Here is a 71,125-nt window from a genome sequence, read left to right on the forward strand (position 1 = left end):
CCTGTATCTTAATGCATGATGTGCACCAAGGTTACACTGTGACAGTGAGTGAGAGGTTGTGGAAAGAAAACCTCATTAACTCAGCATGTGAGCGGTGACACTTGTGTCTAGATGTGAAGTGTTCTTGAAGTTTGGAGTGCAATAATGAAATACTGTATATTCTGTGCGCTGTGAGATGCTGCCGTTTCAATGTTAAGTGGCACACTGATATTTTTAGATCAGGTGATTTTAATGAGTTTATGTCGATCCTCTTCGCTTAAGGTCTTTGGAGCATTTTGATAGGATTTTAAGCACTCTGTCTGTCTTTTCAAAGAAATCAAGGCTTAATAGGTCAACAAATCCAGTCCCTGTTCTCACAGGTTCGGTTTTTGATGACGGAAGCTGCAATTCCTGTGTGAGTGTTTGATCCAAACATCACTTAGTATCCGGCGAGGATGTAGTGAGACGTGAAACTGTCACGGTGTTCAGTAAATCAGAGGTTACAAGCTGAACTGAAAAGTGTCTGTCTGCCAGAATAAATAAAAAATCAATGCATTCAAATTAATATCATTAAACTTTATCTGTTTCCTCACAGCTTGGGTTTTGAATCAATCTGACCCCAGCAAAAACACAGTTCACTCACAAATTATGTCATCATTTACTCTCATGTTGTTCCATACCTGTATCACTTTCATTCTTTCACACTTTCAAAAGAAGATACGTTGAAGAATGTCGGTAACCTAAATGTTTTGGTTACTATTGACTTCCACTGTGTACGGATATGAAAACTTAGTTTTCTCAAAATATCCTCATTATATTGTCCCACGGAAGAAAGTCATTCAGTTTTGGAATGAGGGTGAATGATGACAGAATTTTCAAAAGTGAAATATCTTTCAAGCCATGAAAAAAATAACTAAAAAGAAAAGGTCTGTATGAAATGTCTGTGTGAAAAGTTCCAACAACAAATGATGTTTACTGTGTTAAATGTAAAATATTACTTTTGTGGTAAAAGTAGCTGTTCTAGACAAATTTCAGTGAATTGTTTAAAACACTATATCAGATTGCATATCAGACAATTGTGTTGAATGTTTAATTATATTATTCAAACTCAAGGGTATTTCACTATTGGGTATTCCTTTCATGTGTTGTGCTATGCCAGAAAACCACAGCCTGCACTGGTTTCACAGTAAAGTTCTGCTGCTAAATTTTTTAAAATAGTTTCATAGTATATTTATACTATATGTTTGGCACAAGATTCACAACTCAATATCCATAGTTCTGATATGCTTAATAAAATAAAATAAATTAAATCAGTGGTGGAAGTGATTTAAAATGTGCATTTAAAATACACAATGTGATATATTCAGATAATTCCTTCATTTTATGTTGGCTTAGCTACAAATGATTAAGTTGTAAACTTACACACCTTACATTTTTTTTTTAATTAAAATTACCAAATTATTCCAGAATGATTCTGATGATTGCTGATTTCTGAATGATTTTTTGGGTATATTTGTCCACAACAAAAGTTCATTCTGACTAACTCCTTTCACTGTGCTTACTTTGGGAGCTGTCCATCCTCGTTGGTGCTGAAGTCAAACAGGGCGCGCGGTCTTTACGCCACCTGTGTGCACGTGCGGCACTGTGCGCCCACAGCCCTCATGCTCCAGCAAGCACACTTAACCAGTAGTGCTTTACAAATAAAATTAATTCGAACATGGAATGTTCAATGGCACAACTTACCGGTGTCCACACGACAGGTCTACGCGCCGTAACTGATGTCACCATTACGATGAAATGCGATGCAGCCACCAGGATACCGAACAAAATCGCCAAGAGCGTCCTGACCGGAAGCAGAGAGTAGGCAACAAATGTAACGAGCATCAGCTGCCAGACACCTTGCTCAGGTGTTGTGCTCGGTGCGTCATGTGCCAGCGCGCCCTGTGTCCCGTGACCCAGCGCGAGAGGAAACGGGCAACAGAGCAGCGCGAATGTGAAGCTGAAGAGCAGCGCGAGTCGCGCGATCTGCTGCAGCTGCGTGACCTGCAGGTATTTGACGTTGGTGACGATGAAGAGTGAGGTGAAGATGACGCAGTGTACCGGGTGCGAGCCCTTGGACACGGTGAAGCGCGAGCCGGCGGACAGCAACTCCACGAGCGCCAGCGCGGACGCGGCGAGAATGAGGATGGCCAGCGCTTTGAGCGTGGCGTTCTGCTCAAGCTTCAGGTTGTACTTCTGGAAGAGAGTCTCGAGCTCTCTGCAGTCAAACTCGCGCTCACATGCACCGGCCAGGCAGCGACTTTTCCTCCGCCGCGTGCGGACTCTGGGAAACGAAACTTCCTCCATAACGGGGCCATTCATACAGCCAGAGCTCTTCTTCACAAGCACTGCATGTTCAGCACTTGTTGTCGCGGTCCTGGCGACAACTGTCGCGGCTCGAGACGGACTCGCGCACACTGACCCCAGCGCTAGACTGTATCTAATCCGCAGCACGCGCCGCCACCATCCACAGGTTGGTGACTGTAACGAGCGCAGACAGCACCCGCCTCCTCTTTTCTCTCCCTCGCGCTCTCTCTCCTCCCTCCTCAAGGCGGTCTACAGGGAACAGACCACCCGTAGCGTTTGTTCGTCCCCAGAAAGAGGTTAACATCGACCACGCAGAGCCGGGACTCCCCTCTCCGCATCCCACAGCTGCATCTCAGCACCACGGCCGGATCACGCATGCGCAATGTCAGCCCGCGATTGAGAAACCAAGCACGTCTCCCAGTCCTCAAAAAAAGATAAGACAAGACAGCAGAGCAGCTCTGACAGGGCTCGTCTTAAATGGAAAAACGGCAAGCAGTAGGGCAGTCTTCGTGTATGACGCTCCATCGTGTGTATGAAACGAAAGATGTTTTCCTTTTGACCCTCCAAAACAGAAATAACCCAGGAGAGTCTCCCCGCCGCGCGCCTATAAATAGCACGCTGATCAGTGGCCTTTTAATTAAGCACTTTAACTCCAGCTCGAGCCTTTGTCTGGAGTGCCGTTACCGATCCGGCAGCGGAGCAGGTGTTGCAGATTACAGATCGCATTCATCTTTTATTCTCGCGCATCTGCGTCTAAATTGATTACTGCCGGGTGCCTAAGTGGATTCTTACGTTGGGACAATGGGGTTGAGGAGGTGCCCGCTCCTCCATTCATGACGAGCTTCTTGTGTTCATTTTGCTGCTGTTAAATGGCCTGTCAAGACAGCGCTCGAGTCCCACTTGGACCTTAACCCATAGCAGACTACGGGCGCCGTTGGTGACCCCTGACTACTTTCTACTCACAGCCCCCGCGAGGCGACCTCTTAACACATAATTCGGTCATAAATAATAATTGTATTATTAGGCTAATTAACATAACAACATAAGCGTTGATGATTTTTGGTTTTTCAAATGATCTAATTGCTAGATCTTAAGTCTCCATGAAATCAAAACTGACAATTCTTATTTTTATAGAATGTGTATTATATGAGAATTACGTTGTGTTCCCTTGCTCGCAAAGAGCTCATACATTTTTTTCTTTTTCTAGAAGCCTCTTCACTCTGATATGTCACAATAGGAAAAAAAACAACTATTGTAACCTCACTCTCAGAAAAAAAGGTACAAAAGCTGTCACTGGGACAGTAAAAATGGTTCTAATGTGTACCATTTAGGCACTAATATGTACAGTTTTGGTACCAATTTGTACCTTTGAGGGACTAATATGCACTCTTTAGGTACCAAGGTGTATATTTTGAAAAGGTACCGCCACAGTGACAGCTTTTGTACCTTTTTTTTCTGAGAGTGTTCCGTTCCATGCCCATTATTACTTTTGGGTCATTTTGACAGCAAATAACTTTACATCTCATGCGTCCAAAGACTTCATTTGTCCATTATTTATTTCTAAAGAAACACGACAATGTATAAAAGGCTCCATTACTTTGTATCTTACATTATGGCCCCGTAGAAGCCGGTTTTGTAAAAATAGGCTAACGATTGCGTCATAACCACGTGACTTTCTATCGCACAGTAGAAAAATGACCGTATAGACAGGAGGAGAAGCTCGCAGGCAATCTTTTTGTCTATGAGACAATCGGGGGGACATAGAGGCATAAAGTCAAGGGAGAAGCCCATAGATAGATAGTCCATAAAAGCAACGGGACAAAATATTTCAACAACGTTTCTGAGGAATTGGAAATAATTCGGTATGTGGCACAGCTGCTAGAAGATTTACAACTGTCAGACAGGTTGCTCACGTGACATCTATGTCGTCAAGCTCAGTTTGAGCCTGCGCAGTTCGCTCAGCCATCAGGAAGTGATTGCTTCTAATGGGCAATGTGTCCATTTCTTTTACTGTCTATGACGATAACTGTAAGGACAAAGTTTTAAAAACTGCTCTAACTCTAAGAAAATCAAAGAGTGCGGTCACACACCGCAACGATAACAATAAAATAAACGATATTGTTGGAATCACTTTCAGAGCGTTTTTTTCCAACTGACAAATGATAAAAACATTGAAAGCCAATCAAAATGCATCAGACTTTAAAGTGTGCACTGCAGTTATGTTTACTGAATATGCTGTATGTTTTTAAAGTAAACAATGTTGCTGTGGGCCTAGTTATCATTACGGTTATCGTTATAGTTTCTGTTCTTGGTGTGAACGAGCCTTTAATATTAATAAAGCAGAATATAAACCAACAACCGTACTGTATAAGCAGATCTGAGTATTTCCATTTCTCATTCCTCGTTCACTGTTTTAATGACCCTCTCTGTCATTAATTTTTGTCAAAACGTCTGCTTTCATTTAAAAAAGATACCAATTATGCCTAATACCCAACAACACGTAAGACCATGTAAACACTTTAAACGATGTTCAAGCAGATTATTCAAGGTGTGCATGATTTTGACATCAAAACCAAAACTCGACGATTTCAAAATCTCACGTTAACGTGTTTTCCTTATGTTATCAGGTTTTCAAAAGGCCTTTTTAATCACAAAATCATGTCAGTATAGTTCTGCTGTCTATTCAGAATCCCCTGAAGCAGAGAAATAACCCAGAATCATTTAGTAGCTTGGGATCAAAAAGGCATCATTCAATCAAACCGTAAAACCATAGAGGAGGTTAGACACACATTGAAATACTGAATTGTGTGTGGGTTGTGGCAAGGGAGCATGCGTGTATTATTTATGAGCCCTTGATTAAACATGACTACGGCTTGTGCCGTAGTGAGTATGATCTGTGACTTTATATCCATCTGGCTGCTCCTTAGATTTATTGTGAAGAAGCCGTTTATATTCAGTCAGTATAAGCGGAGATGGCACTCAGCAGAACGGTAACTGTCAGAATGATCACAATACATAACCGTTAGCACCTCTGAAGGATCCATGAATCTCATAATAGCGCTAATTAAAGGCTGACGTCTAATCAGGCATCAGAGAGACTTGTAAGTGATGTTATCTTACAATTTATGACATTAGACTTCCTTCAGTGGCAATCTCTCAAACCTGCAGGGCAGTTAGAAGTTATTTTAGTCCATTCCTCAAATACAGTTTCTGTTCATGTGCATATTTGGGGCATCTTGATCGCATGGCCTGCTTTTGATCGCACAGCATGCAGTAGATGCCCTTGTTGGCTGGTTTAGTCGTACCAGCACTTATTCTCATAAAATGCCTTTTCATTGTATCAGGTATGGCTGATTTATGCATCTAATCTATTTTAGACTGCTTCCTTTTCCTGTTAAAGAAACCGATTTAGTATCTGCCAATTTATTTTCACCTGACTTTCAACTTGTTATTTTAACATAGATTTAGAGATCAATCCGCCCATAGATTGATCTGTGCTTGTGATTTGATGTTGCTCTCTGTTTGCTAGAGGAGTTTGAGTGATTGATTTTTGAAAGTTTTATTGACCCCGACAACATCTCACACAGATTCATCTGATGGAAAACATTTTGACCAGATTTGAATAGTGTCATTAAGGTGAACCACCAGCAGGGAGCTGTTTTTAATTTTCACAATTCAATTAGCATAAAACATGCTTTTGAGAAATAGCTAATAATTGGGAGCAACAGGTCAGTCACATTCAGCTCTTTCTGTTCTCCTCATTTACTCATCAATCCATGCATGTCAATATGGGGGGATTTTCAGGAATAGTATTATTATTATTTCAAAAAGGTTCAAAATGTTGAATTTCAATAGTGCACTTAATATACACTACTGTTCAAAAGTGGGGACAGATTTTAAAAAAAATATATTATTTTTATTCATCAAGGTTGATTTAAACTAATCAAACGTGACAGTAAATACATTTAAAAAATCCATTTCAAATAAATTGCTTTTTTTCCCTATGCATCAAAGAATTCGGAAGTTGATAATAATTAGAAATGTTTCTTAAGCACTAAATCATATTAGAATGATTTCTGAAGGATCATGTGACACTGAAGTAATGATGCTGAAAATTCAGCTTTACCATCACAGGAATAAATTGCGTTTTAAAACATATTCAAACAGAAAACCAATTGTTTAAATTATAATAATATTTCACAATTGTACTGTTTTTACTGTATTTTTTATCAAATAAACAGCCTTGGTGAAGATAAGAATATCATAAGAGAGAATCTTACAGACCCTAAACTTTTGAACGGTAGGGAAATGTTATTTCAGGAGATCAAGTTTTCCAAATAGTAGTTTTCATGTTAATTTTGTAGATACATGTTTAAATTAATATACAAATATAATAAAATTCGGTTTCATTTAACACTTAAAAAAAAAAAAAAAAATTCTAAGGGAAAAAAAGTGTGATCACTGATCTCAATGTCGTTTGACTGAATGGAGATTGCACTTAATTAAGGATGTACCTTCAAGAGACAGTCCACAAATAGAACATATGATAGATTACATTTTAGATGAGGCCACACTTATCCGTTTTGCAGAACAGATGTTTCGAGGCCAACGTTTCCATGGCCGTATGAATATTTCTACATCACATTAGTCATTTTTATTGTGCCTGACTAGACAAAGGACAGGGCGCATTCATGCCAGTGATGTTCCAACACTTTGCTGTCTCGTACGAGAGAGTAAGACTCAGCTAATGCTTATATCACTGTGCCAGTCTTAGACACAGCAGGAGCTAAAAATGGACAGATAAGCAAGGGGGTGGGAAAAGACGCAAAAAAAGAGAAAGCGAGAGAGAGAGAGGTCCCCTGCTTCTACACCATCCTGTTTTCACAGATTAGCTTTTTATTGATCTACCTCTCACCTGCTCCCTCTCTCAATTTCTCCCGTACACGCCGACACGCTCTCTTTGAGTGCAGCAACCTACTAGTGGCAGCGGCCCCGGATTTCTTACACCTACGCACTCACACACACATATGCAAACACATTTTTCCTTTTCATCTGTGTGTATTCCTCTCAGCCAGGGCCTTTGTAAGTAGAGAGACTCTAAGAATAGCAGTCAGTCAGATGAACACCTCAGGACTGTCTGCTTCCAAAGGAGTTCCGCTGTGCGTTTTTGTGTGCGTGTGTGTCTCTGGAGTAAGAGAGACAGAAGAGAAATGAGAACAGACAGCTTTACACGCACCAGTCTCCTTGCATTATATTTGGATAGTAACAACACGCATACATACACACGCGTACAAAACAGATACACACACGCAAAAGCAATGACAGCTTGCAGTTTGGAACCTCCGTTCCACGTCCTGGTTGGTGGGCAGGGGTTGCGTTACCATAGTAACAGAAAAAGGGAGCTCCCCGGGCCCCTCCTATATGCACAAGTGCACCATGTACATAAACGTGCAAATATCTTCTCGTAGCCTACTGGTGAGCGCGATATTTGGTGGGTAAGTCTTTTTTGTTAAAAACCCTCACCCCCTCACTCCAAAAAAAGAGAGAAAAAAATACATTTTAAATTCCAAAACTGCAATTATGATATGACAATTATGTGGGTATTGCGAAGTTGCGTATACACAAACGCTAAAGCGAACATGTTTTCCAAAATGTCAAAAAGAACTTAATAAAAGGGTTTGATGACCTAGAAACTTCTCACTGATTTCCTGTGACTAGACACGGGTCACTTCCTGTTCTGGTTAAAATGTCTAGTTCTGGCATGAGTCACACAGTGCTTTTGCCCTTTATATAACATACGCACACAAGCGCATAAACACACAACTTATGAGTTACCTAGCGAAGACTAGCCTTTTTGTGTTTATAACCCTGCCTAAGCTGATGTGCTATCTTAGCTGGATTAAGCAGGTCTACTGCTGGTCTAGATGTGATCCCACACTGCAAATAAGAGCTGAGAAAGCTAATTCATCTGTGGATTTTTATTAGGTAGGGGTTTGGTAGTATGTTTTGGGTGGTTGGTAGGGCGTTACTAGGGTGTTGGTGGTTATTATGACATTGCTAGGGGTTGGAAAGTGTGTCTTGGGTAATTGCTAGGGTGTCTCTCATTGATATATACACTAGATGTTGCCTTGGGGTTCTAAGCATGCATCAAAACCGCCTCCATCTTGGAACAGGGGTCTTGTCAAAGGAAGTAGCTAGGTAACGCTGAATTCATGGATGATCCCGGACTTTTGTGCTGCGTATGATGTTCACACGAACGAAATCTAAAAACCAGACAGCAAGGGATTACATTTCACAAGAATGTGAAATTTTGTACATTTTTTAAAAATTGTCTGGACTCAATGATACATACATGTTTGACCATTGGAACGAACCAAAACAACTAGAAAATCGCATTCATGACGATTTATGGTGATTTTATTTCCATTAGACCTTTTCCTACATTGACGCTGATGCATTAAAGAGGAGGGGCTCCCCTGTTCCATGATGGCAGCTCTATTGACGCATTTGTTCCAATGAACTGCCGTAGCCAAGGCAACATCTAGTCGTATCTATGGGGTGTTTCTAAGGTAATGATAGTTGTTAGGGCATTGCTAGTATGTTTTAGGTGGTCGCTAGGGTGTTTCTAAGGTAAAGACATTTGTTAGGGCACTGATAGGGGTTTGCCAATGTGTTTTGGGTGGTCGCAAGTATGTTTCTAAGATATTTGTAGTTGTTAGGGCATTGCTAGTACGTTTTAGGTGGTCGCTAGGGTGTTTCTAAGGTATAGGCATTTGTTTGGGCACTGCTAGGGGTTTGCTAATGTGTTTTGGGTGGTTGCAAGTATGTTTCTAAGGTATTTGTAGTTGTTAGGGCATTGCTAGGGGTTTGCTAGTGCATTTTGTGTGGTCACTGGGGTGTTTCTAAGGTATTGGTAGTTGTTAGGGAATTGCTACTACATTTTGTATGGTCGCTAGGGTGTTTCTAAGGTTATGGTAGTTCTTAGGACATTGCTAGGGATTTGCTAGTCGTTAGAGCATTGCTAGGGGTTTGCTAGTGCATTTTGGGTGGTCGCTAGGGTGTTTCTAAGGTATTGGTAGTTCTTAGGACATTGCTAGGGGTTTGCTTGTGTGTTTTGGGTTGCCGCAAGGGTGTTTCTAAGATATTGCTAGTTGTTAGGGCATTGCTAGTGCGTTTTGGGTGCTAGAGTGTTTCTAAGGTATTAGTGGTAGTTAGGGCATTCCTAGGGGTTTGGTTGTGTGTTTTGAGTGGTTATTATGGTGTTTCTAAGGTACTGGTCGTTGTTAGGGTTTTACTAGGGGATTGGTTGTGAGTTTTGAGTGGTTGCTCTGGCATTTCTAGGGTGGTTTGTGGGTAGGGTTATTAGGGCATTGTTAGTGGTTTGCTAGTGTGCTATGCAGTTGCTATGAATTACTATGGTGTTACTAGGGTTTCTGGGGCAATTGCTAGGGTGTTGGTGGTTGTTATGGTATTGCTATGGGTTTGCTAGTGTGTTGAAGTAGTTGCTAGGCCTTTGATAGGCAGTTGCTATGAATTACTATGGCTTTATTAAGGTTTATGGGGCATTGCTAGGGTGTTGGTGGTTGTTAGGGGTTTGGTAGTGTATTTTGAGTGGTTACTAGGGTATTTATAGGGTGTTCATCGTGGTAATTAAGGAATTCTTAGTGGTTTTCTACTGAGTTCAAGTGGTTGCTAGGCCATGGTCGGTTTTTATGTATTACTATGGTGTTACTAGTGTTTCTGGGTGGTTTCTAGGACATTGCTAGGGTTTTGTTTGTATGTTTTGGATGGATGCATTTCTAGGGTGTTGGTGGCTATTAGGGTATCCCAACATAGCCAACATGGGTAGGCGGCTGGTCCCCCAGCCTGACTAGCTGAAAAGTGAAATCCACAGAAAGTAAAATCCATGGATGAATTAGCTTAAGCTCTTATTTGCTGTGTGTAAGCACTTAGGAGCTGGTGGAGCTCTAGGGACACATTTCACTGTGAGTGTTGATTTGTGTTATAACGTGTTTGCAGCCCCACAAGAGACAACAGCTAATCCTAGCTGTGAACATTAGAAACACAACCCATAATCTTGCACTTTAGCCACCTACAAGCCACGGCCAAGGCAAACACTCCACCCACACAAGAACATTTATCACTCTACTACTTTTCCAAGGGGACGATGAATAGATTTAATCTTTGTATATTCGCTGTTTGCTAATTCCCTTGTTCAACATTGAGTCACTGTACACTCACTATAATGATTTTTCTTTATTAGCATCCAGCTTGTACTCCACCTCCACTTTACATGAATCTCAAAAGGGTACTTTGAGACAAATTGCCAGACATAACCAATTAAAAGTTTTTTATTGGGTTCATCATTTTGTGTTGATGGGAAATCTAAGCTGTGATAAGTTTATCATTGCTGAGTTAACTTACAAGTATATAAAGAAACAAAATAGATATGATAGCATCTGTTTTGCAGGCACACAACTATCGGTAGAGGATCATATTTGTGTTTTACACACCCATCTCTATAAACATTGGGCTAAAATGGTTTTTATTATCATAAAATACACGAACTTTGATTCATTGATACATTTTATTTGTTTTAAAGTTAATGATTATCAGTAACTATGTATATCTCCTTGCAGGTGCTTCTATCTTTGTGTGAATAAAGTGTATAAAGTGTTTTGTGTATCTTCAGTGAAAGTGGATGAGAAACTAGTGCAACTCGCCAAGAAGTTCGACACTAGATGCCACTCTGCTGCAATTTTCAGAAGGAATTTGGAGATATCCAACATTATTTTATTATTTTTATAAATTATTTATATACTATAATATTATTGTTTATATATGCTAGTATTTATTTACATTTTGAATAAGCTTTCAATTTTTATATTTTCATTTTTTATTTTTATTTTTTTAAATGTTTTAATAATGATGTGCTTTTGTCATTTTTATTTGTGTTATTTAGATTTAATTTATTTGTAATTTCAGTTTTAGTACTTCAACTTAGTACTAAACTTATTTCAGTTTATTTAATTTCTAATTTTCATTTAATATTTCTTTTAAGTTTAATATTTTCATCTAATATTTATACTTTATATTAACTTTATTTTAACTAACGAAAAACATTAATTAAATTTAGTTAACAATAACAACACTGGACACAGAGAAAAGAGCATGTTCTTATTTTATTTGTGTATATTGGATAAAATCGACATGTGCAGCCACTTGCTTAAAGTTGAAACCACGACTACCTTCACTAAAGAGTTTACTTTTGTGTTTTTACATCTTTTGTTCACAAACTACCTACAATGTCACATACCGATTTACATGAACATAGTTAATATGCCACAGCTCAACACTCTGCAAGATGAGAAATTGAAGTGTGCATTACAAATTTTGTAAGGACATTTGTGCCAATTTCCATAATTTCTTTGTTCTAAAACAACACAGGTAGCACATGCACTAGCAGTATAAATAGCACTAACAACGAGTGTAAAAAAAATTAAAACATCACCTGCAGTGTTCAAGCTGTGTAATTTCATTAATGTCTAGAAGAGCTGCTTGTGCTGTTGATTTTGACACATTTATTAGCATGCAATGCTTACAGGCCTGAAGCTCTTAACTGACCTATTCTCCATAACACTCAACGGTAGCCAGCAGCATTTATAAAAAGGCATAGTCAGGATAACTCCCTGTACCTTTTAGTCCTGCAACTGAACTATTTATAAACTTTCTACTAATATCTACTAGCAGCATTTTCTGTACTCATATCAACAATCAAGGGGAAACTTACAATAGTGTTGAGAGTCAAACACTTCATACATTGGCATTCATATTTATTTTTATATTCAGAATCAACTGCATGCAAGTAAATTAATTCAGACAGGAGGACAAATTCTGGTAAAGCATTCTCTCAAAGGCAAAAATAAAGAAAGAATGAAAAAGAGGGAGAGGGAAAATGTAATCCCCAAAGAAATGGAAATTAATTTAATTCTTAGATCCTTTAGGTTTTCAATACACAGACAAGTGAAAACCTGTCAGCAGTGGGATTTGAGATTAGAGACACTAATGGAGTGGTTGCTTCAAGCAGGAAGAAATCGTTGTCTCTAGGTTTATCTTCAATAAGAGAGGGCAGTCGCACATCACTGAGATGATAATGAAAGGGGCAGCTGAGGTGAAGATCTGTGAAAAGGGCTCTTCGTCTAAACAATTTATTTTATGGATTTAACCTTAGGAATAGCTGTACTGTGCTGATGCTTGAATAGTTATTCATTGCAGTGAGCAAATGTGTTGGCTTGATGAGTGAAACTAGACTAATCATGAACAAATAAATATGAAGAAAATGTGAGTGGTGCTTCAGGTACAAAACTTGCTGTCACAGAGTTGGAATTTTCCACTATCTACTTTTTTCATTTTCCACTATTTTTTGTAAAGTCCACCTTGATGGATACTAACTTCCATTTAGATGCTGTCCTATTACAGTGTCTATAGGTACACATTGTTAAACGGGGTCAAAACAGCGACTGAGGGTATGTTTACACAACAATGTAGGCTACTTAAAAACAGAAAAGTTTTGCGTAAATATGACTACGCTGTCAAAACGATCCCGCTTCACATGGATCCGGGAAAACTACAAACAAACGCTATATTATGCTGCCAGGCCAGTGTTGGCGATGTCAGAATTAGAATTAGTTGGCGATGTTAGAATGTGGCGTCTGAAATAATGCGTCTCCGCTGGTCACAGTAGTGGTGCAGTAAATCTACACTTTGCTGGAGAAATGTTAACAAACTCAATAGCAGTACAAACACAGTCCTGTTAGTCTGCCCTTGTTGTTTTGGTTGTCAAGTACTTGCGGATGCCTATAGACTGAACACACATGCGCATAACGTCACCATTTACACAAATTTCTGTTTGGTTTCTATGCAATTATTAGGGCATTGCTGGGGTGTTAGTTGTTGTTAGGGCATTGCTAGTGGTTTGTTATAGTGTGTTCCGTTGTTAGGGCATTGATAGGTGGTTGCTAACATTTCTGGGTGGTTGCTATGGCATTGCCAGGGTTTTGGTGTTCTTTGGGGCATTACTATGAGCTTGTTAATGTGTTTAGGGTGGTTGCTAGGGCATTTCTATTGTGTTGGTGGTTACTAGGGCATAGATATTTGATAGTGTTCAGGTGGTTGCTAGGGTTTTGTGGTTATTAGGGCATATGGGTTTGTTCATGTGTTCTGGGTGGTTGCTAGGGCATTTCTATGGTTTTGGCGATATTAGGACACCACTAAGGCTTTGCTTGGGTGTTCTCTGTAATTTCTAGGCCACTGATAGACAGTTGCTAGTGTGTTCTGGGCACCTGCTAGGCTACATCTAAAGGCCCCAAATACGTCAAAGGAAATCGCTTGTAACAGCTTGCCAAAGCGAACTTTACGGAGAAGTTTGCTATTGCTGGTAAACACCTTTGTACTACCATTGGTCTGAGGCGATTACTTAATTGCTAGGTGTGCGCTGAGGCTCCGCCTTCTTTCACATGGAAATCTTTTATGGTTGTAGGGGGAGAGAGGGGCACAACCTAATGATTTTTGACTTCCTCGGTTTGTGTAAATCTACTTGGGGTTCAGAGCATTTACTTTTTCCCTCATTAATTTCCCACATGTCTAGTATAATTATGCGGTTTTGTTTTATTAATACTGTGTATACTTTTTTTTATATACCCAGAAAGAATGGAAGTGAAATGTGACAACATGCCCTATAGGGACAAATTTATACATGACCATATGGGAGCTTAAAATGCTATCTGATCTAATTAAAAAAAACATATAAGACAAACTAAAATATTTTCTCAATACAATGCAATTAATAACTTTTTCATATAAAATAATGGTATTTGTTTAATAATTAAAAATATTTTTTTGTTGTTGAGTTTGACAATGAACACACCGGAAAACACAGATATACAACATAGTTCAAAACATAATAATAATTAATAATTCAAAAACATTGAATCTCTGTTTTTATTCACCTTTTTTTCATTTTTTTTCAATAAATTAATAAAAGTACAGAATAGATAGTTCTAATAGGGGCACATTGTAACGCAGTGTGACAACATGCCCCACCTGCACAACCCGACTAGTGTCTTCTGCTAGTTAGTGAAGCATTAAAGAACCATATCAACTGTAAAATAACATATTGAAGATTAAAATAAAATCAGATTTGTCTAAATTAAAATAAACACCAAAAATAGAGATGAAATGAAAAATTAACACAAGAAATGTACTTTTGCTATGGTTAAATAAAAGTTCACTGATATCTTCCAAAGAGGTCTGAATTTTGGCGCATTTTTTTCTCTATATAGTATTGATATGGCAACTAGTAAACATACTAAGTTTTGTCATGCTAGCATATGTGGAAGTATTTAAAACAAGGGTGTTACAACTAACCCCGCGTTAAGTTGTGCCCCGCTCTCCCCTACATTTCATCCGTTCAGTCCTTGGATTTTAAATCTTCGCGGGTGAAAACGCAAACACACTCTTTCTCTTTATAGAAGAAAATGAAGTTGTACTTCAAATGAAACAAGACACTGACAGTTTTTAATGTTTAATACGGTAAAGCTGCTTGATTTTAAGAAATCTATTGTATAAAGTGATACATAAATAAACGTGAAGTGACTTTACTGGAGTGCCGAATTGCAGAGCTCGTGCAAACAAACACGTTGCTATGATGATCAGATGCTTTTATTGTTTTCTTAATTTTGTTGTGTGTTTATTTTGTTATTGAGAAGAAAGTGCGACAGTATTTCGCTGCTCACGTATTTCAAACTTTGTTTTACCCCTAAATGAAGAACGAAAAGAACTTTGCCGTGTATACCGGGGCCTTAAGTCTTTATAATATTCTCCACTAATAAATAAGTCTTATATTTTCTTTTCCTCAGACTAATAAGCAGTATTTACGGTGGCATTTTGGCATTCCCTGCAGCGTCGTGCTCCATGCAGGGCTCTCGAACTGATGAAGGGGTATTAGCATAATTAGCTAAATGTTAGCTGCTAGCCTGAATGATGGTCTCTCGATTTGGCCAACCAACAGCACCAGTCTCATCCAGGCCAAATAAAAAGGATAAGACAGTCTAGAGGAGAAAGGTTGGGGGAGGAGAAGAACGGGAAAGCAGGGCTGCATACTGAAGAGCTATGACTGCTGGAAAGACGTTAAAAACAGATAGTAAGCGGGTGAACAAGTAGGACACTGGTAAGGAGTGAGTGATTAGAACAATCAGAGGAAGTGAGATAATCTCTCTCTCTAAGGGAGTCAGCAAGGGAGATGCCATCTGTACTCTGCTCTGAATATGTGGAATTGGTTTTGAGTCTGGAATGTCAGAATAAAGTGTGGAAATGGAATGCCTCTGTACTGAGCTCCAGGGTTCGTGTCAATGTGTGTGTGTGTGTGTGCTTGGGTTTTGGTTCAAAATCCCATAGGGATGCAGTAATCCGCGCATGGCTCCGAGATTTGAGTCTCTAAGCAAAGCTTTTTTCTCTATTTATAAATCTCTTAATCTGCACAAAGGGCCCTGTGAGACCCAAGCAGACATGTGTGTGATTCTGTGTATGTGTAATACAACTGGATTCAATAAGAAACGAGGGTCATTTGGGTCACAGGTCCTGCTCAAAAGTGGGATCAATCATTTTGTATGTGTGCTTCCACTTGATGCTCAGAGACAGAAGCTGATACATAAAAGCAGAATCAAGGGTGACCTTTAGATGGGTTGACAATTTGCATTGTCAAATGCCCTTGACCATTTGCCATGTAACCTCTGCTAAACCATTAAAGAGAGGAGCGAATCTAAAGCATAATTTATAAAATTACAGAGCTTGGAGTTTTAAGATGCAGCTGAAAAACATGTTCTACTGTTCGCATTCTACAGTAGGCTGAAGTTTCCTCAATAGTCAAATTAAATAAATAAAATTAGAAAGTCACATTGTGTGAAATAAAGTCGCAATTAAGTAAAGTAACCATTGTGATACTCAGAATTAAAGGTGCAGTGTTTTTAGCGGCATCTAGTGGTGAGGTTATGAATTGCAATCAACAAAAGTTACGGTGGCCGACAGGAAAATGTCATCGTCTGAGACAGCAGAGAGTAGCCAATTAAGCAATGAGGTTTCTTTACAAGGATAAATTAAGAAATTATGTTCAGCAAACATTCAGTAATTCTATATGTAATTGCAAATATAATTGTTACTTGTTCATCATTGTGTCAGTGTTTTATTCGCTGAACTAAGCTTGCTTCCTTGCACAAAGAGCAACATAGTAACGAAACACATTTGTCCGTTTAGGGCTACGGTAGAAACATGTCGACATAATATGTAGACCTCCATAGAAGGGGGTGCCTGCGGTTATGGAGATATAAATGTCTCATTCTAAGGTAATAAAAACATAACGGTTCATTATGCAAGGTCTTTATACACCACTGAAAACATAGTTATGGATCTTATATTTTGAATTTCTGTCAATAGATCCTCAGAAATATTACACATTGCACCTTTAAGAGAAATATATTCACAGTTACAACTGCAAAAATTATATATTTAATTATGAGAAATAAATGAGCAATTCCAAGAAATAAAGATGCAATTACTAAAAATAGAGTTACAAAGTATAGTCATATTGTGTGATATAAAGTCGCAATTGCAAGATATATAAGTGCAATTCATAAACAAATTCACAATTATGAGAAATAGTTGCTTTAAAAAAAATATTGCGAGACATTCTCAATCTTAGTCCCAATTGGAATGATTCATAAATAAAGTTGCAGTTGCGTGATATTGCTAGATACAAAGGTGCAATTAAGAAACAAATTCACAATTATGAGAACTATATTAACAATTACAATAAAATTAAGTCATATAAAATTGCAATTATGTGGCATGGTCATTATTGCAATCTTGGCTACTTTATTCTATTTGCCACACATGTGACATGCATTTACTTGCAAATCAGATCTATAAGGAACATAACAAATTCAAATAAGGGCGACACTCTGTCCATGGCTCATTGGAAGTGTTTCCTGTGGGTTGGGTTTCTCTGTCAGTTTGCTAAGCCTGAATGAGCTGTTGCATTTTTTTCTCCCCTAGTCTAAGATCAGGACACATTTGGATCATTTAGGCTAAAAATATCCTAAATAAATTCCAACCCTTTGCACATATTAGCTTATGCTATCAGCTCGATATGCGATTTGACTGTCTGACTGAACAGATTACTCATTTTATATAACCATGTCAGAAGTAGTGAGATCAGTCTAATTGTCTAAGCAAAACAAGAGGGCTCTCATTCACATTCACACATATGCTGTGATCAAAAATGGTGCAAAAATAGACATGCCCCACTTGCTTATGTTGCGTCAACTACTCAGTACAACCCTTCCTTCAACTTGTCAGTTCTAAAGTGCAAACAAACTGCTCAATCATCCAGTTTCACCAACATCATCTGGCTTTTCTCTGTCTATTAGTTCTCTGCTACACAAAGCTGCCAAACATCTTGACCTTGTTTTTACTACCCCCCTCCCTTCCCCCCAGTACCCCCACTCCCTCCAGTCACCGTGAGTCTTCTTCATGTCAGCAATGTTGTATCTCAGTTCCACACTCTCTCCCACTCACCACCTGCCCTTTCCCACCAGAGCCGTGGTAGAATTTCGCATGCTCTATTCATTTCTTCAACCATAACCTCACTTCTCTCTTATGACTGTGTTGGATTATGGCTGATAAAAGACTATGGATTGTCATTGCCTTAGTAATGGTCAATGACCTCCTTCACATTTAAGTATTTTCTGTGTCTATGTTAAGAACAAAGTGGTCATGAGAGATTCTTTGTTGAATGCATGCGTTAACCCCCTAAAACGTCTCTCACAGTATTAAAATAAATTAACAGACAATAATGGCTCGTTTCCACTGAGCGGTACGGTACGGTACAGTTCGGTACGGTACGCAATTATTTGCGTTTCCACTGTCAAAAGTTGTGAATGGTACCAAAAAGCCGAACCGTACCGTACCACTTTTTGGGTACCCTTCCGTTGGGGTACCTAGCACAGTGGTACGGTACTAAAGGGTGGAGCTAGACTCACTGCAGAACGCTGATTGGTTGACAGAGTATCGTCACTTGCGCATGCTACAAGGGGAATGACAAGAAGCGCAATTTTTTTATATACAGTTGGAATATAATACTACGGTTATTCTTTCACGAAATGTAGTTTTAAGAGTTTTTGAGGCGAGAATGTAGTTGTTTAAAGCTCAAATCTGCGGTTTATTTATAAGGATTTATGATAATTTGATCCATTCCAGGGATACTGGGCGCTCGGCGCTCATGTTCCCCGCCTGGAACAGCCTTTCCTCGGCTAGTCGTTCTGACGTTTGCCGCTGACTCTGTAGTGGTAATTCGTCTTGTGTATATCTAACGGGTGATCTTTGGTCTCGTGAATCGATAATTCATTCCCTGGCCAATCGTTTTGGCTGAGGGCTAAGTGAAGTTTCATATATTTAGGCTATAACTTTTCCGTTGTAACGTTAACGTTAGACTATAGCGCTGAATTTGTATATTTGACTGAATTGTTGCTTTATTTCTTATTGTATAGCTTCTTGTAACGTTACCTTTTACTTATACTTTTATAATGGCTATTATTGATAAAACTGAAATTCAACAAAAAGAGATAGGGTTGAGTTTTGTCATTTTTTATTACAAGATTATCACTGTAATGTTGTTTATTGCAACATTTGTACAAATGCACATATTGCCTGGAATGTTTAATATTTTTTTTAATTTAAACGAAATGCAGGGTTGTTTTATATTTCGTTTTCTTATAAATAGGCTACCGTTAAACATGCTGTGAATAATATAATCAGGTCTATACATTGCCTGAACCACATTTGTGTGCCTATAATGTTTAAAATTTATTTAAATGAAAACGAAAAGAGGCAGAGTGGTGTTTTATAACATATTTCGTTTTATTGTTGCCTAAAATGTACATGCAGAGCGAGCTGAGTGACGCTTTCAAGAACGCGCTGTTCCATTTGGAGAATTACCGGACTCGCGTCCTCAGGAGTCCTTCTGCTGAGAACTTTACATACTTGGTATTGAGAAATGCCTAATGTCGGCACTTGTCTTCTTGTGACAAACATGCCGAGAAGCAAGGACAAGATCTGCTGTATGCCATCCATTGGTGTTTACTTTGTCGCTTTCTTCTTCGCGCGAAAATGAGGTTTATGGCTTCTTTCCGGCAAACACCACGCCTATCAAGTAGGGTAGGCTACTGTTGGCGGTGGAAACGCTAGCTGGATCATGGTTTACTGACCCGACCCGAACCGTACTGTACCGTACCGTACTGCTCAGTGGAAACGAGCCATAAGTGCCTCTTTCAAGATTCCTGATAACCTGTGCGTGTTTCCATAATACATTTCAAATCAGCAATAAAATCAGGCAACAAAAGTATCATAATTTAGTTTGAAGACGAATATATAATTACTGCAAAGAATATGTTGTGTATAGTTCTGTTTTAGGGTACATTTACATGACACTAATGTACTAAAAACGGAAATGTTTTTCCTTTCCTTTCGCGTACAGACGACAATGTGGTCAAAATGATCCGTTCACATGGATCCGTGAAAACAATTAAAACGCTGCATTATTCATGCCAGGCCAGTAGTTGGCGATGTCACTTGGTAAAGCATCACTATGCGCCTATAGACTCAACATGTTATACACATTCGCATGACGTCGCCGTTTTCACAATTGTCTTTGTTATTTACACAGAGATGATAACTGTATGTTTTTTTTTTTTGAATCCGGCTTTCAAAAGTTTGAAAATGGCCCCCAAAACGCAGTTGCCATGTACATGAACCACTAAAACGCACAAAAAGGTGTCGTGTAAATTGCCCTTAGTTTTATTGTTTCGGTTTGGTTCTCTTTTGTTCCCAGTCACATTAATTTTACCTAGTTTCCAGGTTTCTGCCAGTTTGTTTCTATAGTTACTGATTTGTTTGTCCTGTGTATATATAGCCTTCATTCCTTTGGTTCTGTGTTCAGTCTTGTTGATGTTTATGTGGTTGTGTATCTTTACTCCTTGTGATTCTCCAGCATGTTTCTGTTTTTGTGTGTATCCCTATTCATCTTTGTGTGATCATTACTACAACAGCTACAACTCGTTACATTTCCATAATATATTACATTACAATAAGACACACAAGAGCCAATGGCATTTCACAAGTGACCACTGTAAAGCAATATTTGAATGTGTTACGGCAGAATCGGGCGGATTGAGACGGTGATCAAGTTTTACATTTACATTTAGCTGACACTTTTATCCAAAGCGACTTACAATTGCTATATTTCAGAGGTCGCACGCCTCTGGAGCAATTAGGGGTTAAGTGTCTTGCTCAGGGACACATTGGTGTCTCACAGTGGATTCGAACCCGGGTCTCTCACACCAAAGGCAGTCTTATCGACTGCGCCATCACCACCCATAGTTTGGGTCTGTTCCAAACAAAAAGCAATCGTTTGGTGTCCGAAGACTTAATTTTTTAATAAATTGTGACCACAGTTGTATCTGCCTAGTTATTGGCTTTGGTCATAGGAGGAGCTATTCGATATGTCCCACCCTGCCTGTTTCAGTGGAAACTATGTCAACACATTGAATAATGATGCGTGTTTTAAGGCACTTCAGTGGGCCTTTAATAGATTTAAAGACTTTAAAAGATTGAAGACTTGATTTTATGAACAGATTAGTCAACTGATATCAGTTTTGACATCTGTGCTTTGAATAAAATCTGATAAAAGTATTAATAATTTGTATCCTGCCTTGAACAACATTGCATTCTGTCAAGCTGAAATGAGGGCAGGAATTTATACTTTAAACTAAAAATGGTACTTATATTTAGCTGTGTTCAGGCATGGTGAGAACAGTAGGTCGTTCATCCATCAAGAAGATTGATGAAGTTGACACACTCTCACCCCCTAACAGGACAACTTAATGCTTTCAATGCTGTAGACTGCATGGACTGATTCCAATGGAGAAGACTAGAAGCTTCAGTAAGACAATTTCTAGACCCTTGGTTGTACTACTCTTCATTAATGTGCCCTTCCAGTGTACTGAGATGGTCATAAATATACCAAAGATCTCATTGATTATGCCACTCTCAATCCAGAACCAATTCTTACCCACAAAGCAACTTCTAAAAATATTGTAATGGACCAGAGCCTTGGCAGTCATAATTGGGACCTCATGATCCTGTATGTCCTACTTAGCATTAAAAAGAAACGGCCAGCAACTTCTCTTTTGATGCTACTATTGTAAAACAACTTGGTGATCTTATAGAGGGCTTTTAGTGAACCTACAACCCAAAAAAAGGGGTTCAGGCTCAGTTAGGCAACACTTCCTGACAAAATATGGATTAAGACTGTGACACAGCTTCCAAATATCTGCAAATCCATTTCAGTGACTAAGAGGACTGCACAAGTACCAAGGGGACACCACAGTTTTCTGGATGTGTGGAAACTGTTTTTGCTTACTGTACTCTTCTAATTTACCATTGAGGAACCCCTATCACATTCATTAAGATCAGGGTAGGCTACACACTTCACTGCCAACATTTTGAAGAAAAACTTTTGGTTGTTAGTGACCTAGACAACACCAAGGGCACTAACGACTAAAAGAACAACCAATTTAAATTTGTGGGAACCACAAAAATAATTTGGTGGCAGTTAATATAAGGGGTCAGTATTTGGCTGGTTTGCTTCAGTTTTGCGGTTTGCGGCCAAGCGGCAACCTCCGTCTCTCTCTTGAAACCAACACGGAAGTGAATTAAACTTCAATTCATCGCCTGGCCGCTTGAGGCTGACTGCAAAAGTGAGCCAAATCTGTATCTCCCCCATGTTAAAATGCCCAACTTTACCGCAGAAAAAAAAATGTTTACAGCCTGGTGTCTTCAGTTGTTTTGGTCTATACAGCTAATTTTACCCTGGGGGTGAATTTTTTTAGAACTCATCCGTTTAAATTATATTAAGCCTTAAAATGCTGCATAATCAAGGGCGTGGCCACTTGAGTGACAGGTGGATTACCGCTGCTGTTACTAGCCATTTGTCTGCTCTCTGTTAGCCATTATGTCACCTCAGCTGATTCCAGCTGCTGAACTTGTCATCTCTGCCGTGTTTGTACTTTTTTCGGGATTATTTCATACAGTTTATTACACGCCTCCCTTATACCTTCGCCCACGCCGTTGGATTCCGTCGTTGTCGAGTGAACAACCAGCGCTGTTCTTCAGTTGTTTTCCTCTGTGAACATGCACTCATGGATGTCTGACAATATCGTTGCTTTTTGGAGTTCAGATTTAAAATCGTCTAAGATATAGAGGCCACACTCGTTCTGCTGTACCGTTGATCTTACGGAGCAGATAGACTATAATATGCTTATTTCACTGTTTAGTGTTCAATAAAAAGTACCGTCAGATTAAATCCTGCAGGTGTCAGTGCTTTCTATTAGTCCCTTAAATGAGCGTGTATTTATAGTGCATTTACTTGAACTTCTTAGGTACTATCTATCAGAATTTAAAATGGACTGAATAAAGCTCTCTACGAACTTGACGTGCGGTGCCGCGCTGACTGACATGTATGCGCATCACTGTCACACACACGCTCAGAGCAAATATTGTAAGTTACTGCATGAGAACAATAATGCATCACAATACACATAGTCTCACGGTTAGTTATGTCTTTTAACTATTATAGTATTTCAAAAGGCAAAAACATGAACTTTAACTATTGGCTTTAGGTCTACTTCTTCAAGTCAGCTGTCACTTTAACGCGAGGCCAGTAGCACATTAGCTCTTAGCCTGAGCAAACTCGAGCTAGGCGGGCATAGTTTCAGCATCCAGGCACCTCAACTCCACCCACGTCCCGCCTTTTTGCCCATTTTCGTTTATACGGGAGTGACGCACTGTGACGTGCTTACAAGATGGCGACGAGAGACTCCGCCCACTTTAGACTTCAAAAACGCTCTTCAGAAACCTACGGGTGACGTCATGGACACTACGTCCATATTTTTTTACAGTCTATGTTTACGGCACACAGGGAGGTCTGTAACACCTGGACAATTTTTCAAACTTCCATCCTGAGCTATAAATGCCTAGTGACTAATAACATGATTGGTTAAAGAAATAGTTTCTGAAACTGAGATGAATACTAATGGACCGCTCTCTTCGGGTTTATTAGACCTCCTTGGATATGGGTAACTGCAAGGGCACAGGGATGATGTTAACGGCGAGGAAGCCTGAGGGGACAATAGTACAAGACAGATGTTAAGGATACTCATGAGGTCATTTGGGTCTCTATTTTCTTTAGCTAAACCTGAAAGCTAAGCTTCTACCGAGTAGGCATCTCTGCAATTAACCAAAGCCTCTAGACTGGGTTATTGTGAGATTGCGAACACCAAGGGTTTGGTGTAGAGGATAAGGCTTAAGCCTTAACCTGGACGGTTTTTGGTTGGAAAGACCCATGAGTCTTCACAATTGTGCCCTTGAACAAGACACTTAACCCCAAGTTGCACCAGGGGGATTGTCCCTGTAATAAGTTGGACTGTTTTATAGCCACCGAACGTGACAGTAATGGAAATAAATCCCAATGCTCCTTGTTGTTCAGTAATAAATAAAGATTCAATTTGATTCATTCTTCCTAAATGAAGCCCTTGTGGCTCAGAGAGCCATTTAATTTAAATAAAAGGAACATAACATTAAATAGGAAAAATAAAGTGTGCAGTAAGAATCCCGTAAGAATCTAACATTCCCTTCTAGGACCTGTCAAAGGGAAGTTGAGATCAAGAAGTCGCCAGACCATGAGGGGAGCACATGTGACTGCCGGACCTCATCCTAACCTGGACTACACCCTTCTTTACACCCATCAACTTTTAATCACATGTATTGAAACCCACAGACACTTTATTTGAATATTTTATGGTTATCTTATTTAAAAGAAAACGTCTTTCTGAGGCCTGATAGTGCATCTGCTTTTTTCCTCAGTTCAACTTCACAGCTCTTCAGACCTAGATTCAGAGTTCCCACACTAATTTATCAGGGAATTTCCATGATTTTTTTTCAGCCTCTAATGATGACTTGGCAGGAATTTTTAAAGCTGGCATGAAATGGACATTGCGGCCAACTTAACTTCCAATACGTATGTCCGAGTGAAACGGATTATCAAACAAGGAAAAAAATGTAGGGTGGATTTCATAGATTGATTATTGGTAATTGATTGGATTGTGAGCATTTCATATCAGAATGGAGACAGATCTGAATGGAACTGGCTACAGTGCGACCTTGCAAACGTCAACAGAGAAGTCTGTCATATTACAGTAAGTAATGTTATTTTTATTAAAGATTACGTGGTCATTTAAAAAAAAAAATCATTGGATCAATCACAACCAGATAATTAATGTATTAAGAAAATAAACAATTGTGATTTCTTGCCAACTTTCTACTAGAATTATTCTACTTCACTAGTTTTTCTAGTTGAATTTCTAAGCTGATTAAATGTTTTGGAGTAGATTAATAATATTAAAATTAATTTTCACAATAGAGATTTCAATTGGCTTTCCTATGATTTATTATTATGAATGAATTAATGATTTTCTAAGCCTAAAAATTATTTTTAAATGTCCTGTTATTTCCAGTTTTCAGTGATGTGCAAACTGTCTAGATCATCCAGGAATTCATAAAAAAAGGCAAAATATGAAAAAGTGAAATTATTATGAGGAAAAACAACAAAATCCATTTCACACCATACATCTCTCCCACTTGCATCGTCCTTCTATCCATTACTCCGTCCCTATCCTCCTGCATCGCCCTATCCCTGTCCTCCAACAAGCCCAGACTGGGGAGACACTCAGATTGGTGTGAAATCGATATTTAATGGGCCATGCGTGTATGTGTGTGTAGGATTGATGTTTTGGGTCTCAGAGGATTTTAGAGGCTAAGCATATGTCGGGGGAGATATTTATTGTGCATGCGCGCGCGTACGTCGTTAAGCTCAGATTGGTGTGAAATTGTGGTTTAATGGACAGGAAATGGTGTGTGTTATTTTTGGAGCAGACCTCTCTCATCGCCTCAGAAACTAATGAGCCTCTCTCTCCAGGAGACCAAATGCACACACACTATCGGTTACACACCTCAAAACTACACACTCATTTATCATTTACAAACACAGACGTACCCCCCAACCCCCCACCAATTTCACACATATAAATACCAACAAAAAAGCATTTTAAGCAGCGTAGCTGAAGACACATTCAATTTCTTATACACAAACATGCATACTGTTGCACATTTGTAAATCAAATAAGTCAAGCGACTCACTTAGCATTATTCCACAGTCCTGTGCTAACATGCAAGCGTGAATTTGTATACACAGGTAAGCAGAACACCCTAGTTGGATCAGGAGGTCGTGTAAAATAAAATGTAGCTTTTCTGCTCGTTGGTTGTACAAGTAATGACAATGAGAGAGAGAAGGAAAGAGAGAGTGTGGGAGAGAGAGATTTCCAATCATGGAATCTGGCATTGGACTAGACAGAATCAAGGTGACCCAATGCCACAGGGTGCGTGTGCTCAAACAGACACACAAACAAACACACACTCACTCAAACTCGCCTACTGACTTTGACAAAAAACAAATCCTCCTTCTAAAACATACTGTATGCCAACCAACAGCGGGAAAAAAATATCTATTTAAAATATCATACTTTCATATAAAAATCAAAAACTAGAGCAGCACGATTAATCAAAATTATAGCTTAGAGCTTAAAGGCTCAGATTTAATTCAATATTTGTGCTGCAATTCCTAGTTTTCCACCAAAATAACTTGTACTGGCTATTCCACGTATATATATATATATATATATATATATATATATATATATATATATATATATACACACACACATACATACATATATATATATATATAAATATATAAATATATATCTGTACTGTAAAATCAAATCACTAAATATGTATATATATATATATATATATATATATATATATACACAGTACAGATATATATATATATATATCTGTACTGTAAAATCAAATCACTAAAAATAAAAAAAATGTAATACTACTTTTTTTTTTTAAACAAATTACACTGAAATATTACAATAGTAATTTTACTTGGTTTTATTTTGCAATAATAATAATAATCATAATTAAAATATTGTAATGTATCTAAATCGTATAATAATCGTCATAATTTTTATCTGGAAAACTAATTCAAACCAAATAATTTTAAGGATGATCAATCATCAGGCTCATGTGCCATTGAATACTTTATTTTATGGTCATTTAATTTTAAATAAATGCATTTCACTGGTCTCTAGTCCTATGTTCAGGGTTCTCGAAACATTTGACGATTGAATTTCCATGATTTTTCCAACCAGTTATTTCTAGATGATTCAATATTTTACAGCGGATCATGTCAAAAATTCACTAATGATAGAACTTTCCATACGTTTTCAAGACTATCAATTTACTTGTCTTTTCCTTGACTGGAAATTACAATTATAAAATCGTCTGTTTTTTCCAGGTTTTCCATGACTGTGGGAACACTGTAAATGATCTACCCAGAAGTTACTCAACTGGAACAAATCTACTAAGAACCTCTGCCAAAAACACAACTTTGACAAAATGCTGCAAAATAGGCCAAGTAAAGACATTATTTAGAATTAGTTTTTGGCCAAATTTTCCTGTAAATCTTCATAGCTGAGCACACAAGCCATAGGAAAACCAATCACATGAAGGTATGAACCAATCCCTGTTCATGTGCTCTCACAGTTAAAGTGCTAAATGCAGTGGGCATGAACGGATGGGTCATGCCTTCTTTCTCCTTAAATGGCTCGCTCTCGTGCCGTTCCAGGGCGGGAGGCAGTGTGGTGCCACAAGGACCCTCAAAGTGATATCTGTTGGTGAGAAACACATCTCAAATAAACAACACACAGGTTCTCAATTTCTATGGTTCATTGTTTGGTCAAATGTGTCACTTAGAGTCCGTGCGCATGTGAAAGCTTGTGTGCGCTAGAGCATCTATGCGTTTTCCTCTTAAATGGGCATCTCTATGACTCATGTAAAGAGATACTTTGTGTATCTGTGTGTCTTACTTAAAGCGCTTAGTAGCAGGTGTGCACTCCATGTTGAATTCAGCTACAGGCACTCCTCTACCCGCCACCTGAGGAGCGAACATGGCCGCTGGGTAAACTATGGAGGAGGTGCCCACCTGGAGACAGGAAAGAATACAGTTGGAGATGACAAATTCTTTACGTAAAGCTGTCAAAACACACACATCTCTGTTTGGAATTGATGAGATTGTGTAGTAAATGTTTTAGGCAGACACTTATGCTCTGTTCTAAAAACCTAGTGAGCCGTCATGTAGCCTAAATAGGCAGCTACCTTCTTAGGCAGCATTCTAACTAAACCCCCTACACTTCGTAATACCTCATCTGTGGCTACCTTCAAGACGCCGCTAAAAACATATGTATTTAACATGTATTTTGAATAATGTGGCTATATGGATCTTTATGTGTTTGCAATGTGTGTGTGGGTTTGTAAATGTATTGTAATGTACAAGTAAAGTGACCTTAAGCTACTGAAAGGCGCTATATAAAAAACACTTATTCTTCTTCTTTTAACTATCACAGCACCTCACAAATAGAAGTGGGCCATATACTGGTTAGAACAATAAACTAATAAAACTAATATGTTAAGCAGAAATCATTTTATGAGAATGATTTCTATTGAGGTTATGTCAGCGTTTTCTGCAAGGAAAAAAACAAACACATTTTACCCAAAATCAAAATGTACCCGATTGGTGAATGTTTTTTTTTTTTTTTTTTTATCTTGATTTGCAAAGAATTGAATGCGAGGAAATAAAAAGGATGCACGCAAAAACAAATTCAGCAAAGTCCGATTCATGGACAAATTATTAATTTGAGCAGCTTCTTTAAATGATTCATTTTACTGATTTGAATCAGCCTGATGAATCCTTCACTGAATTAAGTTAACTGAATCAACATTATGACTCACTGGAAGTTCATGAAACTTTACTTAACGTAATTTCTGACTATAACTGATCTCCACTAATTGATTCCAGTGGATTCTGATGCGAGCCTGTTGCTAAGCTAACAATTTGATACTTCAGTCAGCTAAAAATGCATGTGATGTGATGCTAATTTTGGATTTCTTTGAAATAAGGTATTATAGAAGGCAGAATAATGTTGCAGCTTAGCTTCTGTCACAGTCTTGATGGCCAAAAATGCTTTCTGGGTATGCAGCTCACTAGGTAATTTCTGCAGTTTTATGCATTCATGTGTGGTCACTCACCACTAAGCAGAGATCACACTTTTCCAGCTCCTCCTCGACAGCGGTGAGAATATCTGAATCTAAAGTCTCTCCGAACCAAACCACATGAGGCCTCAGCAAGCCGTTACAGCCCCTCTTTTCACACCTACAAACACAAAGTGCAAAACTAACAGCTTTGAACATGAAGCATTAATAAACACATGGATATCTGCTGCCCACTGTTGGAAAAAAGGTGTTACTATTCTCAAAAGCTTAAACTTCTACATGGATCTTTAATCTTTTTTAAATTTACCCCTGAAGTCTATAATGTTTGTCGAGGTTTCTTGGATCAAAACAGTCCTAATTTCGTATTACATGACTACCCTCCCTCCCTCCTTCTCTACATTAAACAGCCTTACAATATGTTTACAGTAAAGCAAACTAGAGGTTTGCATTCCACCAGTATCTGATTAGATTTATTGCGGCACAAGACATAAATCCTGATTTGTAGGCAGGAGTGGGCGATGATCTGAAGAGTTTTTAGTGGAAGCAGTCTAAGAGTTGTATTTGTGAAATATTATTACAACAATTATGGCTGTTTTATATTTGAATATATTATATTGGGTTCTCAAGGAACATTTCTTATTATAATCATCAATGTTTGAAACAGTTGATTAACGTTTTTGTGCAGTTTTTCAGGATTCTTTTATAAATTAAAAACGAAAGTTTAAAAGAATAGCATTTTAAAAAATCGTTACTCTTACTTTTGATCAGTTTAATTTGTCGGGCGGCAGTGGCTCAGTGGTTCATGTAGGTTGTCTACAAACCGAAAGGTTGGTGGTTCAATCCCCGGTTCCACCTGACCAAGTGTCGAGGTGTCCATGAGCAAGACACCTAACCCCAACTGCTCCCGACGAGCTGGGTGGCGCCTTGCATGGCTGACACCGCCGTCGGTGTATGAATGTGTGTATGAATGGGTGAATGTGAGGCAAATATGTAAAGCGCTTTGGTGGCCATTCGGTCTGTGAAAGCGCTATATAAATGCAGTCCATGTACCATTTACCATTTTTGTCCTTGCTGGATTAAAGTATTATTTTCTTTCAAAAACCCAAACTAAAACTTACCCCCCCCCCAAAAAAAAAAAAAAAAACAGTTACAAAATCAGACTCTGAACAAACCCACGCAGAAGGTTTTGCAGTCTTCCACACAACTGTGTTTATTAAATATTTACCCAAAAGAGCTGCATTTTACAAGGTGCCGCAATTTCTGACCTATCATCACGCTCTACTAATCTGCATTTAAAAGTAGGATAGGCAATTTGTTTTAATAAACAGTTTTTATTATACTGTTTGAAACTCTTCACATCCTGATAGCAATCAATAATAGAAGTGGTCTAAACATTAAAACATATCTTCATTAATGTACATATCTTCTGTGAAAGTTTTAGGACCAAACATGTTTGTCCAACAACCAAACAATGTATTTCCATACCTCCGCACACCTGCTAGCGCAAGCATCACACGTCATCATCCCGTTTCATGAGACTATGCAGAGTTTTAGAAACACAGTCACAGGGCGCCGTAAACAAACAGCAACCGCCATTTAAAGTTCCTCCTGAACCAAAACACCAATCTTATGCTACGTTCACGCCATGTCATAACCGTAATTACAGATATGGCAACCCGTGACATTCTATTGGAGACGCTCTGAAGGGTAGCTAGCCTTTAAAGCTAGCCTCTCCAAAATTGCCTACCCTTATTTAACAACAAACACGCTCACAAACCTGGGCAGGTCCTCAACTGGTATTCTGGCATCCTTGGCATTGGGGTCAGGCTCTCTGAGGATTGGAATAAGAAAGACAATAAGGAGCATATAAGGAGAGTGCAGTCTCTTTAATATTTAAATATAAAGCTGGTTTAAATATTTGATAAAATAATGGTGATGTGTTTGCGTGAGCTCTACCCTTTCCCCTCCAGAGCAGGACAGATTGGACTCTTGTGGTTGGCTTTGACTTCTCCACAGCTCATGCAGCGAGTTTTAAATAGACTACCTAGAGAGAGATAGACAAAAGAGAGGGATATCAGTTGAAGAGAAGAACCAAAATTAGAAGGATTGATTGAATGGAAAGAAAGATGGGACACCCTCAAAATGGATCACCAATCATTTTCAGTTTTGTTAATCCGATTTTATCCAAAAATAAATGTACTATAATGTTGACATGATCCAGTCCTGGTTTGAGTAGCCGTTGTCTCACCGTGGATCTCATAGACGTGTTTGGAACCAGCGCGATGGTGCAGTTCATCGATGTTCTGAGTGATGATCACAACAGAGCGCCCCTGCTGGCTGAGACGGGACTCACACTCCGCTATAGCCAGGTGTGCTGGGTTCGGCATCTTACTGCGCATTACCTGCATGCAACCAAACATTAACATTTATTTAATGATAATTATTATTAGCAATTTAATTGCAGCTCCAAGTGTGTAAATATCTACAGGTACTTAATGACTTGTGATTTTGAAAGTATTATATACATAAAAAAAGTTGCTGTATTATAATATGTAAGGGATAATTGATGACGGGCCGTTGAATTATTAGAAAATTATTGCAATTATTCCGCTTATACTACAGTTACCACACCTCAAAACATTGTTCAGATGATGCATTTCAAGATGTTTTTCAGGTTTTTGTTATTAAAACACTTTTATGTGTAGGACTAATTGCTTACACATCTAATCCCAAGCCTCCGTTGCTAATTCCAAAACGTCATTTTAGAGCTAGTAACGGATGCTTCAGCCACTGATAGCAGACTAATGCAGTTATTTATGCACTTATGCAGTTATCAAGTATGTATACTATGAATTACCTGAATCTGTGCGTCCCTCAACAGTGTTCTGCACCAGCGTTTCTACTAATAGTGAAACTGTAAGTTTATCTGCTCCAAGTACAGCCGTTATAACCTCGCTAGTGAGAAATGTCATGTAGCGTTTAAGTCATTAAACTATTTTACCGATAAAAACATCAGAGCAGTGCTTACAACATGTTTCTGTGTGAGTGTGTGTCTCCATTCACAGTACCGCATCGGTTCCCAACTGGGGGGTCTCGGCCCACAAGGGGGCCTCAGCGAGCTCTTTGGGGGGTCGCGGCATATTTTGAAAAGCGTTGAACAGTAAGCATTAAAGCAGCAGTCCGTTACTTTTTTTGTGTTAAAAATTTACTAAATTTATATAATGAGCGAGTACATCATGAATCCATTTTCCAAACCATGTTTTTGTCTTATCCTGAGTCACTATGGTTCACCTATAAGTGTTTATTTTGGGACTATTTTACACTGCTTCGGGTCGTACCGCTGCGGTGTAACCCAGTGCCTGCGTGACTCGTCTTAGACATAATAACGCAATCCTCACACTGATTGATAAAGCCTCACAAATAACATGCAAGTATTGAGGTCCCAGACACCAGTCATTTTGTAATAGCCTATATTAATTCTTTTTTTCCTACACACCAGTTTTAATACTGATATTTTTGTTATTGCATTTCAAATAGTGCCAATTAAAAGGCTACTCTTCGGCTTACGGTTTTAAATTAAAAACGGCCGGCAGATGTTTTTGTTATAGTATTTTTAATATTATCCGCTATTATTTGTGCATAAACATATCTGGTTATAGTAATAAACATACTGTTTGTTTAAAAACAAAACCTTTTGTCATACTTGCTGCAAGCTTACAAGAGCAACAATATCATTAAATGTGAAGCGGTGCCCTAAAATATTTTCTTGGGAAAAAGGGGTTCTCAGACAAAAAAAGGTTGGGAACCACTGCTGTACCGTGTGTGTGTGTGTGTGTGTGTGTGTGTGTGTGTGTGTGTGTGTGTGTGTGTGTGTGTGTGTGTGTGTGTGTGTGTGTGTGTGTGTGTGTGTGTGAGCATTTGAGTGTGAGAGAGCTGGAGAAAGAGAATGTGCTTTCCGTACATAATAAAACATAATTTTGTTGCAAAAAACAGGGAAATATGTTGTCCTTTTTATCCTATTGTGTACTATATTTATTTGTTTGGTCAGTGTCATTGTGGGTTTTGGTTCTTTTGCTATTGTAGTCTGTAAGGACCTTTGAAATTACTGAAATTATCTGGCGGAGTGATATGGAACGGTGCGGTCAAGACCTGCCTGGAACTACTTTAGGCGTGTGTTTCCCTGAAAATAATTGCACACCTTAGAAGGCACGTCAACCAATCAGAATCAAGCATTCAACAGCCCCCTAGTATAAAATCAATTAATTAATTTGTATTAATATTTAAACTTACAAATTAAGCAGATTATGTTTTATTGGTATTGGTACCTACAACTTTTTTTTTTCCAAGCATGCAAAACATAACTGATCTACTATTCTAGTAGTAATTCCACCCCCCATGTTGTTTTAATTTCAGGCCCAGAAATAAACATTCCTGGATCTTTTAGATTCCTCGCCTGCAATTCTAAGCATCCAAAACGGTCTAATTTAATAATTATTAACATAATCCAAGTATTTCTATTTTACCGCATTATCAAATATATAATTACTAAAGTGAATTGGTCACTGAAAGGAAAAAAATGCCATTATGATATTGGTAGCCAATAGCCATTTAGTCAGTAATGAGTGACCCACCTCACGCCTGTAATGGTAAAATTCCCACACTAAGGAAGGATCTCGAGAGAAAGCTTCAGGGGTTGCCAAATCCTGAAAGACAACGAGAGGTGAAAGACCAAGAGATGGTCCTTTTAAAGGACCCTCCCCCCTCCCCCCATTGAAAAAAAACAGTTACACATTCCATCTCCACAAAAAACAATGTTTTAATTATCATTAATGTTTACTTGCATACATGTGTTGTGACTACAGTAGGTTACTGTTTATGTGCTCTGTTATAGGAAGCCTGACAGATTTGGTTAGATCTGTCAAATAGACATTAAAAGTGTACAGTCATTATTTACAATGCAACATGTAAACTATATTTTACAGGCTCGTTTGTATATAATACTGAAACATAAATTGAAGAAAAGACATGCAGTTGAAGATACATGGGTACCCTACTACTGGAACTTTTCCACTGCTTTTTAAAGTCTCACACAGATTCAATGAAATTCAACCAATCTCTTCATTGAGAGGTGCATTTAGGCTTGTTTATGTTACGAAACAGAGCTTGGTTACTCCTTGTACTCACGCTGTTACTCAAGCCTCAGGCACATATACAGATTATCATTAATAATATTTATTGAAAAATGTCAAAGTTAGTCTGCACTTATATGTATAGAATATTTATAGAATTATACACAGAATTAGTTTTGACATTTACTAAATGTAATCATTTTCCTTTATGCTTTCTGATAATTTGTTTTGTTTTTTCTAAATCTTTTTAAATATTTAAAATATATACTTTTCAGATGATATTTTAACAATCTGTTTTGGTATAATGATTTTTATGATTATTATTTAATTCTGGAAACTTTTTATATTTAGTTATCTAAATATTATTACATTTAATATATCAATCTCACAGCATAAATGGAATTTTTACATAAACAAATATACAGCAGCCTTTATAATATCAGCGATGTCCCACAGCAAAAAAAGTCTTGGTATTAGCAAGCTGTTTTAGCATACATTAACAAAATATGACTTATATTTTGTTAATAAATACTAAAACAGCTTGCTAATAGAGGAACTACTTTAACCTTCTTTTTTTCTATATTGTCTACAGATACACATTGCAAACATTGTGTGTTTGTGTGCGTGTGCGTGTGCGTGTGCGTGTGTGTGTGTGTGTGTGTGTGTGTGTGTGTGTGTGTGTGTGTGTGTGTGTTCGTTCGTGTTCTTGGTAATCCCTAGGTTATAGGGACAACATGATCCCCATAAAGATGCCAATATCCAAAAAAAATCCCCATGAGGAAAACAGCTTATAAATCATACTACGGGATTTTCTTTGAAAATGTAAAAATGCAGAAAGTTTTCTGTGATGGGCAGTTTTAGGGCTAGGGTCAGCATAAGGCGATAGAATGTACAGTTTGAACAATATAAAACCATTATGTCTATGGAGTCCCCATAAAACATGGGAACCCAACGTGTGTGTGTGTGTGTGTGTGTGTGTGTGTGTGTGTGTGTGTGTGTGTGTGTGTGTGTGTGTGTGTGTGTGTGTGTGTGTGTGTGTGTGTGTGTGTGTTACCTGTGCCTGCCATTTCCTCCAGTAGCCTCCCTGTCCTCTAAAGGTTGGTACGCCACTCTCTGCACTCACTCCAGCTCCCGTAATGATAGCAATGTGCTTTGCTTTATTAAACTCCTCACGAAATGTTGTTAAATCTGCAAATAAATACAAATTGCAAATCATTTAGTTCACAGGCATTAACACAACATCCCCAAACATCTCTTCAGCAATCTCCTCAAAGTGCTAGTGTCCTACTTGAGCTTGGTCTGGCCATCTTTGGAGATCTCCAGTTCAGTCTGTCTGCCACACACAGGTGAGAGGTCAAACCCCTACACACCAACTGCCGCACAATCATTGAGGGTTAAGTGTCACGCTGCACAGCTAGAAAATCAAAAAGTATACCTATTAAATAACCCAAAATGTACAATGTACAATGTACTCACCAGTAGACATGATACAAAGAATAAGAGAGTGGGTTTGCAGCACTTCCACTTTCTGTAAGTAGCTGTTCATTTACTAGAAAAGGAGGCGTGTCCTAAAACTAGTTTTACAGGTTGGGACATTCTGGAATGATATCCTTCTTCCATTCATATTCTCACAAAGTGAATTTTTTTTTATTAAGACCTCTCTGTACGAGAGGTTTGGTTTAAAGAAATTATGACCGAAATATATAACTCATGTAAATAAATAATATATGTGTGTGTGTGTGTGTGTGTGTGTGTGTGTGTGTGTGTGTGTGTGTGTGTGTGTGTGTGTGTGTGTGTGTGTGTGTGTGTGTGTGTGTATATATAAACTCACAATTAATCAATTTGACAGCACTAAAAAGTCGAAATTATGACATTCTATATTATGTCATACTAATTAAAAATTATGACAGTCTAAATTATGTCATGCTAAGTCATAATTGTGACAGAAATGAATAAATGCAGAAATAAATGCAGCCTTGGTGAGCAGAAGAGACTTATTTTAAAAACATTAAAAATCTTATCGACCCCAAACTTTTGAATGGCAGATATATAAAATATAATTTATAAGTTATATAATCTATAAGTTATAATCAAAAGTGCCTGAGCTTGACTAGAGAATATTTTTGAATATCTGGTATGATACTGCTTTAAAATGCAGACTTCCTTGATAACACAACACGAGCTTTTTCATTTTTAAAAAAGTTATAGTTATATCACCTCACGAGACACATGGCTATGAAAGCCCATTTTTGCCACATAAGAAAAAAAATCATAATTATGAGAATAAAAATGTAGTGCTGCCAAATCGATTAATCACATCTAACAAAAGTTTGTAAATAAATACTGTGTGTGTGTGTGTGTGTGTGTGTGTGTGTGTGTGTGTGTGTGTGTGTGTGTGTGTGTGTGTGCGTGCGTGCGCGCGTATAAACTTTTATGTAAGGTGTGATTAATCACAAGTAATAGATTTGACAGCACTAAAAAGTCGAAATTATGACAGTCTCAATTATGACATGCTAAGTCATAATTGTGACAGAAAGTCATAATTATGACAGAGAGTCATAATTATGACAGGTCATTGGGAAATTTTTCTCATAATTTACTTTTTAATCTCATAATTATGACTTAGTATGTCATAATGTCATAATTTCGACTTTTTAGTGCAGAAAATCGATTAAATGTGATTTATCACACCTTACATAAAAGTTTTTATGTAAGGCTTAGTTTAAAGACTTAGTTTGTCATAATTATGAGTAGGCTATGCCATGATTTCCATGTATAAACTACAAAAATTGTCCAAATGATCACTTTTTGTGTCAATTAAAATTGACCAAACACCAAAGCCTTTATTTTCTGCTGAAATGGGCTTCCATAAACGGCACTATTGCAGGAGAACAGAAATATGAAAAGAGAAAAGAACTCTGGTGGCGCAATAAGTCAACATATGTGGACCTTGAAGGACCTTATAAAAGTGACCACAGCTCTGCAGAGGAGCTTTTGCAAGTTTAAGAAGGTTTAACTTATTTGTAGCTTGACAAAGACTTGATGGGTCAAACATCAACAACAAAGCAGCAGCAGTAAGTGTGCAATAAATGCTGATACTTTGCCACATAAACACACAGCTCTCGTCTAACATAGATAGTGAAGGGAAAGGCTTACCTGCGTATGTTGCGCTGCCTTCTGTCAAACAGATTGTTTAGAACAAGAAATGGAATAGAATATGAAATATGTAGTATGTTACATCCACTCAGTTTCTGTTATGAGCCAAAGGAAGACGGTCGGCTTCGGCTTTTAGACAGAACTGCACGCACAACACGAACCAAGCGATGGCAAATGTTATTATTAGCTTTCACACCATATCATATGCCAGTTATTTTACGAGATTACTTTAACAATTCCTTACCACAGTAATTACAATCGACTGACTGGTCCGATCGTGGACATCGCGGAGAAAAGTAACTGTTATCACGAGTCTATGCGCTGCTTCAGCATCGGTCTGGAAAATAATTTACACCTGAATAATTACACTGAGAAACTAATAGCCAATAAATTGATATTACAAAGTGGCGATTTAAAATATATATATTTTTTAAATTATACACATTGTACTTGACCGCTCTGGGCCGCTACTACACCCCGCCCATTTTATTCTAATTTATCTGAGAAGAACTCTCTATGGAAGAACTCCGGTAGTGACGACCATCTATGGTGACGAGGGCGGCCTCTAGTGTGGAATAACTGTCAGTCACAATTTAAAGAAGCTTGAAAGACGGTGATTTCATCGATAACCCGGTATGTTAAAGTGACTTTAATATTTACATTTTGGTTATAAGAGATGTGTTTTAATCCCCACAGTGCCTATCTGTTCATCCATTTCTATTATTTATTCCTTATAAATAATTTTTATAATCTTTAGCCTATAATTCACAAATTGCTAGTTTTCTCTGCGTTTTTAACCCTTAAAGCTGATTAAAAAAGGAATGCCTTTAAACAGACAGACAGACATATAGACAGATAGATAGATAGATAGATAGATAGATAGATAGATAGATAGATAGATAGATAGATAGATAGATAGATAGATAGATAGATAGATAGATAGATAGACACACACCCTGTGCAAATATCCACACCCTTATTTTTTCCTATAAAGTGTGCAAACATAAACCAGAAACCATCTTGTGAGACATAGTCATTGTGCACTCATTCATCAGTGGACATGAACAGACATGCATTGGAACCACCATGGTCCCTGGATCATCTTTCCAGAAGCTTTGCTTGTGTAAAGCTGTGAATCAGTGCTTTTTGAAGTAAAGGTGAAAATTTTATTTTCAAAACAACAACACCAATGATCTAATAGTGACTTAATAAAGCCTGTTACTCCTCTGAAACATGGCAACACAGTGACACATTACACAATGAACTCCTCCCATTACAACCCCATTCAGTCAGTGGGAGGCACTTGAAGCAAACGCCATATTCTCTCCACACACAAAGCTGCTGTGGACAGTCTGTGTCTTTTACTTTAACTATGGCAGAAGAAGAGGCTGGTATTTTTGTCAACCAGGAGCAGTTCAGCTGTCCCATCTGTATGGAACTCCTGCGAGACCCCGTAACCATTCCTTGTGGACACAACTACTGCATGGAGTGCATTAAGAACTTCTGGGAGCAGAAGAACCAGAGGAAGTTGTGCAGCTGTCCACAGTGCAGGCAAACGTTCTCCCCGAGACCTGCACTCAACAAAAACACTCTGTTTGCTGAGGTTGTTGAGAGGCTGAGACATACTGGAATCCGTTCCCACACCATACCTGGAGTTAAGAATGATGAAGACGTTGCAAAAGAAAAGCAGGACCTCATCATGTTCTGTGAGGTATGTCTGACTTCTCATCTGACTTTAAATGTGATGCTAAACCTTTGTAATAACTTAACCTAATAAGAGGATCAACCTTTCTGTTTACTTTCATGAATAAGTCAGTAGTAAATTGATCAAGATCAGTATAGTGAATATATATTGACCCTCAAACATATTTCAACACTAATCCTCAAATGTATTAATATAATTGTGTTAGATAACATAAAATAAAACCAAGTATTTAGCTTAAAGAAAGATAACTCACATATACTTAGTAAAAGATTTTTGAAAAATACGTTTTAAATTATTAAAATAACTCTGTCTATGAATGATAGACTTGGTGATGGCAAAGCTGAATTTTCAGCAGACATTACTAGTCTTCAGTGTCACATAATCCTTCAGAAATCACACACACGTAGTTATTTTTTTTTATAAATCTTATTAATTATTAATTTATAAAAAATAAAAATGGGGGGGGGGGGTCTAAACAGTCATGAGGGTCTGCAGGGATCCTCCATATGACATAATTTCCTATTTTATATTCTTTTCTGCATGTTGGTCGTACACCATGACTTTGAAAGTTTCTCAAATATTTATATTATTTTAACAAAACTGCTTCACTGCTTTTTTCCCCCTAATAAATAATAATACAAAATGTCAAGAGTTCCATATAGAGTTCAATACATATTATGATGTATGTTACGATATTATGCCTCAATATATATATATATATATCAAAATGAATTTTAATCAGAAATTAAAAACATGTTCATCACAGAAGAGGACGTGTGTTGTGTTACAAAAATAAGTTATTGTAGACTCTTAAAAAAAAGGTTCTATATATAGAACCCTAAAGGGTTCTGTCAGTTGATTTATATGCCCTTTAGGGGATCCTAAAATGATATCATGATAATTTAATGGATTTATTATATGTAACTGATTATTTTTATTTTTATTTATTTAAAACATACTTTATCAGTGTAAAAAAAATGAAATAACCTCTTAATAAACTGTTTGGCAAAAATGGTTCATTAAAATTTAGTCATTTTAAAATTTAAAGTAGAACCCCACTGAAATTTTTTTTTCTTTTTTTTCTTTTTTTCTAAGAGTGTATGAATGTTTCTTTATGTGTGTAATGTGTATCATCTCTGGTCTGCAGCAAGAGCTTAAGCAGTCACAGAGGAAATTCCGGCAGGTCATAAAGGAGCGTGAGACGGAGCTACAGGATCTGAGTCACGCAGTACTGTCCCTCAGGGTGAGTCCACTACTGCCAGGAGGACGTGGAAAGTCCTGATGGAGATGCGGGATGGTGGTGTGGGTTATCAACTTATAAGTAAAAGACCCATTATGGGCAGAAAGGTGTTGCACTCTTGGACTCATCACTTCTCTGGTTCTGTATGTTGTCAAAAAGAGCTCTGCCCAAGCAGCGGTGGAGGATACGGAGAAGATCTTCACTGAGCTGATTCAGTCCATTGAAGCTCTGTGTTTTGAGGCGACGGAGATGATCAAAGCGAAGGAGCAGATGGAATTAGACGAGGCACATGGATTTATGGAGAAACTAGAGCAGGAGATCTCAGAGTTGAAGAGGAGAGATGCTGAATACGACATGATTGCACGCCTTGATGATAAAACTCAGTTCCTCAAGGTAACGTCAGTGCTTTTGGTTACCACTTGTGGACTTGTCATCTGCGATTTCGATCTAAGAGTTTATTTAATTCTATTCCTCAGGGTTATGAAACACTGTGTAGTATGCCAGAGTTGGTGACTTCTCCTGCAGTTCTAGCCAATCCAGACTTCTCTTTCGAGATGTTGTCGAGAAAACTCACAGTTCTGAGTGAGGACATTAAAGATCTATGCCAGAAAAAAATTGAGAAATTATCAAAAAAAGGTGAGTCGTCAAATTAATATGTTTGGAATAGCGTGCTAACTATACTATTATTATGGTTCCTGCAGTATACAGTATGCATAGTGTGGTTTGTCTTGGATGGTTCAGTAAGCGATTTCTGAGAAACGCAGTTGAAAGTGGATCGGACCGAGCAGCACAACACACTTGTAGCCAATCAGCAGTAGGGGGCGTGTCCACTCATGATGGAGGAGGAGAGAGAGTGAGAAAGATGGAGATTTGAAAAAGACTGTAGAAAGAGAGATGGCTGAGAGACATTACAAAAGAGAAAAGCTCAGAGGAATATCACTGGAAAATGAAGGGTTATAATCGGGCAAGAGCTTTAGGACCTGCGGTAATATTTGAAAAGCTTTCCAGCGCTGAAGAGACCTAAGTGGGAATACCAGAAAACAGCGCTTTCTGGAGGTTGTGTTGTTTCTGCTTGATACGTGAGTATGAGTAACATTAGTTTTGCAGTTTCACAGAACCAATATGCTGTTGTTGAATGTTAGCTAACAGGACATTTTGAGTCATTGTTTGTCGCTGCTGCTGCTGGAGAATAACTGTGCGTTCACACCGCCACTGGCGAGAGCGTCAAAATTCGCTTTCGTTTTTTTCCGTCAAAATTCAGCTTTTTTTAAGCTTTATTTAAAGGTGCCGCAAAGCAAACAAGCATGTTGATCGTTATTTGTGCAGGCTGACCACAAGTTAACCTCATGAAATCTTTTAAATGTGAAAGTAAGAAATTGATGGAAAGAACTTAACAATTGTAGTGACATGTTTGCTAACTAAATAATCAAATTAAAAGACATTTGTGTTTTGTGGCTTTTATGTTCATGGTTAAGAGCTAGTTCTATATTGCATTCCCGCTGAAAAACAAGCATTCTAGCGCAAAAATGTTAATGCACACAAAGTGTCCCTGCTTTATATAGGCTGTAACCACTGATATATGAACATATTCAGTTTTGATGAGAGAGAAAAAGAACTATACAGGTGCAGATTAGAACCCCTAACCTCTGACACGCTTGGCAAAAGATCTACCACTAGACCATTTAAGAATTGAAACTGAATTTGCGGATCGATACATTTATTTACGGGTTAAGCAGAGAGGCTGTACAGTTTGACCAGCGGGCAGCGGCCGCACACCAGGCCTCCGGATGGTGTTGCTAAGAACTTGCAATGTATAACTTGGGGCAGTCATGGCCTAATGGTAGCAGAGTTGGACTGGTGACCCAAAGGTTGCTGGTTCAATTCCAGTACCGGCAGGAATATGACTGAGGTGTCCTTGAGCAAGGCACCTAACCCCCAATCGCTCCCCGGGCGCCACTCAAGGCTGCCCGCTGCTCCGGGTGTGTGTATCCACGTTTGCAGTGTGTGTGTGTACACTACTCACTACTCTGCTCCTAATGTGTGTGCACTTACTTGGATGGGTTAAATGCAGAGGTCAAATTCCAAGTATGGGTTACCATACTTGGCCATCACGTGTCACTTTCACTTTCACTAACTATTATCAGACCGGGCCTCGAAACACTACCGGCCCACCGGGAAAAATCCCGACTCTCCCGATTGCCACTCCGCCCTTGCTCAGCGGTGTGAATGCACAACCTACTCTTGCTTGTATACTTTTGTGTACTGTGTGTTCATTTTTTGTTCTTCCTTGTCATTCGTTCGTCATTTTCGCTTTATTTTTGGCAAAGCATTATTTTGATCTGTTTCAGCTATGATAAAGAGACATCCACTCTTGCATTAAATGTTGGTGCATTTTGGGGGCGGAGCAATGAAGGGAGGGGTGTGTTTGTTTGAGTTGATTTTAAATATCAATTGTGTTTCTCAGAAATCACTTACTCCACCTTTAATACAACATGCAGTTTACAACAGACAATCCCACAATGTACTCCATTTTAATTGATCTTACAATCCAAACGTGACAAATGAACCAGAATCTGATTTTAATTCATTATTTGATAATACTGGCAATTTAAACTAAATTAAATTGAAAACTATTGCATTAAAAACGATAAAGTAAAAGAATCCTTATTTCCAAGATGGCAACTGGATGCCAGTCACATGCATGTGATGAGGTCAAGTGACAATGTTGCATTCTATTGTTCAAAACAATTATTTTTTGTTTTTATTTATTCAACTGTCAATGTTATTCATTTCAAATGAAATACATCTATTGAGTTTAACATTAAAATAAGAATAATACCTTATACTTACCGGATATTAACTGGATTCCACATGTTATTAGGTCATTTGACAACAATGTTTCATACTATTGTTTGAAAATATTAACGTGAAATAATGTTTATTTAATTTATTTACAAATTAAATGGAAAAATTATTGAATGTAAAATGAAAAAGAAGAATAAGTGAGTTGACAACTGAATGCTAAATGTGATCAGGTCACGTGACGACAATATTGTATCGTTTCGAAATGTTTATAAAGTGTGTTTCTCTTACTATTACTGTAGAATAATTGTCGGTATCTAGTTCATACTGAATTCAGTAAATACATGCAAGTATCCCAAACACAATAAATAATAAAAAAAGCTGAACTAAGTTAAAAGTACTATACGTATGACTGTTAGAAATGCTTGCACTGATTATATTTTGTCTTATTAGTGTCAAACCTCAAATTTATCCCTACCCCTGAACCCAAAGTCAGGGAGGAGTTCTTGGAATGTAAGTAACATAGTCACACACACATGCAACAAGAAATCAGTACAATCGACAACAGAGAAACTGTCAAGTTCATTCATATCTTGCGTCTCTGGATTTCAGATTCGGGTCCCCTGACTCTAGACATGAACACCGCTCACAGAAACCTCAGCGTTTGCTCAGAGAGTGGAGTGGTGACGTTCATCAAAACATCTCTGTCCGTTCCTGACCACCCAGAGAGGTTTGATAACTATAGCCAGGTTCTGTGCAGAGAGAGCGTGACCGGCCGTTGTTACTTCGAGGCCGAGTGGAGCGGCAAGGGTCCTGTGCACATCGCAGTGTCCTATGAGGATATCAGCAGGAAAGGAAAGAGTACCCAGTGTGCATTTGGACACAACGCCCAGTCGTGGAGTCTGGTGTGCTCTGAGGATACCTACACATTCTGGCACTGTGGAAAGGAAACTAAGGTTCCCAAAATGCAGTGGGCGCAGAGGGCTGGCGTTTATGTCGATTTCTCGGCAGGGATTTTGGCATTTTACAGCATCACAGACTCAATGAATCTCATCCACAAAATTCAGACTGCATTTGCTCAACCGCTCTATCCTGGCTTCAGGATTAACACTGGGTCCAGTGTGAGACTTTGCTATCCACTTTAATGGCACGAAATGGGTTCATTTAGTGCCGGAGCAGTTATTATAAACTTAAGTTTGCTTGTATTGTGATATCCATCTCGATATACCAGTGCTGTACAGTCAGGGACGGATCGAGAATCTAATATAAATGACTAACACTCTCGTGGCATTTCGTAACTATTTTACATTTTAGGGAATTAGTGGCTAATTCGTACAATTTTGTACACTACACAGTTAGGGTTAGGGGTGGACCTTCACCATTATGTTTTTATTTTTGTTAAAGTCACCATGAAATCGAAGTTAGACATTTTTAATTCTTACGGAATATTGCAGATTTATTATATCTGCAATAATTTATCCGTGCACATCATCATTTTTTTATTTATTTATGTGCTCTCTGAATCCTTAATTAAAATAACTTCCCCTCCCTCTTGGAGCAACATCTCTTATCTGATGATGTGTTTACTGTCACTCACATGAGATTGACCAATAGCAAACCACAACCATCCAATCAATTTCCCATGGACAAAATCGAGTCCCGCCCTACATTTTTTTCTTGTTCGAAAAGTACATCACAATGCTGACTTGAAATTAATCACATCATTAATTCATTCACATACGAATTCAAAGTCGCCAACTTGTAAAATAGTTACATTTTCTCATGAGAGCAGGTTTTAAATGTTCACAAATGTTAGACTTGGTTGGGTGTACTAACTTGAAAACTGTATAAAAACAAAATAATAATAATAATAAAAAAAGAATTCTGGGACCAGGGGCCTATACCATGAAGCCTGTTTAGGTGGCTAGCCAGGTATGTTTTAGCTTAGTTTGCGCCAACCCTGGGTTTTAGGCACCAAAGTAGTTTGGGTTTTAGCAGTGTATATTCACCATAGTACTGTAACTAACGTTCCACGGCTAACCTGGGGCCTGTACCATGATGGTAGTTGAACAAACTCAGGGTTACAGGATTAGTTTAGAGTTGACAAAACCAAACCAATCCAACCAGGCTTTGTTGGTACCATGATGCTGATCATCAACTTTCTCTGCCAACTCAGGCTTTGATCCTGGGTTTAGGAGTTTAAGTGTGACATCAGTAGCGAACAGCCAATCACATGTTGAGAAAGAGTGAAACTGAGATTAATTTCTCGCGAGAGAAGCAGCCCAATTCACTTATTAAATAAAAGTATTAAAAATAGTAAGAATTTAAACAAATTTACACAGCAAGAAGAAAAACGGCTGTATATGAAAGAGGACAACTAAAAGAAAAAGTCTCGCTACTGTATATCAGTGCACGTAAAAGTTCTGAAGTTATTTTATACAGCTGATAAAGGTATAGAGAGAATTGAACATTTAAGCTCACATGTAGTCATTTTATAGCTTCATCAATTGATGCTAAAGCATATTTATATTACCTTTATATATTTATTCATTTAAACTGCGTAATAATAATTGATGAACTTAAATTGTACTTGTGTGATTAATAAAGGGTATAATAATTACATAAATAATATCTAAATCATACAAATTTATTGTTCTAGCATCACTAAAAACCAGACGATTTTGTCTTTAAAAATCATTTGCTATGTAGTGACCTTTAATTTGGAGTAGAGACAGGTGGAGTGACTTTATCGCATCAGACATGTGTCACTTTGCTCGCAGCTGATTGGTCCAAGTTCAGTTTGTAACCTCTTACCTAGAACATAACCTGCCCCGGACCAGGTTAGCCGTGGAGCGTAAGTTACTATGGCAATGAACACTGCTAAAAGCCAAACCACTTTAATGGTCCCTAAAACCCAGGGTTGACGCAAACCAAACTGAAACATAGCTGGCTAGCCACCTAAACCGGCTTCATGGTATAGGCCCCTGGTCCGGGGGAGGTTATGTTCCAGGTAAGAGGATGCAACCCGAACTGGGACCAATTAGCTGTGAGCAATAAAGCTGTCTGATGCAATAAAGTCACTCCACCTGTTTCTACTCCAAATTAAAGGTCACTACATAGCAAATGATTTTTAAAGACAAAATCGTCTGGCTTTTAGAATAATAATTTTGTATGATTTAGATATTATTTATGTAATTATTAATCGATCACACGTACAATTTTAGTTGATCAATTATTTGTATGCACAGTTTAAATTAATTAATATATAAAGGTAATATAAATATGCTTTAGAATCGACAGATTAAGCTATAAAATGACTACATGTGAGTTGAAAAGTTCAATTCTCTCTATACCTTTATCAACTGAGTATAAACTTCACAACTTTTACTTGCACTGATATAGCAAGACTTTTTCTTTTAGTTGTCCTCTTTCATAGAGAGCTATTTTCTTCTTGCTGTGCAAATTTGTTTAAATTCTTAATATTTTTCAATCTCGTAATATCCTGCAGAAGAGAGAAGTGAATGGTGATTGTCTGTTTGCTACTGATGTCACACCTAAACTCCTAAAATCAAGATCAAAGCCTGAGTTGACAGAGAAAGTTGATGATCAGCATCATGGTACCAACAAAGCCTGGTTGGATTAGTTTGGTTTTGTCAACTCGAAACTAATCCCGCAAACCTGAGTTTGTTCATGGTACAGGCCCCTGGTATATATCAAATCTATGTTTTTGATTAATCTGTAAATGTGTTTTTGTATTCATCTGCATTACTGCCCTGCTTATAGTCATAATTATTTCAGTCACATAAAACCAATCAGCATCTGAACCTATATTTACAAAATGTTATAATATCTTATTTTAGATCTTTTGTAGTTGTTTGTAAAATATATTGGCATTCATACCAGTAAAATATTTAACTCCAAGTACAAGCTCTCCTTGACATTTAAAATGTACATTTAGACTACAGTTTGGGCCTGTTGAGATTGAGAACAAAAAAACATAAGAATCTAAACACAATTGTATTAATTTATTTGAAAAAACATTCATCCCATTTCCATACAGAACACAATGTAACTGCAACAGCTTTACATTCATCACAGATTCAGACATTAATCTTCATTCAACAAGGTGAGGTGTAATTCGTGCACAAATTACAAATGGAACAAACAGAAACTTTTGACATTTTAACTTTGCTGTCTGATGCCAAAAAGACACACTTCAGGTTTACATCGACGCAATATAAAATGAAATTACCTTTTATTCAGACAGACCCAAAATATGTTCTAAGAACGTTTCGCTAACATTCCCATTATACGTAATATAAGCTATAAAAAACGTTAGTTCTGAATGTTCTCTGAACGTTCAAATTGTCCGGTTTTGTAAAAATGTTTTTTCTTGGTAATGTGAACATTAAGGGAACATTCCATTTGTTCATTTTGCAAACAAAACTAAAACGAGTAACAAACACAGATAAAATGTTCTATAGATAATGTTTTTGTTCCAACCTTTTGAGAACATTATTAAAGTCAAGACACTTTGAAAGAATGTTATAAATGTGAGTGTAAGGGGCCGTTCACACAGAACGCGTTTTTCCTTTAATGCGCTACTTTTCCATTGTTTTTCTATTTAAACGTGCGCTAGACTGACGTGTTTTTTCGCGCTAGACTGACGTGACCCGTTGCGCTAGTTTTTTATTTATTTTTGCAGCGTTTTTGTCACATAGCTTTCCAAAAACAAGGTGCTCAAGTTAAAATCAGTTCAACTTTTTAAAAACGCGTCCCGAGACCTTTCTACTACTTTTCCAAAGCTAAAAACGCGTTCTGTGTGAAGGACCCCTTATAAGAATGTTTGTTCCTAAGTTTGAGAGAACCTTACAATTCTGAGAATGTTAACTGTTAGTTGGCAAGCTGGTATGCAAAAATATTCTTAATCTACTACTTCATCTACATAGCCAGACAATAACGAAACTTCATCTGAAAATCCATGGAACTTCAATAACACAAACTAAGCACAAAGTTGTTCTGTATTTCATTCCATTGACCATGTTATACTAGATGATATTTAAATCATTCTTAATTTAAACACACTAAATATAATCATTAACAGGTTCACTGTTATAGCTGCCAGTTCATTTGCATTGATAAAATATAGTAAATCCCTAATTACAGGGACAAACTCAAAGCCTCACCAGCATCTTACTGGGAACTGCCATACAGTACAGAAAAATGGAAGATATCGCTATGCAAGGCACTGTACAGTAACTGATACGAATATGGTGGACAGACAGCAGAAGTGTAAAGCGACTGAACGCAGAACATTCCATAGCAAGGTGTAGCCATTATTATAATGGTGCTTAGTATCTGAATACACACAATTTTATATGACTAACACATTAGTGAGTTACATCACATGTGTTTCACAAAAAAATGCCTCTAAAGAACACTGTCAATATACAACAAGGTAGTCCGGTTTGCTGTTGCTTGACACCTGCAAAAGGCAAAGGCACAGAGTGCAAAAGCAGTCAAACAGGAGATAAGCTGGTTTCTGTTGAACCTGTCATGACAAATGTCAATTTGATGGTTTCAGATGGAGAGCATCTGCATCTGTAAATGTCTCTTAACAGCAAATACAAATGAAACAATGCCTCAACGTTGAACATACTTCATGAACCAAGCCAACACAGCATGGAAAAAAATTGGGGGCAGTAATATTTTTTAATGCATATAAATGAAGTCTCTTATGATCACCAAGACTGCATTCCTTTGATCAAAAATACAGAAAAACAGTAATATTGCGAAATAGTATTAAAATATAGCTGTTTTCTATTTTAATATATATTAAAATATTAATTTATTCCTGGGATGACAAAACTGAACTTTCAGCATCATTACTCCAGTCTTTAGTGTCACATGATCCTTCAAAAATCATTCTAAAATGCTTCTAATTTGCTACTCAAGAAACATTTATTATTATTAGTGATGTTGAAAACAGTTGTGCTGCTTAATATTTTTGTAGAAACCGTGATAAATTTTTTCAGAATTCTTTAATGAGTGAAAGGTTCAAAAGAACAGATTTTTTTTCTTTAATAGAAATCGTTTGTATCATTTTTATGTCTTTGCCGTAACTTTTTATCAAGAGCTTCCATGCTGAATTAAAGTGTTCATTTATTTTTTAAAATAAACTTACTGACCCCAAACTTTTAACAAGTAGTGCATATTTTAAATATATATATATATATATATATATATATATATATATATATATATATATACACACATACTGTGGTATAACTAGTGCAGGGGGTTCATTTTAAGCTCTAATTCAACATCAAGGTGAGAGCATAATTAGCATATTCATCCCTGTTAAAATGTAGAAGTGAAGTGAAAGATTGTGCGCGAACATGTTGATACATTCACACCTAATCCAGGAGAAAAGGGTGAGGCTGGCTGTTGAAACAGAGAAACCAAATAATTTGATAAAATATATATTTTTTTGTGATAGAGTGAAGTTGCTCATAAAACCATAACTTTTAGAATATAAAAAAAGGAAAACATTTAGAAAATATATTTCCACTTCCCATTTTTGTTCATTTAAACTTGCGTGACGTTCCACCCAACCCCCCCCACCCCCCCCCCCCCACCCCATTCCTCAACCGTGCAGTGTAACATCTTTCTAATTTAAATATCCACAGCCATTATCTATAACATTTACAAAAAAAATATTCTCTATACATATTCTTTGCTAAAACTTGCACAACAAAGATTGAGAAAAGACAATCCATAACAAGAATGAGCAGATTTGTCAGGAAGTAATCCAGTACCTGAGAGCAGGTTGTCGCTGCCGGAGTCACACAGACACTAACCGAATTTTGCGTTCCATTGTGGGAGTATAACTCCACTAAAAGGCAGGAAGGTCATCAGAGGGTGGTGAGGTTTTCTGCCAGGTAATAAAGGCTGTATCCGTTACACACGATACAGCAGAGGTTACAAAGAGAGGACAGCAGGTGGTACAGCCACAGCCGACCGCTAAGCTTTTTATACTTGGGGTCCATCTCGCAGAGCTTGGCGTAGGCTTCCCGATTGGACGAGAGTCCGATGTCCTGACCCAATCCACAGGCCTGCTCAATCAGGTGCATGTCCGCCATGATTTCCGAAGTCATCTGACCAAACCACTGGGCGTTTATTGCCGCCACAGTCACACACACAAAATAAATGAAGATCTGGGGAGAAAACAGAAAGCTAGTAGAATTAAGAGATTCTGTCATCTTACATAAAGGTTAAGTTCAAAATGGCGGCTGCGTGAAATCTGCGTATAGCTTTAAAATTAAGCTTTTAAATTTTAACATTCACAAATTCATGAGAGAAGTAAAGATGCTCGATTCAATTAACTCTTTTCACTCCGATTTTAGTCAATAAATCAGCGGAGTCCGTTCATAAAACCAATGATTTGTTAATGAATCTGACTGATTCAGTTAAAGTTCAATTCACTGACTCAAGGATTCAATCACAGCGGTTCACAGCTCATTAAGATTATCAATGAATAATGTGCCGTGTCTCTAATTCAGAATTTTCACATGACTTCAGAAGACATAAATAAATATCATGCTCAAGTCTTTTACGGTGATCTTGTGTCCTTTTTGAAGCTTGAACGCTACAGTCGCCATTTATTGTAATTTAATGAATAAAAGTGACAAGCACATTTTTCAAAATGTATGTTCCAAAGAGGAAAGGAAGTCTTACAGATTTGGAATGACATTGGGGCCATTCGTCATTTTTGGATGAAATATTTCAGGAACATCTTTTTACATATCTGGGAACATTTTGTTCTGAATACCTGGAAGGCCTCTTTGTCATCCAGCATGTTGCTGGGATGGTACATGGCGAAGATGGTGAGGTTGAAGAAAGCGCAGGCTGAGCCGATATGCAGGTAAAACGGGAAGAGCCGGCTCTGGATGAAGCCAAACGTGTGTCGGTTTAGATGGTTGTCCATCACAAAGCCTGAGCAAAACAAAAGTAAAAATCAAGACAACCTTAAGGACTGTGCATATTATAAACCTTGTTTATATTTGAATACATTTGTATAAATGTATAAAACTACCCTGTGAAAAGGGAAGTACATTTAGCATACTTTTTTTAAAAATGGAGCACTTATTACAGAAATAATACCCTTTAAAAGAATATACTTGAATGTTAAGTTTTCGGACACTTGACTGCATGTTATTTACAATTAAATAAAAATGTTTTTTAGTTTAAATGTTTAGATTAAATGCAATTGAAAGTGCATTTAGACCAAACCTACCCGATATGAAGGTGACCCATATCTGCATTCCCCAGAAGGTGGAGAGAAAGATGAGGTGAAGGAGTTTAGCAGTGACAGGAGGCTCTCTGTCTGTAGTCATTGTCACGGGCACACTATCGTCTTTCACCTCCCTTACTCACTGTCACTGTGACGGAAAAATCATTCAAACATCAGGTTTATGTAACAGTTAATGTCTTGTACAAGTCTTAAGCCATCTACTTAATGTGATGCACACTACAAAAACACACTGCGTTATAAACAAAAGAGGTGGAGGCACTCACCTTTCACCCACATGAGTAACAAGGCATAACATAATGGAACAAACCTTCTTAAAATAAGATCTGCCATCTAATATGAATCATACCAGGTACACTGATTAACAAATTAAAGGGATTGTTCACCCCTAAAATTAAAACTTTGTCACCCTCACCATGCTGTTCCTCCTAACCCAGAATGACAACCCCAGTAACCATTCACTTCTATTGCATGGAGATTTATGCCAAGAAAGTGAAGGTCGACTGAATCTGCGTAACATGTTTTGTGTTCCACAACAGTCATACAAAGTACATGAGGGTAAATAATTGACAAATGTTCATTTTTGGGTGAACTGTCCCTTTAAGAATCGTATGCGTGACTGCACTACTTGTGCTCTTTTATTGTGCAAAGGCCGATTCACAAACGCCATGTCCAGAATGAAGGCTATAACTGCCTACCTATGCATGATCGGTTGGTTCCGAGTCTGCACGCATAGAAATCTGGACGCGTCTATAATATAATGTCCAAAAATGTAGTTCGGGACATAATGTCTATGTAGGCGGCTTACTAGTTGTTGAGACACAGCCACGGTGTCCAAAACTTCCAAAGCTTCTGATTAAGCACCGCGACTATTTCCGATCAAATCCATTGATGTTTTAAACTGGCACCGACTTAAAGTTAGAGACAGAAAAGCTCTCGCAGCACGTACTTTTTGTTGCGTCATGTGAAAGCTAACTTACACCTGTAGTGTTATGACAGGCTGGATATCATTACAGCAAAGTTACATGCTTTCACCATGATGTCGATCTACTTACCAGACGATCACCAGTCACTATGTAAATCGTCGTTGGCCGGTTGGTAGAACACCATAAATGTACGATGAAGGAGGAACCGGTCAGCAGCTGTAACGTTAGTAACTCTCGGACTGTGGTAGTCAGACCGGTGGGCGGGGTTTATGCGTGTTGCGTATGCGGTTGGGCGTGGTTTGTGTGTTTTTGCTATTGTTGGGCGTGGTTTTGTATACTGTGGTGGGCGTGCTTTATGTGGATGCTTTTTGATTACGGTAATTCTTAATTCTTAAGGTGTTTTTACACATTTACATACACACATTTTGCTGTCTATATGGGATATATAGAAAAAAATAAAAACAAAATATGTTTAGTCATATTTAGCTCACTTCTGGGTATTTGTCCTGAAAAAATGGTTAAGCACACTTAACCTACGTTTAAAAACGTATCTTATTATTATTTCAATAAGTAAAACAAATTACTTTTTGAAAAATATTTTGACAGCACATTTGATATGTCAGCAGATGAGAATTTAGGGCCTATTCACCTCAACAAAGGACCAGATAACTGATAAAGAACTTAATTATACAGCTGTTATGACGGTAAAAAAATCAGAGGATTCACTCCCTCCATCACTTCACTTCACAGGGCATGTTCAAACTGGTGGATTCATTAGTGCTCAACATGTCATTGGTCTGTATTTAATGGGTGTGAATGAGCAAAGGGCAGGGTAACTCTCTTGGGCGCTTTCTTTAAGCGTTTGTCCCACTGCTTTGATTAACAATTGTTCAGGGCAATTACCATGTGCAACTGAAGGAGAACAAAACCAGAAACACCAGGGACTTCATGAACATTAGTAAGTGGATTTGTGAATGTATGTATAATAGAGAAGAAACTTTGGGCCAGACTTGTACAATGTACATATCAGAACTGAATTACTTAGCACATAGAATAAGAGAGAGAGAGAGAGAATAAGAGAGAGAGAGAGAGAGAGAGAGAGAGAGAGAGAGAGAGAGAGAGAGAGAGAGAGAGAGAGAGAGAGAGAGAGAGAGAGAGAGAGAGGATGCATTCAATTGATCAAAAGTGACAGTAAAGCCTTTTAAAATGTTACAAAAAATATTTCTATTTCAAATAAATGCTGTTCTTTAGAAATGTGTATATATCAAAGAATCCAGAAAAAATTATCACAGTTTAAAAAAAATAGCACAACTGTTTTCAACATAATAATAAATGTTTGTTGAGCATCAAATCAACATATTAAAATGATTTCCGAAGTATCAGAAATTGTGTCCATGCTGATTAATTTTGAACAATGAATCCATTGCCTCACATTTGAAATCTAAGAAGTCTTATTTTGTGAAATAGTGTGCTTGTGCCATATTTTGATAAAATAAATGCTTTGATATTTTGTTAGATAGATCATTAGATAGATCGTTAGATCGTTTCATATAATTCAGTCACTAGAGGGAGACATGGGAGAAGTGTTCTATCCTTAAGCGTTTTCCATAATTTATGTGCATTTTAATGACTGATTATAGATATTAGTGAAGATTTGTATGATGGTTTAGTTTTAGGGATATTATGATGTTTCCAAAAAAAGAAAAATGTTCTCTTGAAGCAAAGATATTTAATTAAGATGATATGGAGGTGACTTCTCAAAAAGGTATTATCATAAAGTGCCGGCATCATGTTTCACAGAGAGAGTGGGAGCAGTTAATGTTCATTTGGACCAGATGGATGATGATTACATGGTATATATTCCTCAGCCATAAATCCACTCCAACACAGCCCATACACATAAAGCACTGCCATCAAAACCAGAAAAAAACTCAGCAGAAGCTCCATTATTAGATACTGAACATTTATATTGATCAAAGCCGAATTCAATGATATCAACAGCAGGACAGTCTGTATGGTTTAAATTATTCATTTTAATGGATATTTTGAGACTGCTAAGAATGTGACATCCAGCACACTGAAAATACAAATACAGAATATATACTGTGTGTACAGTATAAAAGGGCAAAAACAATTTCAGAAGGACACAAATAGGATATTTAGATAAAAAAAAGGTTTATGTTTAAGACCTAAAAATACTAACATATTTAACTGAAAATAACTGAAGTAATGACAAAAGTCATTTCATAATAAGCACAAATATGTTTTTCATATTAAAAAGTGGCACATTATGGGTCGAAAACAAATGCTAAACACATTCACAAACGGTGCCAGGCCCAGGCGTATGTTAAGTGCTTTAATGCTTAACACACCTCAAAAATGAATCATTATGTTAGATATTGTTAAGACATCTAGTGTGAGGTAGGAAACATTGACAATGTAGGAAAATAAAAAATTTGTTCTTAAATTTCATTTGTTTTAATAATGATTTGTAATTATGGAAACTCATAGCTCATTTCCACCATGAAATAAAAAATGATGTTATTGTGGAATTTTTTCTCTCACAATTCGGATTTTTTTTCTAGTAGCAATTGCGAGTTTGTCAATATATAAAAACAATTTTATATATATATATATATATATATATTCTAGGCCTATATAGCTTCAGTAGTTGCTCTTATAATAAATGTTTGTCATATGATGCTTAACAGATCATTAGTCAAGTTTTCTAAAATAGTTTCATTTATAATTTATATTTATTCACATTTGAATGTACATAAACTACTGATCTGTTAAGCACCGTTTAAATGAATCTTATCATGTTAAACTTTTTAAAAAAATAATAAAGGCCTTTATTTTTTGTCTCAAATACAGACATAGGAGTTGAAAAGGGGGTTAAATGTGAAACTTAGCTGGTGTTCCTTCAAGAAATAAGAGTATTTGCCCTTTAAGTGTATCTGCCTCAATTTGCTCATGTTCTTCAGCAAAAGCGTTGTACAGTTTATTTGGCTGTTTTGCTGGTCACCACTTTCAGGTTTGCTTTGATTCAGTGTCTTGCAGACTTGCAGATTTTGTCGTATACTTCAGGGAATGCATCTTTACAGTCGAGCTGCTCTCTGAGTTTATGATACAGTGTTCCATCGAACATCTCCCAGAATTCCTGTCGTTCCATGTATACATCAGCATACAGCATCTGGAATCTAGATATGGAAGTGTTGTGTTATAAAATACCCAAGTATTTCTGTGACAATAATGTTATAAAGACTTTTATCACAGACAATTTTACTGAATTTCAAAATTTGGTTAATGAAATTTAGGCCAGTCTTTACTAACTAATGGAAAGGTGAATAGTGATAACTGACCCATGAACCTCTCTAACAAACTTCTCCAGCTGGCGCGTGGATGATTTGGCTTCAAAGTGTTTGACTTGGGGCTCCCCATACGCTCCGATATCAACATACAGTTCATCTTCATTTCCTTTAGGATGCACCATTCCCGGCTGATTGGGCAGCATGAAGGGACACAGCCACAGAGGATACACCTACAACACACATTACCATGAGAATATGCACTAAATATAGTACATTGCATATGCACTATCATTCAAAACGTGGGATCAGTCAAGTGTTTTTTATTATGTTTTTGAAAGAAGCCTCTTATGCTCACCAAGGCTGCATTTATTTGATCAAAAATACAGCAAAACAGTGATACTGTGAAATATTATTACGATTTAAAATAACTTTTCTTTTTGAATACATTTTAAAATGTAATATATTCTTGTAATCAAAGCTGAATCTTTCAGAATCATTACAGTTTTCATTAGCTATGTTTCCATCCAAAGTTGTGAATTTAACTTGTGCGCAAAATTGGAGTATCCCTGCCGTCAAAGTTATTTGGTATAATTGCCTAAGGCATTTCAGAGAATGACTAAAACAACATTTTAGATGCTATTCAACTAGATCTGTCTGCTGGTTGGTCCAGTTATGCCGTCACATTGCGCAAAGTCACATGACTTTTTGATGCGCATCGAGGAATTTATTTGGTAAATGCGTTTTCCATCATAGTTTATGCACATGTTTTCTTACTGGATAAAAAAAATGTATCCGCCTCAAGTGAGCGCATATATTTTTTATTCATATTTTTGAATTTATATGAGCATCTTGGAATTTCCGTCAAATTTGCATAAAAATAGGTGGATGGAAACATCGCTAGTATCGCTAGTGTCACATGATCCTTCAGAAATCATTCTAACGTCCTGATTTTCTGGAATTTTACAGTTGAAAACAGTTGTGCTGCTTAATATTTTTATGGAAACAGTGATACACTACCATTTAAAGTCCCCCTGTGGTGAAATTCAAGCTTTTAATGTTTTTTATATGTCTATGTGGTGTTTTAAATCTGCTTTAAAAGAATTCCATGTGTAAATAAAGTCAGAACCATTGCTGAGTATTTTCTCCTTAAAACTGCAGTGAACCAAAGACAGTCTCAAAAACACCGTTTGAAATCGCGTACCAATCATGCCAATGTGTGATCGTCAACGAGTGAATCTCTGGTGTGACTGAGTGGAGGCGGGCTAATTTGCATATTCATAGAACCGCGTATACTAAATGAGGCAGGGGTTTAGAGTTACATATAAAGCTATTTTAAAGCATGAAGAATTTAAGGGGGAATAAAAAGTTTAAATGTGTAATTTTGGTGAGCAAAGATGAGTTTTAAGGTTTTCAGTTTCATTGATAATGTTACAAAAGATTTTGTAATTTCAAATAAATGCTTTAAACTTTCTATTCATCCCGAAAAAAGTTTTCACATAAATATGCAGCAAAAACTGTTTTAAACATTAACAAAAGTAAGAACCATTATTAATAATTGAGCACCAGTAATATGGATAATAATTATCATATTATAATGATTTCTAAAGGATTATGTGACACTGAAGACTGATGAAGTAATGATGCTGAAAAATCAATTTATCATGCATAAATTACACTTTTAAACATATTAAAATGGAAAACCGAAATGTTAAAATGTAATATATACAGTATGTGTGTGAGTGTACTGGCTCTTTTTACATTGTTCTGATTTGGCTGCTTTCGAGCTGTTCAGTTTGTAGTCTGGAAGAGAATTAGCTTTTTGAGTCCCATGAGAATTTCTAATGTGTTTTCGGAATAGCAGCTTTCGATTTTTGAGTAAAATAAAGTCCGTGGTGAGCATTACCGGAACAGACTTTCATATAAACAAATATATTTTGATGCCCGGTTTATTCCAATAAATAAAGAATTCAGTATTAAAGCTTTAGCATGTTTTAAAATAATAATAACAGACAAAAACTCACGTGTATGTCCTCGTGGAAGCGTAGGATGGAGGTCTTGATGTGTTTCATGGGGACCAGCATGTCCTGCACAACATGGTGCTGCTCGTACAGTTTGCGGATGGTCTCTCCCTGTGTGAGCTTCAGCAGAGAGATCTTAGGAGGAACCATCCAGCCGAACACATACCTGAACAACGGGTTATTCCCAAACGGAATGATGTCCTGAAAAACAGACAACAAGGAAATGGTGGAAGGAAATGTGATGGAAAAGCAAACCAAAGATTACATGGTTGATAGAGGCAAAAGTAAAGGGGAACAAGATATAGAATAAGACCGAAAAGAAATGGGCTGACCGATGAATATGTTTACACGATTATTACAGGAAGTGCTGTTAGCAAATGCAAGAATATGTGTACATGTACAGCATTCCTTATGATCACAAAAGTCATGTTTGAAAATCAAAGCACACTCCTGACCTGAGCTTTAGCTGCATAATTTATTGAGTGATGTTTATTAGACTAGTGCAGCTGCCAATCAACAGACAACGCATGCTTCCTGTAGCTAATGGAAGGCTTCAGTGGATATAATGCATCAAAACTGTGTGAGAATGACAGAAGGGTTAAGAGAGAGAGAGAGAGAGCGAGCAAGAGACGTCGCTTGATTAAGATAGAAGAGAAGAATAACAGTTGTATCTTTAACTATGCATTATGGAACAAGTGAAAAATGCTTACGCTAATGCAACCCATAGAGGACGAAGCATGTGTCTGAGTATTTCAAAACTCTTGAAGCATTTTTAATTGTACAGTACACCACAAACCAAAAGCCAAATTGAAAGTTAAAACTTGTAACGGGCTGTTTCAATAAGAGTCTGATATTATTAATATCCCAAATGCAAAGCAAGATGATGACAGTTATTATTATTTATTTGAAAAACACATATGAAAAAGGGCATATAATTGGGTGATTTTGTTGAGTAATTTACTTGTAGTTCCCAGAAAATGCTGCGGGTGTGTCTGTGGTAGTAGTGCCGGAGAGGAATGTACTCCACTGCAACACGGTTCTGCTTGAGGAAACCCTCCACATGCCGAAAGAACCACGGCTTGAAATAGTAACCTATACAGTTAGTCTAACAGACAAAGGGAAAGACAGAGAAAAAGAATCGGAATGATACTTCAATGGGGTTTAATTGTAAATGTTTTCATAATAATCACACCAGTGTCATTGACAAGGATGGGCCATTGCCAATATGTGAGCAAGCAAGTGTTTATGGAAGCTTGTTTCCGCCAGAGAATAAAAAAATTAAAAAGGTAATTGCAAATTTTTTTTCTCATAAATTATCTCATTGCAAGTTTAACACACAATTCTGAAAATTTTTCTCAGAATTTTGTTTAAAACTCAATTCTGCCTTTTGTTCTCAGAACTGCGAGTTTAAAACTCAAATCTGACTTGCTTTTCCTCAAGTTTAGCAGAATTCAGATTTTTTTCTCATAATTTCGAGTTTAACATGGATTTTTTACTTTTTCTCACAATTGAGAGTTTAACGCTCAATTCTGTCTTTTTTTTCTCACAATTGCGAATTTAACAATATTTCGAATTTCTTTCTCAATATTGTGAGTTTAACACGCAATTCTCACCAATTTTTGTTTTTTTTGCAAAATTGTGAAATATAAACTAGTAATGGCAAGAAAAATAGTCATAAATGTAAAAAGTCGCAGTTACCTTTATTAATTTTTTAATCCATGGCAGAAACAAGCTTCCATAAATGGGTCATAGAAAAAGTACTAAGAAAAACCAATCAGATTACAGATTTTTCATTATCACCTTGTCAGGCTCTGCATAGTCTGTCATGGTGCCCGTCATAATCACGGCCTCGTCCCGAGAGTACTGCAGTCCCTCCACAAACTGGTTGTCCTTATTTGCTGATTCCTCTGCAAACTTCTTGCAAATAGCATCCAAGCCTCGTACGGGTTCGTAACAAAGCTTCACCCATTTTCGAGCTGGAATTATCCGGATCTCCGCCGAAACCAGAAACCCAAGAGTCCCGCAGGACCAAGGAACAGCATAGAACAGGTCAGAGTTTTCTTTCTGTGAGCAAGAATTTTGTTTTAATAAAGATTTTTAACATATCTATGCGTGTGTATTTTGTATACTCTGTAACAATGGACTCACCTCAGTGCAGCGGACCAGACTACCATCAGCCAACACCAGCTCAAAGGCCACACAAATGTGCTGGAACAGGCCGTAGATGTGAGATGAAGACTCAATGCCTGTTCCCATTACCAGCCCGCCTGAATCATGAGAGACACTTTCAAACACTTGATGGGGACAAAAATAGCCCAAAAATACACTGAAAATATATTTGGAATGCAAATTTGGAAAAGTGCCAACTTGGAGCAAAAAAGACAGGATCAAAAGTCCAAATAACTGACCTTTGATTGCAGATGCACAGCTCTAAACTGCTTTTACAAATGGTATTGTTTAAAACGATTGCTTTGATACGGTGCTTACAGGTTCAAAGATATAGAAATCAATACATGTGGCCAGAAATATCTCCTATATCGTCCAACACTTCACAAACCCAACACACCTTTCCCATGTCTTATTACTAAGCACTGTGTCTCTACAGAATTACAAATGAATTTGAAGGAGAGTGAGTATAAAACAATTCTCCGCCAATGAGCGCTCTTTTCTGGGATCTATAAACACTTTCAGCAATAGGACCCGTATCCGCCCCAAATCTAATCTGCCTCATTGAAACCTAATTAGGAGCAGCCTCTGATGCACCACACATGGCATATAATATTGATTAGGAGAGAACGTTGTGCTCCATTTAAAGAAAGCGAATATCTGCAAGTGCTCAGAGACATTACACAAATCCCTTGCGGAGCATGCGGAAAGAGAGGGAGAGATTATTCAGGTCAGAGATGACTTACAATCTTCATCTAAATGGAGAGAAATGTTACTGTGTGCTGGATAGAAAATGCTCAAATGCATCTAGACGCCACATGAATAAGAGTTTGCTGTAATCTGAGGCTTAGTAACAAACAACTAGGCTTAACACACAGATGCTGGGGAAAGTATGTGAACCCTTTTTGTGCATGTATTATTGAATTTATCCAGATAGTCATGTGCAAGGGTTCACTTACTTTTCCCTGCAAATTTGCCATAGCTGAATTTCAGCTTCAGCTTCAGCTCGTGTACACAGTGATACGAACGGTAACAATGGTGTCCTTTTCCTTTTGAAGTGCATGCAAAGTGGATTTGCTTTCATAACGCTGACAACAGCGTCTTCTCGACATGTCGATAACATGAACCAAACTCTTCCAAGCCTCAGCTACAACCACGGTGTTTGAGGGTCAAAGTAGACGCTGTTCGCATGCAGCCAATGAAGACCATATGCTTACATTATGCAAATTTGTTACAAACCTATGTAGGTTCGTGCAGGAAGTAAGGCTGGGAAATCTATCATGCACTTTGATCTTTTAAATTTTGTTGACATTTTATATTCACAAATAGCTATATCACACTACATGAAAGATAATATCCAAAAAAAGCATAATAAAAGGGCACTTTAAACATTTCTTTAATTATAGATTCTCTCTCATAACCTACCAACTGTGAGGTCATCAAGTTCAGGCAAGACAGGCAGTGTCCAGCCAATAGAGTTGAGCAGAGCGGTCACCTGACCCATGTTGGCTAAAGGTTCAACACGCACCACCTGGAAAATTGGTAAACGCTTGATTTGTTGTTTGTAACAATGGTAAGGAGAAATGAGGAGAAAATATCTAAACAATTTTGCTGTTTTAAAAGAGCATATTTGGCAACAGCTACCTGCCGTTTTGTGTCCACCTCCAGGATGTCCATCATGTTAATCATGATGTTCTTGTGCGTCTTCTTGTATTTTCCCACCCTGAGGGACACAGTCAACCATCCTGGACGACCTGTGCACATATATTTCTTCTTTCCCCCCTCTTTTTTCCATTCTCGCACCTGGAACATTGAAATCATCACATTTTATTAAAATCAAATTGCATCAAAGTCTCATCAAGTTCATGCATCTTTAATTCTTAATTATTATTATCATTATTATTTTTACATTTATTCAGCAATAACCACAATAAAACAGCTACACTATTTTGTATATTTTCACATACTACTATTTTTCAAGTAATTTCAAGTTCAATTTGATTTGGTCGTGACCAAAAGTGATATCATTTACTGTGTAATTAGTCTATTTTTTATCAGTTTGACATATTCATATTTGTGCACCTCAGTGTTATTATATTATAGTGTTTAATACTTTTTAGATTACATTTTAGTTCAGTTTCATATTTTCAGTTTTATTTTTAAGTTTCAGTGTTGGTAATTTTGTTATGTGCTATGGTTTTTTGTTGTTTTAATATTTCTATGTAGCATTGATTTATTTTTATTTCAGTTTAAGAAACTTTTTTACATTATTTCCTTTCTAATTTTTCTTATAATATTTATATTAAAGCTTTATTTCAATTACCAGAAACAATTTTAAATTGTTTTACTTTTAGTTCCCATGACAGCTGCACCAAAGCTGTTATTGTTATGTCGAATAGTAGGGGGCGTGTCACTAACTTTTGTCCACGCCCCTGTGTCACCCCATTACAACCGCGACCTGAATGGGGACGCTGCTTGCTACTTTTTACAATATATATATATATATATATATATATATATATATATATATATATCAGAATTCTGATTAAAAAAAATAATATATATATATATATATATATATATATATATATATATATATATATATCAGAATTCTGATTTAAAAAAAAATATATATATATATATATATATATATATATATTTTTTTTTTTTTTTTTTTAATCAGAATTCTTAAAGGAGCACCTGCTTAATAGATAAAGCACATTTCATGTTTTTCATGCATATTCATTAGTATTAGGCTCTACATGAATTTCAAATTTTAATGCAGAATGCATGATCAATCTCACTGATGTAGGCTACTGAATAAACATTGAACAGGAAAATGCAATCAGATCCTGATTTGCTTTAGAGCAGTATTTAAGTGCAATATATCAAATACTGCATTGTATAAGAAAGGTACGGTATAAAAATCCCAGGCTCCATGAATAAGCTAAAGCGGGAGGTTTTGCCGTTACCTGTCTCTGGATGTCTCTGACTCGCTGGTCGTGCTGTTTGGGCGCTGAGCACATCTTGAAGATGATCCACGCGCGCAGGTAATAGTACACATCGAAGATGACGGATAAGGGGAGGAGAAAGAGGCAAACAAAGATCCATCTCTGGTGTATTATCACGTACTCCAAGCCCTTTACTTTAATCCATAATAAAAACAAAACAACTAACCCACCCAAATATAACAACGGATCCATTCCGACAGCTTTTTAAATCACCAGTCGCCTAATTTCAAAGGAGTTTAAGAGAGCATGGAGCTTGTTTCCTGACTTTGCTTTGGTAAATGCTTTTAATTGTATTTGCAACGGACGAACATAAAAACACATGCATTAACGCGGTCTAATAAACTGTCATTTCATTCGACTTGTATTCGTTATACTTCTCTCTCACTACTTGCACGCTTAAGATTTGTCATTATATTTTCCATGTATTTTCCAGGTGGTCTGAGCACCGCCCCCAGCATGCGGTGATTGGTCAGTAGAGTGTCAAATCAGATGACGCCAGTGGTTTCGTATCGTCTCTTCAGCCAATCACAAGAAAGAATCACCGTCACACCATTGACTCGGTGCGATGAGTTCATTCATTATCATGCAGCAATTGAGAAATGAGGTGACTAGAGTAGGCCTACAGTTACATGCACATGTCTGACCTGCTGAGCTTATCTCTTGATATGTTTTAATGATAAATTTTAAAAGATGGTTCAAATATTATAATGTGCTATTTTATCAAATTATTTTCCAGTTTTAGCACAGCAATGTGTTTTTTAGCGGTTTCTAACTTATAAGTAAAATAAGGTCCATGTTAACATTAACATTAGGCTACTTGAACGTTCTGAGAACATTATTTTAATTTATTTTTTTGATAGAACATTTTATATGTTTCGCAAAATATAAACAAAAAGGAACCACTAGCTAGGCTACAGTGTATATTTAGCAGTAGCCTACCGGTCAAACGTTTGGAAACATTAGCCTTCTTTTAATGTGTTTGAAAGAAGATTCTTCTGGTCATCATGCCTGCATTTATTTGATCAAAAATACAAAAAAAAAAACAGTAATATTGTGAAATATCATTATGATTTCTGAAGGATCATGTGACGCTGAAGACTGGAGTAATGATGCTGACAGTTCAGCTTTGCATCACAGAAATGTATTATATTTGATGGTATATGAAAATAGAAAACCATAATTTTACATTGTAATAATATTTCACTATATATATATGCACAAAATATATATATATATATATATATATATATATGCACACACATATATATGCACACACACACACACACACACACACACATATATATATATATATATATATATATATATATATATATATATATATATATATATATATCCTACAAACCCTATAAGAAAAATCTAAAAGCTCATGAAGTTTCAGAGCAATTTATTTCGAAATAATTAGTTGACCTGCAAACTGACGTCATGATTGAACATCTCAACCGGCAAACGAACGATTCAAATATCAAATGGATTTATTCATTTGTACCTGTTTATACGAGACAAATCTATTTTAAAAAGGTTTAAGTTCGCCACGTAGCCTACAACAAATAGCTCCTTTAAGGATCTACATGACTTCTTGTTGGGAATCATAATTTTAAATTCATGCCAATAAGCATCTGGCCTACAGACGGCTCTTGGGTGGGGCATGAACTCTAATGATGCTCTTATAATGACAGAGGAGTTTGACAGCAAAGCAGCTGCGCTCGTTTGACAGCATGGACTAAACCTGATGCGCGTGAACGGCAACTCCATCGAGTGCAGGCGATGTTACATTTCTATAATGCCTTTTATATCCTTTTTATTAGCTACAAGTGACTAAATCAAGACACTAGGTAATATGAAACTATTTCCTTTAGAATTAAACCAATGCAGAATAGTTTACCCTGGAGTCTCGATATCACCCTGAAGCTGGAAGATGCGCGAGGACCATTCCAGATAGATCAATGATATGAACTTGCATTATGCCTTCACTACATCATGGCGCTATTTTTATTGGAGTATTTTTAATAGTCACCGGTGGCTCCACCGCTTTTCTAACTTCTAATCAAAGTCGACTGCAGGCGTTCAGCATGTGCTGTGTGGTGCTCGGGGCAGTGATGCTCATTTTAGGACTTTTCTGGGCTATGAACGGCAAGAGAACCCCGGTGCCTTATAATGAAGAGTACAGCCACGACTACAGTCAAGTCATGTTCACCCCACCGGCCGGAAACCACATCCCCGAATCCCAGTCCGTCTTTCTGCACGGGTAAGTGTGGAGTTTCGCATCATAAATTATCATAAACTGATGTTTGATTAAATAAAATCAACGCAGAAGATAAAATCAGTTTGAGCAATTTATGATTCATATAGGAGGTTCCATCGAAAAGTGCGTTATAAATAGAGTGATACTTATCATCACCTTTGCAGTTTCAGGGACCCCCAAAGTCTCAGTCAAAAAAGCCAGATTTTCTCAGTAAAAAAAACAAAAACGTTTTGTATTATTTAAGTATCCGTAAATGTGCACTCACATACATTCATGTCCATTTTAATGCATTTTTGTGTTACAAAGTATAAAGGTTACACTTTTTAAGGTGCCCTTGTTGTTACAGTTTTATTATACATTTAAGTACTGAGTAATATTAATTACCTATTTACATGCTGTAGGGTTAGGTATAGGATTAGGGTTTGGTTTACGGTTAGTTGCATGTAATTATGCCTTATTTATTGTTATTGCTATGGTAAATACATGTAACCTGTGTAACAAGGACACGTTAAAATAAAGTGTTACCTGTATAAAATTGCAAATGGAAAGAAACCTCTTTGTTACACATTTCATGAATAATATCCTAATTCGTATAGGCTGTTTGTGTGTGTGTGTGTGTGTGTGTGTGTGTGTGTGTGTGTGTGTGTGTGTGTGTGTGTGTGTGTGTGTGTGTGTGTGTGTGTGTGTGTGTGTGTGTGTGTGTGTGTGATGTATTATTGTTCTTATTCCAACACCCAGAAAGCTAACTCAATCTCTTTGAACTCAAACTTCCTCTAACAAACCTTTTAACAGGTTCAAAACACGGAGATAATTTTACTTTTCCACCCATAACCCTTATCCATCCAGATTTGAGCCATATCTCTTTCTTTTCCCCCTCTCCCCCACCCTCAGATGTCATTAAAAATCACTTAGATGAGAAGTCTAAGAACTGCTGCTGATCCTCTGCGCTGTTATCTGATAATGAAAGTCCCTCTAGTGTTGATAAACTGCATAAAACCTTTCATTTAGATCCCAGTTATCCAGGTCCAGAGTGATATATATATATACTGTATATATATATATATATATATATATATATATATATATATATATATATATATATATATATATTGATGTAGTATGAACGTATTAATAATAATAATACTATGTGTATTTTGAAGGACTGTGCAAAGGCGATGTGTATATGGTGATGATTTGGACTATCCCCCCATGGAGCCAGCCTGTTTCAGCCCTACCAGTCGGGGTCGGCCTCCTCACTGGGACATGGAACCTCCTCCGCCTTATGAGGTGGCCATCAAAACCACCAGGAGCTCCACACACCTGAGGCGCAGCTACTCAGACACACAGCTGCTCACTGAACCTCTGTTTGGTCGCTCACGGGAGATCAGTTTCGAAGTGTGATATCTGTTCATCCCTTGAGACCCGAACTGAGGAGCTGAATACCCACCCTAAAATATTCACAAACAAGTGTTGATGAAGCTACAAAATAGGCATTAACAATCCACAGCTCGCAGAGGGGTGTTTTGGGCCTCTTGAGATGGTTTTCGTCTTAACCATGTTAACAGCCTTTTCTCAAATAAAATGCATTATAAATATAAAATCTATACGTAAGCTATTGGAAATATGTGGTTTATCTCTCATTAAACATAATGTAATGCATTTTACAAGAGATGTGGCTTTAATTTTAGGTAGGCCTACTGTCTCCCACTTCAATAACTGATCATTCACAAAATTAGCAAATTGGATGCTTATTCAGTCTGCCAGAGCCAGTGAACCATATATATTGTTTTTGTTAATATTAGTGGATTTAATGAAACAAGAGAATATAAATGTTTATGTTTTTCCTGGGCTGATATAATATCAACAGAAATATTTTAATTATTTCACATAATAAAGGTATATATATATATATATATATATATATATATATATATATATATATATATATATATATATATATATTTACATTCACATAAATAATAAAACAAGTTAATATCCATAAGTCCATTCAATAGTAATATTCACAAAACATCACTCTTATACACAATTCATAATTCATAGGATTTTCCAAAATATTCAAAATTTAAAAGTATTTAGAGTACTTCCTTTTAACTCCGAATTGCTTTCTGGCAGTGATGTGGACGGTTTTTTTTTTTAAAGAGAAAATGTTTTGTTTGTATATTTATTAATTTTTTTAGACTCTCAGGGCAAAATATTGTGTTTAGTCAATAGAATATTTTCATGGGATAGCCTGTATAAGCACACAATTTTCACAGACTCAAAAATCGCATGGTCAGATCACTTTAGAGGTCTGGCCAGAGTGATGATTTATGCATAAGGCACTCATTGTGGTGCCTGATAATGGGAGCACATCTCTGACGAGAAAACCACACAGCATTACTGAGTTTAATGATGAACTAATGCTCTGTTAATATTGTTTGGAACACTATAAAACATGGCATTCACGGCCACTACTTCCTCTGACTCACCCATTATAATGATTTTCATCTTTTAACAAAGGCACTTCTGGGTATTCTCTAACTTCTGCGTATTTACTGTGCGTTTCCTTTGAACTGCAATGAATAATCTACCGAGGGCTGTTTACATCAGTTTTGTGTGCATGCAAGACTTTTTTAGAAATGCTGTGCTTTTTTTGTTTGTTCGTTTTTTTAAAAAAAAGGATAAACTAGACCCAGTTTCTTTTTCAGATGTGGTATGATTGAAAAGTAAACAGTATATGATTAAAAATTTTTGCATATTGTCATGCAGAGCAGAATATTTGACACAACAGGTGAAGATCTTACCATCAATGACAAAGTGGCAAAAAATTAACATTATACTCTTTAAATGTCTCATACTTTTTTAATACCTCCGTGAACAAACCAGTATTCATGTCAGTTTCTACATTTGTTTAAATCTGTAAATCCTACGTTGGTTGTATGTACAGTGTAAAATTTACATGGATATATATACAATTCACACAATTTATGACTACATTACACTACATAACTGTAGGCATTTTGCTGAACAACAGTGTGCTTCGTGCTTGGTTGTGCTTCGGCTCTGCGGATGAATATGGTTATCCTTCTACTCATAAAACATTTATTACCAGGCCAAGAGGTGTAAAAAGTTTTGATGGAAAGGATCTCAAGCTGACTAGCTGAAGACAACAACCATAATGGAATGACTCTTCACAATAGATAATGGTTTACGATGAACTCTGTTAGAGAGATACATATGAAAATGTATCTGTTCAATAAAATACCTTACTCACCTGTTGAGTTAGAAAAACACCATATCCGCGTTGCTTTTTCAACATTTCAAATCCCTCAGTTCTCACCATGTTCGAAAAGGCAAGCCATTGTTGATTCTTGTTTTATTACGAGCTCTGTCACGTTCTTGTTTTTTTAAATGGGTGATTCCCCAGAGGTTTGAGATTTATCGTGCTCCGTGTCAACCTTTCTCACTTGTGACAACTAATCCCTGCCTATCCCACACACTATGCGTCAAAGAAGGTGGATCAACTTTTCGCTATTTAAAGATATGACGAGACATGCATGGGCAAGTACACAATTGTATGCAATTTACCACAAAAAACATTCTGACAGGTCTAAAATATAAACACGGAGACAAACACGTTTTGGAAAATGGATTGATGTATTGACGAGGGAACCCGGTGGAGCCGCAAGGTCGAGGGTCTCTGGTGGAGCCAAGGGTGGGGGAAGCCAAGGCAGAGCCAACAGGTCGAGGTGGAGCGAAGGGATCATAGGCTGGAGGCGGAGCCTCAGGACCCACTCGCTCAGGCGCTAATGGTGGAGTCTTCACGTCGCATCAAGGTTGTTCCCAGGGAAGGCGAAGGGCGGCAGAGGTGGAGCTGGAGGACTGACTGAGCTCTGAGGTGAGGGTGAGAGAGGGAAGCTGGATGGGATCAATAACGGTAATTCCAATTCCCAAAAGGTAAATGAAACGGTGTCAGTGCTGTCATGAAACAGTGATGACGATCAAACAGATATTTCACTGTACATTCAAGTTTCAGTGCAGTCTTTCTAACAATGATGAAGAAAAGAAAAATGATTCAGGGTGGGAGGCAGTACCTCAGTGTCCCAGTTTATCAACCAGTCCTCAGTGTCCAATAACACCAAAATTCCTTCTATTCCTGGCTCACACCCCTGGTCTTACTCTGGAGCTCCGGCTCCGGGGCAATGGTCGACGCTGTCCTTTCTTTAAAGGGAGGCTGAAGCTCTTCGTTTGCGGGGCGGGGGGTTCAAGCGAAATCTCCTCGGTCGAGGGTGATGGTGGGCTGGGCACTGGCTGCAGGACGTCTGTGAGGTGTGGCTGCGTGGACGAGACTGCTGTTATCCTGCGCTTTGCCCGGAGCACGGCTCCATTTGTCCACACTGCGAAGTTGATCTAAGATTCCAGCAGGGACCGCCGCGGGGCATGACGAAGCAGAGATCTTCGTCCAGACCACACCAAAATCCCTCCATAAGACAGATGCTGTCGCAGGTGGCAAGATAGCAGATGTTGAGGATATCATCCACGTATCGCTCAAGGTCTCTGCCACTCTGGAACATAAAAACTGTCCCTCCATCCAAAATGATATTTCCCTTCATTGATGCAATGTCCATTCTTCTCATTTTTGAGGGTCTGGTCATATGTCACACAAGGTTGAAGGAAGAACAAGAAGATGGTCAAGTTTCAATCCACTTCAAAGGCAAACAAACAAAACACAACCTCTAACATAGACGGTGACTGGAAAAGAGTGACTGTGAGGATACAACTTATAAAGCAAACACAAACGAGATGATAAACAAACACAGCTGAAACACAGAAATCATAATGACTGTAAGCAAGGAGACAAATGAGTGGCTAAAAAAATAGAACAAAAGGAAAAGGAAACTCGTGGAAACAAACTAAAAGTCCATGATAATTAAACTGAGAATGAGTGTATGTGACAATGCCAACCTTTAAAGCTTTACATTTTGTACAGATGTGTATGCTGAAGCTATTTTTGATAGGTGTGTTGTTTTTTTTTTATATAGTTTTATCTGATCTGACCAAAGGTGTGTCCCTCACTATACAGCTCTGGAAGAAATTAAGAAACCACTGCAAAAATGTTAATTTTACTCAAACAGATATCAAACAAAAATAAAAATACAGAGAAACTGCTAATTTTGCAGCGGTCTCTTTTTTTTCAGAGCTTGTCTGTTTGGAAGTGAGTATAAAGGGGCCCTGCAATCATGCTTTAAGCGATGTGACACGTTTTTAGGCCCAAACATCACATACAGCAAACATCTCCTCACTATCCGCTAGCTGCCTGTCCCCTGAACACACTGTAAAAAACGCGGTCTCTGCAGACACCCCAGGCTCCAAAAATGGCAACAAAAACAAACTGGGCTAACCCACACCACGAAACATAACAAACTGTTCCAGCCAATAACCGACAAGAAGGATTTGGGGGTTAGTGCGCGGATGAGGAGGGAGGGTAACTAGCCTCAGTTTTGTTTGACAATACTTTTAAGAATTTTACTTTTAAGAACCTTTAAGAATTTAGTCTGAGTCATGCAAGTTAACTTATGATTAAAGGGTCAGGCAGGTGCAACGTTTCTGAGAATAACATGATCTAATATGCTAGTTAGTTAAATCACCATGTAATGACGGAATACAAATATTTTATTGATTTTTTCCCCCCTGTGTGTGTTTTTTTAATAAAGCTGTATGAGAAATCTCTGAAGGTGAGTCACACGAGAGACGCGGCTCTTCCACGCCCAGCCAGGACTGGGAGATTTCCAGTTCGTCATTTATTTGGAGATTTCCTTATTTGGTCCCCCCGGAAACATTTCCGTTGTGGTCTGTGTTATTTGCAGCGTGTTTCTGTATTTGGTTGTGTTGTGAACTTTTTTGCAGCACGTTTCTGTATTTGGTTGTGTTGTGAGTATTTGGAGCACACGTGTGTTGTGAAACTGATGAAGATGTTTTCTTAATCTGCAGGTGTTTTTTTCTATTTGCATGTGTTTTTTCTACTTGCATGCATTTTTTTCTAGTTGCATGCGTTTTTTACTATTTGCATGCATTTTTTACTATTTGTATGTGTTTTCTTAAGTTGCAGCACGTTGAGCTCTCTCGGCCACCGTACCATTTTCACTTTTTATCACGAAATTAACTCGTTTCAGCTTCTTCTAATGTTCTGCCATAGACAGTATAAGAAGTGGACAGAGCCATCTCATTGGAACTCAGTTGAGACAGTTGAAGCCCAGTTTTAGCGATTTTTGAGCACTTCCGTTCCTGACGCGCAGACTCAAACCGACTCAAACTAAGCTTGATGACGTGAGCAACCTGTCTGACAGACGTAAATCTTCTAGTAGCTGTGCGTGAAAATTGCCAACGTTAATCTTGCAGAGACGGGGAACTTGAGCAAA

General features: G+C 37.5%; 6 protein-coding genes across 12 annotated transcripts in view; 2 read left to right on the forward strand and 4 right to left on the reverse strand.

Annotated features, from left to right (window-relative positions):
* The window catches only part of adcy1a (adenylate cyclase 1a), a 71,538-nt gene extending 67,314 nt beyond the window's left edge, over positions 1-4,224 (reverse strand). For both annotated transcript variants that reach the window (XM_077220967.1, XM_077220968.1), the window contains exon 1: positions 1,723-4,224. In XM_077220967.1, the coding sequence (XP_077077082.1) occupies positions 1,723-2,340 (618 nt within the window). In that variant the 5' untranslated portion in view covers positions 2,341-4,224. The remainder of the gene's footprint in view (positions 1-1,722) is intronic.
* Positions 4,225-26,492: 22,268 nt separating this feature from the next.
* On the reverse strand, positions 26,493-37,446 carry sirt5 (sirtuin 5). Of its 4 annotated transcripts, XM_077220979.1 has the most exons (11): positions 37,198-37,446; positions 36,954-37,095; positions 35,086-35,211; positions 34,852-34,985; positions 33,300-33,371; positions 30,917-31,070; positions 30,625-30,712; positions 30,446-30,499; positions 28,705-28,828; positions 27,486-27,601; positions 26,493-27,287 (listed from the first exon to the last, which is right to left on the reverse strand). In XM_077220979.1, exons 3-11 carry the CDS (start codon positions 35,183-35,185, stop codon positions 27,119-27,121), a joined length of 1,011 nt encoding a protein of 336 aa, XP_077077094.1. In that variant the 5' UTR covers positions 35,186-35,211; positions 36,954-37,095; positions 37,198-37,446; the 3' UTR covers positions 26,493-27,118. The 4 variants fall into 4 exon arrangements, with proteins under 4 accessions (XP_077077094.1, XP_077077093.1, XP_077077097.1 ...); XM_077220978.1 differs by lacking the exon at positions 37,198-37,446 and having other exon boundaries at positions 36,954-37,159; XM_077220982.1 differs by lacking the exon at positions 37,198-37,446 and having other exon boundaries at positions 35,086-35,170; positions 36,954-37,058.
* Positions 37,447-37,520: 74 nt separating this feature from the next.
* Positions 37,521-44,591, forward strand: ftr85 (finTRIM family, member 85). The gene is made up of 6 exons (XM_077220975.1): positions 37,521-38,664; positions 39,806-39,901; positions 40,058-40,291; positions 40,375-40,534; positions 43,154-43,213; positions 43,313-44,591. The coding sequence occupies exons 1-6, from the start codon at positions 38,326-38,328 to the stop codon at positions 43,843-43,845; spliced, it is 1,422 nt and encodes a 473-aa protein (XP_077077090.1). The 5' UTR covers positions 37,521-38,325; the 3' UTR covers positions 43,846-44,591.
* A 4,434-nt stretch (positions 44,592-49,025) lies between these two features.
* On the reverse strand, positions 49,026-52,186 carry LOC143729648 (transmembrane protein 205). Of its 3 annotated transcripts, XR_013200034.1 has the most exons (5): positions 52,063-52,186; positions 50,997-51,141; positions 50,532-50,695; positions 49,519-49,917; positions 49,026-49,144 (listed from the first exon to the last, which is right to left on the reverse strand). XR_013200034.1 is itself a non-coding variant. In XM_077220990.1 (4 exons), exons 2-4 carry the CDS (start codon positions 51,094-51,096, stop codon positions 49,615-49,617), a joined length of 567 nt encoding a protein of 188 aa, XP_077077105.1. In that variant the 5' UTR covers positions 51,097-51,141; positions 52,067-52,178; the 3' UTR covers positions 49,333-49,614. The 3 variants fall into 3 exon arrangements, 2 of the variants coding, with proteins under 2 accessions (XP_077077105.1, XP_077077104.1); XM_077220990.1 differs by lacking the exon at positions 49,026-49,144 and having other exon boundaries at positions 49,333-49,917; positions 52,067-52,178; XM_077220989.1 differs by lacking the exon at positions 49,026-49,144 and having other exon boundaries at positions 49,470-49,917.
* A 1,764-nt stretch (positions 52,187-53,950) lies between these two features.
* On the reverse strand, positions 53,951-62,887 carry dhcr24 (24-dehydrocholesterol reductase). Its single transcript, XM_077219566.1, has 9 exons — positions 62,405-62,887; positions 61,077-61,235; positions 60,858-60,963; positions 59,415-59,533; positions 59,067-59,330; positions 58,228-58,371; positions 57,270-57,467; positions 55,300-55,478; positions 53,951-55,137 (listed from the first exon to the last, which is right to left on the reverse strand). The coding sequence occupies exons 1-9, from the start codon at positions 62,633-62,635 to the stop codon at positions 54,984-54,986; spliced, it is 1,554 nt and encodes a 517-aa protein (XP_077075681.1). The 5' UTR covers positions 62,636-62,887; the 3' UTR covers positions 53,951-54,983.
* Positions 62,888-64,327: 1,440 nt separating this feature from the next.
* Positions 64,328-66,312, forward strand: LOC143729193 (uncharacterized). The gene is made up of 2 exons (XM_077220311.1): positions 64,328-64,709; positions 65,867-66,312. Exons 1-2 carry the CDS (start codon positions 64,426-64,428, stop codon positions 66,105-66,107), a joined length of 525 nt encoding a protein of 174 aa, XP_077076426.1. The 5' UTR covers positions 64,328-64,425; the 3' UTR covers positions 66,108-66,312.
* The last annotated feature ends 4,813 nt before the right edge of the window (positions 66,313-71,125 follow it).

Source organism: Siphateles boraxobius, unplaced genomic scaffold, assembly GCF_051911475.1.
Source record: "Siphateles boraxobius isolate OS27281-9 unplaced genomic scaffold, OSU_SipBor_1 8, whole genome shotgun sequence".
Lineage (NCBI taxonomy): Eukaryota > Metazoa > Chordata > Actinopteri > Cypriniformes > Leuciscidae > Siphateles > Siphateles boraxobius.

What these genes read in the sequence shown, in the direction of transcription:
- sirt5 (XM_077220979.1), bottom strand. Translation starts at nt 35,185, where the DNA reads ATGATTGTGCGGCAGTTGGTGTGTAGGGGTTTGACCTCTCACCTGTGT. An exon ending in GGAGGAAATGGCAGGCACAG is followed by an intron (nt 33,372 to 34,851) that starts GTAACACACACA and finishes GTTGTCTTTCAG; the next exon opens with GATTTGGCAACCCCTGAAGC. An exon ending in AGTGTGATCTCTGCTTAGTG is followed by an intron (nt 27,602 to 28,704) that starts GTGAGTGACCAC and finishes TCCTGTCTCCAG; the next exon opens with GTGGGCACCTCCTCCATAGT.
- ftr85 (XM_077220975.1), top strand. Translation starts at nt 38,326, where the DNA reads ATGGCAGAAGAAGAGGCTGGTATTTTTGTCAACCAGGAGCAGTTCAGC. An exon ending in ACGCAGTACTGTCCCTCAGG is followed by an intron (nt 39,902 to 40,057) that starts GTGAGTCCACTA and finishes GTTGTCAAAAAG; the next exon opens with AGCTCTGCCCAAGCAGCGGT. An exon ending in ATAAAACTCAGTTCCTCAAG is followed by an intron (nt 40,292 to 40,374) that starts GTAACGTCAGTG and finishes TCTATTCCTCAG; the next exon opens with GGTTATGAAACACTGTGTAG.
- LOC143729648 (XM_077220990.1), bottom strand. Translation starts at nt 51,096, where the DNA reads ATGACTACAGACAGAGAGCCTCCTGTCACTGCTAAACTCCTTCACCTC. An exon ending in ATGGGTCACCTTCATATCGG is followed by an intron (nt 50,696 to 50,996) that starts GTAGGTTTGGTC and finishes TGTTTTGCTCAG; the next exon opens with GCTTTGTGATGGACAACCAT. An exon ending in ATGACAAAGAGGCCTTCCAG is followed by an intron (nt 49,918 to 50,531) that starts GTATTCAGAACA and finishes TTTTCTCCCCAG; the next exon opens with ATCTTCATTTATTTTGTGTG.
- dhcr24 (XM_077219566.1), bottom strand. Translation starts at nt 62,635, where the DNA reads ATGGATCCGTTGTTATATTTGGGTGGGTTAGTTGTTTTGTTTTTATTA. An exon ending in AGGTGGACACAAAACGGCAG is followed by an intron (nt 60,964 to 61,076) that starts GTAGCTGTTGCC and finishes CCAATTTTCCAG; the next exon opens with GTGGTGCGTGTTGAACCTTT. An exon ending in GCTTCCACGAGGACATACAC is followed by an intron (nt 55,479 to 57,269) that starts GTGAGTTTTTGT and finishes TGTGTGTTGTAG; the next exon opens with GTGTATCCTCTGTGGCTGTG.
- LOC143729193 (XM_077220311.1), top strand. Translation starts at nt 64,426, where the DNA reads ATGCCTTCACTACATCATGGCGCTATTTTTATTGGAGTATTTTTAATA. An exon ending in CAGTCCGTCTTTCTGCACGG is followed by an intron (nt 64,710 to 65,866) that starts GTAAGTGTGGAG and finishes TGTATTTTGAAG; the next exon opens with GACTGTGCAAAGGCGATGTG.